Source organism: Nicotiana tabacum, chromosome 1, assembly GCF_000715075.1.
Source record: "Nicotiana tabacum cultivar K326 chromosome 1, ASM71507v2, whole genome shotgun sequence".
Classification (NCBI taxonomy): Eukaryota; Viridiplantae; Streptophyta; class Magnoliopsida; order Solanales; family Solanaceae; genus Nicotiana; species Nicotiana tabacum.
Genome location: NC_134080.1, coordinates 176,079,855 through 176,151,943, shown reverse-complemented (window position 1 = coordinate 176,151,943; position 72,089 = coordinate 176,079,855). Strand labels below are relative to the sequence as shown.

The window sequence follows — 72,089 nt, the reverse complement described above, 5'->3', positions numbered from 1 at the left end:
TCTTTTTCAAAAAATGCTTCACACGGAGTATTCGGACGGGCAAAAATCGCTCGCTTTATCTTTGCGCGAAAACCCTTCGTGTCTTCGTGCAAAGAGGGGCAGCTGTAAGCACGTGATTTTTGCTTTGCGAGCAATCGCTCCAAAAGAAAATAAAAATAGTGACAAATGGTTTCGCTGTACAATTGTTCGAGTTTTCGTGACATGTGTTGTTAGTCATTTGTGGATCTGTCCATTTTTGCATTTAATCATTAACAAACAAAATACAAAATATGTATGTTAGGATGATTAAACCATAATTCGGTCAGTAAAAGAAAATTCAAAAAAATATATATGTGTGCATCGTTCGTCCTAGGCTTTTAGCTAACTTACTTAAATATTTTTGTGATAATTGTGTTAAAATGTTGCATTGTTGTTTAGTTTTAATTTCGTTATTTTATTATTTGTTATTTTTATTTTTTGTTTTAAAAGAAAAATGAAATTAGAAAACAAAAAGTGAAGAAAATCGGTTTGGGCCAAAAGAAATGAAACAAAAAAACAGGCCCAACCAGCACTCAGACCCAGTCAAAATCCGGCTGCCCAGGCACCTCCTGAAACGACGCCGTTTCAGGCAAATCAATCTGAGTCATCCGTCCAGGCCAATCCAACGGCTCAGGACCCCTTTCAGCAACCCGTGTTCAAACCCGACCCAATAACCAATCCGACCCAACCCCTCACTTAAACCAAACGACCCCGTTTAACTACCAAACGACCCCGTCTCACTTCTCACCCTCAGATCCAAGCCGTTGAGATCATCTGATCTAACGGCTCAGATCCGATCAACCTCCCCATATATAAACTCAGCCCTTTACCCCGCACCCCCTATCCGAACCCCACCCCTCACTCGTCTCCTTCCCCAACCTGAAACCCCCAAACCCTAGCAAGCCGCCCTAGTTTCCCTTCCACCAAAACCCGGCGGCATGAATGCCGGTGGCCACCTCCCGAACACCCTAAGACCCCCTCACTCCCCTGAACACGAATCCACTAACCATGAACCTCGAATCACCTCCTGTCGCCTCGAATCTGGATTTGAAGATTCGAGACAAAACTCGATCTATACCAAACCTCACCATCTTTGTATCAGACACTCCCCTGACCTTCCTCGTGACCAAACCAAGCTTGGTTTGGTCCGAATCTACCCACAACTCCCTAAAAATCAGATCTGGAAATCCAGACCTTAGAACACATGCACCTGGGGAATCCGGCCGGTCTTGACAAGGGTTTGAGGTCTAATAGACCTTAATCAAGGTGTTCTCATGTGAGAACACCCTGATTAAAGTTTGTTCGGCCTCAAGAGGTCGAAGTTGAGTCTGATTCGGGTCCGTTTTGATTTCAAACTTTTTCGGTAAGTTTTCTTTTCTCTTTGTTTGGTTCTAATTAAGTTGTCAACATGCTTCGTTGTGTTTGTTTGTTATTTTGTTATTTTCATTCGAATTTCTTCCATCTCTGTCAAAGGCCTCTTATTTGGTCCGTTGGTTTTCTGTTTGTGTTCTAAATGTACTCTGTGACATACATATGCGTCAATTAGATTAGTCGTCAAATGAGTTAATTCATATAGGCCCCCCCAGTAATTGAACAAAAGTTATTTGATGCCCTTTAGGTCCCTGAACGTATTGTTTATATGAGCGACTGATTATTACCTGTTATAATTAGTGTAGTCGACCTGATAAATGTCGTCGATTAGTTTCCTACGACTGAATGTTCAAATATTCTGAATGGGCCTGTATTGTGATTTGAATGTTGGGCATTACCTATGAATGTTAGTTTGTAACTACATTGTAAACAATTAAAAAGCTAGGCTGGGGCAGTTCTGAAATCAAATAATCAAAGCCCAAAGTGCCCTGATGCTGCAATAGGCAGGGCAGTAATAATCAAGGTTAAACAGGGGTAATCTGGGGTTTGAAAAGGGCAGAAAAGGTTAGTTTAAATGAAGCTGACAAGTAGGGTACTAATTAAGATTAAACTAATACTAATGGGGAACAAGACACAAGGGTATGGGGCTTAAAATGAATAATAAAATGAGCCCATCACTCTTGATTAAACAAAACCAGGCGTGGGGAACCAATGGCTGGCATCAAGAGATGCTCAAGCATGGGTTTAACAGAGTATGGGCAGGCTGCAAGTTGCAGCACGAGGGCAGCTCAGCTGCACTGGGTCATTTGGCCTATAAATAGGTCTTTTGAGAACCTAAGAGGGGCTGGACATTTTTTAGTCTTCAGAGAAGAAAAACAAGAAACATAAAGTCTCAGAATATTGTAACCAAACACTGTCTGAAAATTACATAAGAGTTTATGTTGGTTTAGCTGTCTTGGCCAATTGCTGTTGGTTGCCTGTTTGAGCTGCTTGTGATTGTTGAACTGCTGGGGTGTTTACATTGAATACTCTGCTGTTTCTGCTGGTTCATTACTCTGTTTCTGGGACTGTTGTTTGTTGCTCGACTACTCGGGAGCTTCATCATTGTTGGTTGATTTTTGTTGCTGTGTTGTTGCTGTGTATCTACTGTTGCTGTGTTTACTGCATACTGCCCAGCTGATCATCCCTTTCTTCTTGGTCCTCTATACCAGGTACACAACCAATGCACTGTCAAGAAATGTAATTGAAAAATGAGCATGAATACAAATGAAAGATCTTGAAGGATGACTCTTACACATAGATTGTTACATTAAATATTCATGTAATGTGTAATAGTTTTTACATTTTTGTTCTGGGTACTAGAGACAGTCTTCATGCCTATAAATGTCAATGCATGGTAGTTGAATGCTAGAATGTGCATATAGGTTGATGATGAGAGTATGCCCAAGGTAGTAGGTAGTATCTCCTACTTAGTTCAATGGTGTAGTATGAGCCTGTGATATAGTCCAAGCATGAAATCCGTACACTGTAAATAAGTTCTTTCCTTTCTAATAAATTGCCATGTATAACTCTTAAAATCATGTTTTAAGATAAAGAGCACAAATTCAGGGCCTCAACCTCATGAAGGTCGAGCCCAAATCGAAGCAAACCAAGTAGGCCCGCATCGAACAAGCAGAGGCCCAGGTCTGGCCTATCACGCAAGGGCTGGATTTGGGCCCATGATTATTTGTTCGGCTGACTGTACATGCAGCCTCATTTCTGATTTTTTAAGCTTTTCTGAATGTCGTTACAAACAACTTGCAAGCATTTAATTAATTAGGACTATCTACTACTTTCAATTGATAAAGACAAACACGACAAGAAATGTAGCTGCTATAGGATATCCTTTTAAAAATAAGAACGAGATGAGCCTCGATGAAAAATAAACAAAACGCGCAGATGCGGGGCCCTTGTTTAAATGTATATTATCGAAGCATTTAGGTTCCAGGACGGGTTGTTTAGCAAATCTCACAACCCTCCTAAAATAACAATACGTTAGACTCTTTAGGACGCGCCTTAATAAATCTTACCTTCTTAAACTCGGGTGCACATTTATGTGACCCAAATCCAATTCTCAACGGAGTCGAAATGTGTTTCTAATCACAGGTACATTGATTGTGACGTGGTTCGAGATGCGTGTCCATGACGTTGCAAATTCATTAAAAAAAATAAGAACGAGATGAGCCTCGCCAAATAAAAATACAAATTGCGGGGCCCTCAGTAAGTATTTGCTTTAAAAATTATTTGGACTTCGGGATGGACCGTTTAGTAAAATTCCACGGTCTTACCCAAAATAAATGCGCTAGTCGCTTTAGGCGCGTCTTTAATAATTCAAGTTCCTTAAACTCGGGTGCACATTGATGTGACCCAAAATCCAAATCTCAACGGAGTCAAAGTGTGTCGACGACCACGGGTACATTGATTGTAACGCGGTTCGAGATACATTTTCACACCGTTGCAATTCTTAATAAAAACAGTAAAAATGATAAAAGCGGTTAAAAGTTAAATTTTGCACATAAGTTCACACTTGTATAAAATCAGATAATCAAGCCGAATATAACAGTTGAGCGACCGTGCTAGAACCACGGAACTCGGGAATGCCTAACACCTTCTCCTGGGTTAACAGAATTCCTTATCCGGATTTCTGGTACGCAGACTGTAACATAGAGTCATTCTTTTCCTCGATTCGGGATTAAAATTGGTGACTTGGGACACCCTAAATCTCCCAAGTGGCGACTCTGAAATGAATAAACCAATCCCGTTTCGATTGTCCTTTAAATTGGAAAACTCCCTTGTACCCTCACGGGTACGTAAAAAGGAGGTGTAACAGCTCTGGCGACTCTGCTGGGGATCTCTAGAGACAATAAAGGTAGAAAATCATAGTCTCTTTAGGATTGGCCTTTAAATAATAGATGAGACGAGCCTCGCCAAATAAATGCATAAATTGCGGGGCCCTCAATAAATGGTAAAAATGAAACATTTAGAATTCGGGATTGGCCGTTTAGTGAATTTCACGGCCCTCCCCAAAGATAATAATGTGCTAGTCATTTTAGACGTGCTTTTTAATAATTTACTTTCTTAAAACTCGGGTGCACATTTATATGACCCAAATCCAAATCTCAATGGAGTTGAAATGTGTCAATAACCACGGGTGCATTGATGCGACGTGGTTCGAGATGTATTTTCACGACGTTACAATTCTCTTTAAAAATAATAATAATAAAAGCGGTAAAAAAGTTAAAATTTGCACATAGGTTCAACATGTATTAAAACCAGATAAATAAGCCGAATATGACAGTTGAGCGACCGTGCTAGAACCACGGAACTCGGGAATGCCTAACACCTTCTCCCTGGTTAACAGAATTCCTTACTCGGATTTCCGGTTCGCGGACTGTAATACAGAGTCAATCTTTTCCTCGATTCGGGATTCAACCGGTGACTTGGGACACCATAAATATCCCAAGTGGCAACTCTGAATTAAATAATAAATCCCGTTTCGATTGTCCTTTAATTGGAAAAACTCCCCCTACGCCCCTTTAGGGGGGCGCGGTGAAAAAAGAGGTGTGACAGGGAGGACGTCGTAGCTTCTAGAATTTATTTGGAAAGGGCCTAAGAAATAATTTTGGGTTCTTCATTGAAAAGGAAAGATTCTTCTGGTCAAGACTCTGAAGAAGAGGAAGAACAAGATGGGAGTTCTTTGGTAAAAAGACCACGGGCTAGAAGACGCATTATTTTAGATGATGAAGCATCTCCCCCTCATTCTGATCCTCTAACCGAGCCTGTTGAGGCTACCTTGGTGATTTTCAATGACGATCCCCTCGCTTCGTGATTCTATTGATCAACTTTTTGCTCGTGGGTTTGATAATGAATGTTTGTGTCCAGTTTCTGATGAAGTGCCCCTTGCCTCATTTTCCATGTCTGTCCCTGTGACATCTTCTCTACCAGCCGTGACTGTTGCCGTTGCTGCTCCACCCCAGGCTATTTTGACTCCTTCCACAGTTCCTCCTACAACTTTTCAACACACTGAGGTTGGTTCCTCAAGTGGAAGTGGAGCTATGAAACAAGTTATCATCGAGGTTTCTGCCGATGGTAATCTTTTGAGAAAATCAGGTGGGGTTGATGTATGGTTGAAACCCCTAATTGGTCCAATCGAGAGAGCCAAGCTTGAGAGCCACAACTCTTTGACTTGGATGAACGACATAATACAGTCATCATTAAAGGTATTGTTTTTAATGATTTACTATTCCTTTCTTCCATTATGGTTCTTACCCTTTCTCTATATATTTATTTTAGATCAACCTCGTTGGTACAGAAATGTTGAAGAGGGTTTTCCACATGGAGCAATTAATGCATGAGTATCAAATTGAAGCGTACAACTGGAGAGAACAATATGAAAGCCTTCAAATTGACATGGAAGTATTAGAAGAAAGCAAGTGCACCTTAGAGCAGCAGTTGAGGGTTTTAACTTCAGAGTTGGTGGTCGAAAAAGCTTCCTCAAACCAAGCTGGTAAAGACAAGAATCTTCTCGAAACATCTTTTTCCAAGCAACTCTCCAAGGCTAGTGAAGAGATTAGAGAGTTTAAGGCTCTCTTAAGTGAGAAAGAAGTGTATGCCGGTGAACTTGTGCAAACTCTGACTCAGACTCAAGAAGACCTCTGGGAGTCTTCTAATAAGGTTCGTTCCTTAGAAAGTTCACGTGCTTCTCTTCAAACTTCTTATGATTCTGCCTTGGCTGAGAATGAGAAGCTTAAAAGTGAAATTGCTGAAAGGAAGAAAGATTACGAGATTCTTGAGGATAAGATCGCAATTGAAGTGAGTTGTCCATTTATAAATACTCGCCATGATACCCTTGTGGAAGTTAGCCAAGAGAACTTTAACTTGGAAGCTGAGTTAGCTAAAATAAGAGAAACTATTGAAAAGACTCAGCAAAGCCAAGACTTTCCCTCTCCCGTGGCTGAAACTTCTAAACATATTGAAGATGATATGGGTACGACGAGTATTCCAACTCCTTCAAGTCAACTTGAGTCTACTACTGCTGGTGAACCTGCTTTGGTTCCTTCTTCAACTCCTCAGTGACAAGTTTATGATATGTGACTCCTTTTTTCCTTTTTTTTATGGTGGAATGTGGTTATAACCCTTGGTCCCATTTGAGGGTTTGTTGAAAACATCAAGTCCCCAGACCTTTTTCTGGTCGTTTTGTATAAGTGACTCATAGTTTATGACTAAGTTCATACTTAGTCTAAACTTTTCAATATTAAGAAGTTTTCTATTTTAACTTAGTTATTTTGAACTTCTGTTTTGCTCATTCTTGCCTTTATATTTAAGGACTTATTGAATAATTTGCACTTTTATTTCATAAAATGCTTTCTTAACTTCATGAATGTTTAAATTAATCATGAATTTTATAAAAGAGGGCCCTTTTATATTCGACACTTAATGAAGAGGACGTCTCAACTTCATAATGGTCTAAATGTACGATAAAAGAAATAGGAATACACATGTTTCTTGAAATAATATCTTTACATGTATTTAAATAACTTCTATAACTTTCTCGTAACTGTTTTCTTTACAACAGATTTGAAAAAAGAAAACAAAACACATTGTTTTTATTCATAACTTGTTTCTGTACATTGCCTTTAACCTAACTATGATAAGGTTTTCTTTGGCTTTATGTTATTGGCTCGTAACTTTGCTCTGCACTTGACTCATTCAATGAGTAAACTTCTCGGGCTTTGACTTGAACTTTGATTATTTCTCAATCTTCTTTTCCTTCTGTATACATATGTCTATGTATATTATATAGTCCCCCAAGTGTTTGAGCTTTGAAGTATGAAGTCTAGAGCACTTGATTACTCCTCTTATTTGGTCCTTTTCCTAAAAAGGAATAAAATATACGGGACTCAGAGGTACGATTATAGATGAAGACTGTTTAACCCGTCTTAATTTCTATCAGAATAGTTGTAACCCTAGACCGGGAATTTATTCTCTTCCACGTGCCTTACAGGTTGTGATTAATCATTTAGTACGGGTTAGCTTTTTGTCTATCGTCTAAAATCGTTAGTAAAATTCAAAAATAAAATTTTAAAATGAGGATACCTGACCGTGGGTGCTCCTTAGAAATAGTATCTCTTCAGGTGAACGGAATTCCAATGTGAAGGTAATATCTTGACATCCATTGTTTCCAGCTCGTATGCTCTTTTTCCTGCGATAGCGTGAATCTTGTAAGGTCCTTCCCAAGTTGGACTTAATTTTCCCGCATTAGCCGCTCTTGTGGACTGAAAAACCTTCTTAAGTACGAAGTCCCCAGTCTTGAAATATCTTAGGCGAGCTTTCCGATTATAATATCGTTCCATGACATGTTTTTGTGCTTCCATCCTTATTAATGTAGCTTCCCTTTTTCCTTCAAGTAGATCAAGGTTTAGTCGCATTTCTTCTTCATTGAATTCCTCAGTCGCTTGTGTATATCTCGTACTAGGTTCCCCTATCTCCACTGGGATCAATGCTTCAGCTCCATACACTAGTGAAAACGGTGCTTCACCCGTGCTTGTTTTTGCGGTTGTGCGGTATGCCCATAAAACACTAGGTAGCAATTCTGGCTAATTACACTTGGATTCTTCCAATCGTTTCTTCAAATTGTTTATAATGACTTTATTCGTCGATTCAGCTTGTCCATTACCCACCGGATGGTAAGGCATTAAAGTAATCCTTTTGATCTGCCAACTTTAAAAACATTCTGTGATTTGAGCGCCTATACATTGCGGGCCATTATCACATACAATTTCCTTTGGTACACCAAATCGACATATGATATTTCGCCAAATGAAATCTCTGACCTCCTTTTCCCGTACCTGTTTAAAAGCACCTGCTTCTACCCATTTAGTAAAGTAATCAGTAAGTACTAGTAGAAATTTTACCTTGCCTTTTGCTTGTGGCTGTGGACCTACAATGTCCATCCCCTATTTCATAAAATGCCACAGTGCAACAACCGGATGTAGCAACTCTGCAGGTCTATGCATGTTGTTACTGTATCTTTGGCACTTATCACATTTAGCCACGAAATTTTCTGCTTCTTCTTTCATTTTGGGCCAATAATAGCCTGCTCTAATCATGGTTTTTACTAATGATCTTCCTCCTGCATGATTTCCACAATGCCCCTTGTGTATTTCTCTCATTACATATTTTGTTTGAGAAGGCCCGAGGCATTTTTCTAAGGGACCACCGAACATCTTACGATAAAGATTGCCTTGCTTTAAACAGTACCGAGCAGCCTTTTTACGAAGCGTGTGAGCCTTTTTCTTATCTTCAGGGACGGTTCCATACTGCAAAAAAGCGACAATCTCGTTCCTCCAATCCCAGGTTAAGTTATTGAAATTTACCTTATTTTTGTCATGATTGAATACTGAATGAAACAAACGAGTTACAGAAGCATTTTCATTATTCGTCACGTCTGCCGCAGATGCGAGATTAGCTAAAGCGCCTGCCTCGACATTTTCCTCTCTTGGTATCTGCACAACTTTCCAAGTTTGGAATTGCCTAACCAAATCTCGTACCTTCTCTAAGTACTGCTACATTCATGCTTCTCTAGCTATATAAGTCCCCAGCATTTGATTAACTACGAGCTGCAAATCGCTTTTGATTACAATTTGATCAATGCCAAGTTCACGTGCCAGTTCTAAACCTGGAATCACAGCTTCATACTCTGCCTCATTGTTAGTTAAAGGATGACATTTTATGGATTGTCGAATGGTTTCACCCGTAGGTGGAACCAAAACAATTCCTAAACCTGCCCCCTTCACATTAGATGAGCCATCAGTTAATAAGGTCCAAATTCTCGGATTAGACCCATTGAACACTCGTAGTTCCTTTTCAGCTTCTAGTTGTATCCCATGGCTAAAATCTGCTAACACCTGAGATTTTATCGCGGTTCTAGGTTGATATGTGATGTCATATTCACTCAATTCTATGGCTCACTTGGCTAACCTACCTGATAACTCATGTTTGTGCAATATATTACGCAATGGATAAGCAGTTACTACGGAAATATGGTGGCATTGAAAATAAGGCCTTAGTTTTCTAGATGCCATGATTAGTGCAAGTGCAAGCTTTTCTAACTGAGGATATTGCATCTTCGCATCTAATAATGATTTGCTAACATAATAAATTGGAGACTATTTACCTTAGTCTTCACAAACTAAAACAGCACTCACCGCTACTTCTGAAACAACTAGATAGATAAGTAACCTTTCCCCATCCTTCAGTTTTGCGAGCAACGGTGGATTTGACAGGTATGCCTTCAGGTTTTTGAGCGCTTGTTGACACTCCTCGGACCATTCGAACTAGTCTTGCTTTTTAAAAGCCGAAAAGAATTTAAAACATTTTTCTGATGACTTGGAAATAAATCTTCCAAGGGCTGCAATTCTTCTCGTTAGTCTTTGCACCTCTTTCTTATTTGTAAGCATGTCAGGAATTTCTTCAATGGTTTTAATATGCACGGGATTTACTTCAGTACCACGGTTATAAGCAAGAAAACCCAAAAACTTACCTGATGAAAAGCAGAATGCACATTGTCACACCTTCTTTTTGCCTACACCCCCAGAAAGGAGTATATAAGGGAGTTTTTTCCAACTTAAAGTGACAATCGAAACAAGATTATTTATTTATTAAATTTAGAGTCGCCACTTGCGATAATTTATGGTATCCCAAGTCACCGGTTCAAATCCCGAATCGAGGAAAAGATTGACTCTGTATTACAGTCCGCGAACCAGAAATCTGAGTAAGGAATTCTGTTAACCCGGGAGAAGGTGTTAGGCATTCCTGAGTTCTGTGGTTCAAGCACGGTCGCTCAACTGTTATATTCGGCTTAATTATCTGGTTTTAAAACACTTTTAAACTTATGGTACACTTTTAACTTTATAACCGCTTTTATTTATTTATAAAGAAAATTGCAACGTTATTAAAATGCGTCTCGAACCGCGTCACATAAATGCACCCGTGGTTCTTGACATATCTTAACATCGTTGAGATTTGGATTTGGGTCACATAAATGTGCATCCGAGTTTAGGAAAATAAATTATTAAAATAAGCGCATAAAAAATTTGTGAGGGCCATGGAAATTCAACTAAATGACACGCCTCGAATTCTAAGAATTTAACAGAAATAATTAAGTGAAGGCCGTGCATTTATGATTTGATTTGGCGTGGCACCCCTCAGTTCTAATTTTTAATGGGAATTCAACCTAAATCTGAAGGGCCATAAACTATGTGCCACCCAATATGGCTCACCTCCAAATCATTTCAGGGAGTCTAATTAATTAAAGGGACAGATCTATCGAAGCTTTGGACCTAAACAAAACTGAACTAATCGTTAAATTAGCGGAATCAGTTGTAAAAAAGAACAGATGCATAACGATTAAAAATAGAACCAAAAGAACCTCGGGCTCGAACCATTGACCATATACACAAAGAGACACTATTGATTTCCAACGTAGGCCCAATCGTGAGCCCAGATCCTAGGAGAAATTGGGCATCAGTGGAAACCAGACTCCAGATCGAGTCTTCAAGCTTGCGAACATTGCCAATTTTCTGAATTCAGTCCCTTTAAAGAAGAAGAATCACTGGCAGTCTCAAAATGGCCCTGATTCCATTAATTGGGCCATTGCCAAGCCCAAGTTCAGAGCTCGCCCTTGGTGCGCAATTAACATTGGTAATTCTACCAAAACACTTCATGAAACATGGCACATAATTAACCCTTCTACCTCTGAATCACAATTATTCGAGCAGAAGATAACCAACCAACCTTTATGAAATTGCAACAACATTCCCAGCAAAATGCTCAATGTATAGTTATCTGCTCGTAATTCAATTAAGCAACTATGGGGAACATGGAATGAAACTAACCTTTATTGCTAAATTCTAACAAGTAACTAATCATTATGAGTTTACAAACAATAATTTTAACTTGAACATGCTCATGACTAACACCAAAATGAACTAATACTTATTCTCATTATTTGGACATTCTAGACCATTTCTTTCCCCCTTAAACATAATTCAGCATCCATACAATTCAAGAACACATTCATCTCAAACAATCACATGAATGTATAATCATCCCAGACAACTAATCATGTTATCAAAGCTCAAATGAACTACCTAGTTAACAAAGCCCAATACCATTCACAACACAAGTTCACTCATATTCAAACACATAATCTAGAACCTAATTCAATTAACAAACTTCCCTCAAGTGTTGTAACAGTCCCAAAGCTGATATAAAATGAAAACTCCCTTATTCAGTCTAAAATCAGATGATGAACCTATTGAACTCAAAGAAATAAATTGAAACAGCGTCGCTGATTTAATAAACTACACGAGAGACATGCTTTAAATCTTGCTTTTCCAACTTTACTTCACTAAAACAATAGAGTTTAGAATCATCTACCTGAATGGACAAAACAGAATTGTTGACTTAGTTTCAAGGTTATAAGCGAACAGCAACAGCAGACCAACAATGAGATGATACCAGCAGAAATTAATTCCACCCAGCAATAGAATCGTAAGCCAAAACCAAACAAAAATCAAAACTCTTTCAACAAAACCAAATTCAGTCCATTCTTGAAGTCCAAAACTAGAAAAATGACATATCCTTTTCAAATCCTAGAAAATCAGTCCCAACTTCTAATTCAAACCATTTTTTTAAAAAAAAAACTCAAATGAATCACAAGTTGCTTCAGAAGTAGAAAGCATCAGGAATCGTAGAAGGAATTGAATGGAACAGTATTTTTCTCTCAATGTTCTAGCCGTTTTTATTTCTTCAGATTATTTTTCTCCTGGAAATCTCTCCCTTTCAATGCAAGAAAGCATGCATTTATAGGCCAGGAAGTAGGGCAGCTTTCAAATTTTAATATTCACCCCCTCAGTCCCTTTCCAATTCTCATTTTTACTGCTTAATCCCTAAATTTCTGACTTGCTGGCCAAGTAAGGCCTTTTTCAGCTTCTAGGAAGCTTCCTAGACAGATATTAAAAGATTTCCCACTCCAAACTTCCCAAATTTACCCCCTAAATGTCCCTTAATTACTCTAAAGAACAACCCGAGTCAACTGGCCAAGCCACTGGATCATAGACCCAAATTGAATTCCTATTTGGGCCTTTGATATGTAGACCAATTACAACGCTTATAGGTTAGAGCTAAGCCAAATTTTCCCAAACAAAGAAACCTGGAACTAACAAACAAAACAAAAAGGCAAAATTAAAGAACTAACCAATCTAATTTCATAACCGTAAATTAATTATGGATCTAACTTCATTAGCTAGGCAATTAAACTGATAACGAAACATTAAAGCTTATTAACACAAAAATTAAAAACAACAGAACAGAGTGGATCAAGAAACTTAGCTAGTTCAACTAACAGAGGAACAGAAAAGGACCCAGTTCGAAACCAGAATACCCACATGAACTTTGACCAACCCAAAAGAAAGGGGATGAGGAGGAAGATGAATCGGTTGAAAGAAAAACACAAAAGATGAAAAAGAACTTACCCAGTCATGGTCGAAACCAAACGGAGACAGAAAACTCAACCAAACTTATGTCTAATCCGTTGTTCTTTGTCAAGAACAACTGAATCGACATCAATTTCGTCGAGTTAGGCTCTCAAACTTCGAAAGAAAATATTGCATGCTGTCAGGCTTGAAAGGAAATGATTTTAAACTTTTGAGTTGAACTCGGATTTAAGATTCGACGAGTTCAACATTGATTCGAAGGGTATGGGTTAGGGATTTGGAAAGAAGAGGTCATGGTGAGTATGTGGTGTGATTTTGGCATTGAAAAGAGGTGGTGCCGCCACCCCATGGTGGTGGGAAAAGGGGGCGGCGGGCTAGGGTTTACGCTCGTCTCTGAAGGGAGGGAGAGGATGAAAAAGATGAGTGGCAGGGGGGGCTGGCATTTGGACATATAAATATCAGAAGGACCCCTACTTTCAGACCATTCGATTAAATAAAATCAACGACCCAGATCGAGGGGCCTTCAAACGGGGTCGTTTTGGTTTTAAGGGGAGACGGACCGTTTGGCGTGGGTTTTGGGCTGGGTCTTGGCCGGGTTTGAGGGAATTGGGGGGAAACGTTTGGTTGGGCTTGGGGTTTGGAAATTAAATGCATCCCAATTCAGCCTTTTATTTTCTTTTATTTGTTTTCTTTTCTTTTCTTTTCAATTTTCTTTTAGTTTCTTTTAAATTAAAATTAAAAATAAACCTAAATTAATCACTAATCAAATTATCCTATTACATTAATTAACTCTAAATAACATTTACCATAAATAATTAAAAACCAAATTCAAGTAAAAACTACCAAAATTCGAAATTAAAATTAAAAAGTGCAAAATAAACTATTTTTGTGATTTTTCCATTTTTATGAAACAACTAATTTGTCAATTAATCCTAAAATATAAAATTAAATCCTAAATGCAAATGCAACATATTTTTGTATTTTTTATTAATTAAATAAAATAAACATGCACAGACAAATGCAAACAATAACAAACAAAAATCTACGAAATTGCAAACAAATGAAAAAATTATTTTGTTTTGAATTTATGGGAGTAATTCATATAGGGTAAAAATCACGTGCTCACAGCTGCCCCTCTTTGCTCGGAAACACAAAGAGTTTTCGTGAAAAGATAAAGTGAGCGGATACGAGCGATTTTTGCCCGTTTGAATACTCTGTGGGAAGCATTTTTGAAAGATTTGATCGCACCCTGCTTCCGAGGTTGCCTACATATCCTCGGGTATAAAGGAATCAGGTTAGTGTAGTTCGGGAAGTTTCGGTAGCTGGGACTACCATGAAACTGTGGTTTCACTGTTGTTGTTGCTGCTTCTGCTTATTGAACCCCTTATTTCACCATGATAAAATAAAAAGAAGCTTGACTAGACTATGATCTATGCATTACAAAATCCTATCTACATCTTCCAACTTGCTCTTGTGGTTCTTGTTGCCTTGTTGACTGGTATTCTCCTGGTGGAGTCCCCTTGTTGCCGCCTTGAATTGTAATCTAAGATGTTTCCCTTTCTCCAGGCAGGCACCTGATTGCTGAACTTGAAATGTATTCCCTTGTTCTCCAGGTGGGCGCCTGATTGCTGAACATGAAAAATGTATTCTCTTGTTCTCCAAGTGGGCGCCTGATTTCCACAAAATAAACACAACAAAGAAAACGTTTGCCCCGGTTTGGCATGTTACCAAACATCAGTAAGAAACTTGAACTATACTCCCTTGTTCTCCAGGTGGGTGCCTGATTGCTGAACTTGAAAATGTGTTCCCTTGTTTTCCAGGTGGGCGCCTGATTGCCGAAACTTGAAATGTATATTCCTTTGTTCTCCAGGTGGGCGCATGATTGCTGAACTTGAAATGTATTCCCTTGTTCTCCAGGTGGGCGCCTGATTACCAAAACTTGAAATGTATTCCCTTGTTCTTCAGGTGGGCGCCTGATTGCTGAACTTGAAAAATGTATTTCCTTGTTCTCCAGGTGGGTGCCTGATTGCCAAAACTTGAAATGTATTCCCTTGTTCTCCAGGCGGGCGCCTGATTTCAATGAAAATAGACAAAAACAAAGAAAATTTTCTGCCCTAGTTTGGTGGCTGAGCACATCTGTGAGTGTTAATTAACATGTTACCAAATATCTCTATGAATCTGAAAGTTAAATCCCATTATCCAAGAGGGTGCTGAAACTCCTAGTTAAATGATGGCTTTAAAAATCTAAATTATATCTTCTAAAGGTATGACTCCTGCTACATCTTTTTATCTAAGAAAGTCTTAAACTACATCCCATTATCCAGGAGGGTCCTGACAACAAAAAATTAAATCCCATTATCCAGGAGGGTCCTGAACACTTACAACTAAATCTCATTATCCAGGAGGGTCCTGAAATTTCAAATTGAATCTTATCCCTAGCATGAAAACGTCAAACCCAAACTTATATTTCCTCAAGGTAGAGCCTAGCTAGATCTTGTTACTCATGAACGCTTTGAATTTTAACTAAGTCCCATTGTTCAGGTGGGTCCTGAGAATTTAAAAACTAAATCCCATTATCCAGGAGGGCCTTGAAAACTCAAAACTGAATCCCATTATCCAGGAGGGTCCAGAAAATATAAAAACTAAATCCCATTATCTAGGAGGGTCCTAAAAACTTTAAACTGAATCCCATTATCCAGGAGGGTCTTAAGAACTTAAGATTAAATCCCATTATCCAGGAGGGCCCTGACAACAAAAAATAATTCTCATTATCCAGGAGGGTCCTGAAAATCAAAAATCAAGTATTATCTTAAAAGTGACAATTTTATGACTGAATTATATTACCCTACACCAGAACTTACACTAAATGTTGTTATCTAATCGAAATCTTAAAGCTAAGTCCCATTATTCAGGAGGGTCCTGACAACTCTTAATTGAATCCTATCTTAAACATGCAAACTTTGAAACAAACTTATATTCCTTAGGGTACATTTATGCTAGATTTTGCTACTCGTGATTGTTTTGAATTTTAAACTAGGTCCCATTTTCCAGGAGGGTCCTGAGAATTTCAACTTAAATCCCATTATCCATGCGGGTCCTAAAAATCAAACATCAAACCTGTCTGGTGCTTGCCTTTCCCCTGCGGCGGATTTCCCCGGAACAACCGAAATTTCTGCCCCTGTTTTAATCAGATAAAAATCTTGTCAGTTTAAAATGTGATGGTTAGTTGACGGCATTCTTTGCTGAAGACCTCTCTGTTTCCATGCTTTGTTTTGATTGGCTTCCTCTACACTGGCTAAGAACCGCTTGACTTTTTGACTAACTTTCAAACCCCCATGACTTTGGATGACCCGAGTGTTCTATACCCGAACCGTTGTTTCACACCTCTGACCCCTTTAACTGAACCTCTGCATCTCCCATGAACTTACTAAATCATTCTGCCGATGGAACTTTTGCTGGCACTTTATCCCACTTTACATCATGCTATCTTCGGTATACTCTGGCCGCACTGTGCTTTGCAATTTTTGAAGTTGGTAGTGAACTTTGAAATTCCTTCTTATTTGTTTAAACAGAACTGACATTGGGAACATCTTAGAGAAATAAACCCAAAAGAAATGAAATGCAATGACTTTCAGAGTTAAGGATAAGAAAATCCAAAATTGGAAGACTATCTGAAGAGAAAAAAGAAAAGAGACTTATCTGAGTGGAGCAGCTGGCACCAATGATCATGACATACATTTCGGATTAATCGGCCCAATCTGTCCGACCAATCAACTTTCAATTTCCATACTTTTCTTTCCCCGAGTTTCCATAACCTGATTTCTTTACCAAAACATTGACCTTGTTCAGCGTGCGGTGCCCTGCGGCCTAGCATCTATGCATCTCAGTAGCCCAAGATCTGGAGTCCTTTTGTACAGAACCCCTCCGCTGAAGAAAAAACCGTTTGCCAACCGCCTAATTGTTCTCTTTTGATCACATGTGGCTTGTACTGGATACACCCTCATCCTGATGTATTCTTTGATATCGTGAAACCAAGGCTCCCCATCGAGCTCTTCTTCCACCACATTACAATAAGCATGCTGATCGTGGATCTGAATATGCAAAGGATCCATATAAGCCTTATCTAGATGATGTAACATTGACGCCAGAGTAGCCAAAGCATCAGCGACCTCATTGTGAATTCTCGGAATATGCCTGAACTCTATTGATTGGAACCACTGACAAAGATCATGTAAACATTGTCGATACGATATAAGTTTTAGATCCCTAGTTTCCCATTCTCCTTGAATCTGGTGCACCAAAAGGTCCGAGTCACCCAAGACCAAGACTTCCTGGACATCCATATCCACAGCCATCCTCAAACCCAAAGCGTATGCCTCGTACTCGGCCATGTTGTTAGTAAAGTAGAACCGAAACTGAGCCGTAACAAGGTAGTGATGCCCTATTTTAGAAACAAGTACCGCTCATATCCCAACACCTTTCATGTTAGCAGCCCCATCAAAGAAAAGTTTCCATCCTGGCTTTGCAATCTGTTCCCATTCATCAATGTGCATTGCCTCTTCATCAGGGAAATAGGTCTTCAAAGGTTTGTATTCTTCATCCACAGGATTCTCAGCCAAATGGTAGGCCAATGCTTGTGCTTTCATCGCAGTCCGGGTCACGTAGACAATGTCAAATTCTGTGAGCAAAATCTGCCACTTTGCGAGCCTCCCTGTAGGCATAGACTTCTGAAAGATATACTTTAACGGATCCAAATGAGAGATGAGGTAAGTAGTGTAAGATGACAAATAGTGCTTCAACTTCTGTGCCACCCAAGTGAGGGCACAACACGTCCTCTCAAGATAAGTGTACTTAACCTCGTAAGATGAGAACTTCTTGATGAGATAATAGATGGCCTACTCCTTCCTACCGGTAATGTCATGCTGACCCAACACACAACCAAATGAATTGTCCAAGAACATCAAATATAGAATCAAAGGTCTCCCTGGTTCTGGAGGGACCAACACAGGTGGGTTTGACAAGTACCCCTTTATCTTATCAAATGCTTCCTGACATATATCTGTCCACTTGACCGCTTCATCTTTCTTTAACAATATGAAGATAGGCTCACAAGTTGTCGTGAGCTGAGCAATAAACCTGCTGATGTAATTCAATCTCCCTAACAGACTCATCACCTCAGTCTTGTTCTTTGGGGGTGGCAATTCCTGGATAGCTTTGATCTTTGACGGGTATAATTCAATACCTCGAAGGTTGACTATGAATCCCAACAACTTTCCAGACGGAACACCGAACACGCATTTTGCAGGATTGAGCTTGAGATTGTACCTGCGAAGCCTTTGGAAGAACTTTCTCAGATCTCTGATATGGTCAGACTGCTTTCTAGACTTTACAATCACATCATCCACATAAACCTCAATCTCCCTGTGTATCATGTCGTGGAATGGTCGTCATTGCCCTCATGTAGGTTGCCCCAGCGTTTTTCAAACCAAATGGCATGACTTAATAGTAGTACGCTCCCCATGGCGTGATGAATGCCGTCTTTTCTGCGTCCTCCTCATCTATTAAGATTTGGTGGTAGCCCGCATAACAATCCACAAAAGAACCAATCTCATGTTTGGCACAATTATCGATCAATATATGGATGTTCGGCAATGAGAAGTTATCCTTGGGACTCGCCTTGTTGAGATCTCGATAATCAACACACACCCTGGTCTTACCATCCTTCTTCGGCATAGGCACGACATTGGCTAACCAGGTGGGATACCGGGTGACCTGAATGACCTTGGCCTCAAACTTTTTGGTGACCGCTTCCTTAATCTTCACCCTCATATCAGTTTTAAATTTCCTCAGCTTCTGCTTGACAGGGGGGAATGCCGGGTCGGTGGGCAATTTGTGAACCACCAAGTCAGTGCTTAGACCCGGCATATCGTCATAGGACCATGCAAAAACATCTTTATACTCGAACAGTGCTTTAATTATCTCCTCTCTGAGTTGTGGTTCAATATGGACACTTATTTTAGTTTCCCGGACATTATCTTGGTCCCCTAAATTGATTGCTTCTGTATCACTCAGGTTAGGCTTGGGTTTTTCTTCAAAATGGCTTAATTCTTTACTAATCCCTTCAAAGGCTTCATCCTCGTCATATTCTAATTCACCATCACACTCTATTTCTTAAATTACTATTACAGAATTAGATTGGCTTTTAAGACTGGGCCGGAGATTCCTCATGCATGTCATATCATTGAAGCCAGCATAAAAAGAACTGTACAAGGAAGAAAAGAAAAACAAAAATAAAACTATCAGGAAGGAAGAAAAAGGGAAATTGCATTTCATTGAAATTAAAGATAACAAGGTTTATACATCCAAACGGATAGAACATAGAATTTGAATTACAACCCTGGAGTAATCCAGATAAACTGAAAGAAAAATCAAAGCAAACTACCAAACTCCTTCCTGGTGGGGAGAGGAGTAGCTTCCCAATTGTTAATCTTTGCATTGGGCCCAACAAATTGCACATCCACCTTACTCGAACCTTCTCCAGCCTCTAACACGTTCACATCGGTGAATAACCTCTCGAACTTTTCAATCAAATCTCCATCCATATCAACCACTGAACTGGGAACCATTGTTACTGGGCGCTTTCTGGTACCAGGCCTGACAAATGATCTGGAAAGACGCAGGACCGGCTTTGGAAGGGCCCATGCCTTCTGTTTCATTTTTCTGGCTCTTCTTACGTCTGCGAGTGTGGGCTTGAATCCCAGACCAAATGTATCCAAGTGTTTAGAAAAAGAAACCGGATGTACGATACCTTGCAGAGATGCACCCAAACCCTTGCCCGGTACAAAACCATTTTTCAACATTTCGGTAGCTACCATGACTGATGCGACAGCTACCCTCGAGGTTGGAACGCACTTCCCTTCTGGAATTTTCTCTACCGATATTGTGTCAAAAACCTGATAAATCCATGGTCCCTTGTCGTCCTCAAACTCTATGAATGAAACAATGGCATCGCTATGAACACACCAATTATCTTCGATGTGTACAACGATTTCCTCTCTATCCCATTCAAACTTGACCATTTGATGCAGAGTAGACGGGACTGCTTTGGCAGCATGAATCCAGGGTCGACCTAATAGCAGATTGTAAGAAATAGCCACATCGAGCACTTGGAACTCCATGGTAAATTCAACTGGCCCTATTGTAAGCTCAAGCACTATGTCCCCGACTGAATCTTTCCCTCCACCGTTGAATCCCCGAACGCAGATATTGTTCTTGTGAATTCTTTCATCATCCACTTTCAACTTGTTCAGAGTGGAAAGAGGGCAAATATTTGCGCTGGAACCATCGTCAACCAGCACCCAAGTAACCACGGAGTCTTCGCATTTCACTGTCAGATAGAGGGATCTATTGTGCTCGGTACCCTCCATGGGTAACTCATCATCAGAAAAAGTGACTCGGGTCACCTCAAATATCTTGTTAGCTATCTTTTCCAAGTGGTTTACTAAGATTTTGTCAGGAATGTGGGCCTCATTCAGGATCTTCATCAAAGCCCAACGGTGCTCGTCTGAATGGATCAATAATGACAATAGTAAAATCTGAGCCGGTGTCTTCCTCAACTGCTCCACAATGGAATAATCCTGCACTTTCATTTTTCTCAAGAACTCCTCTGCTTCTTCCTCAATCAAAGCTTTCTTCGCCAATACCGGGTTGTCTTTGGAACTTTAGCTTTTCTCAACTCTTCGGGAGCAAAGCATCTTCCCGATCGAGTCAAACCATGGGTCTCACATACTTCTTCTTTAACTTCTTTCCCCTTGTAAGTCATTGTCACTCGTTCATAATTCCACGGGACTGCCCTGCTGTTGACTATTGGTAATTGAGTTATCGGGTTAATGATGACAGGGTCTATGCGGGCACCTTCCACAATTACAACAGGCTTGTTCGCCGCTCCCGGCACAACCATTTTCGCTCTTTCACGTTTCCCTGTGACGTCACTTGAGGACCCCTTCTTGACCACCACAGATGGTTCACTATTTGCCTCATTCAACTTGATCGTAGACTTCTCACTTGTTGACTTTTTGAATGGCCTGGCATCACTGGACAGAATCATCATGACAGTTTGTGAAGGCTTCTTAGGCTCCCCTTCCTTATGCACTATCTCAATCATATTCGTCTCTTGATGAGCTGGCAATGGGTTCTGGTTGATATTAGGTGCCTCCGGAGCTTGGACTTCAATCCGATTAGTATCAATGAGCTCTTGAATAGCGATTTTCAATTGCCAGCACTTCTCTGTGTCATGCCCCGGGGCACCAGAACAATATTCGTAACTCACAGAGTGATCAAGATTCCTCCGAGGAGGATTTGGCAATTATGGTTCAATCGGACTCAGCATACCCAATTGTCTCAACCTACGGAACAAACTGGTATAGGATTCTCCCAATGGAGTGCAAGTCTTCTTTTTCTGCAACCTCTCATTCTTGGTGGCCTAATTGGGCCGGAAACCTGTTCCAGGGGGGTTTCGGTAGGCTCTTGGGGGTGGATAGGCATTTTGTGGAGCTGGGTAGATACTTTGTGGAGCTGGCACATGCCATTGCGCGTGAGCGGGGGGTTGAGTATATATTTGTGCATGATGGACAAAAAAATGGGGATCTGGCGGTGGGTAGTAGTATTATGGTGGGCTATATGGAGTGTGGTGGTAAGTTTGGTGATAGGGTCGAAGCTGGTTGTAGTAATGTGAAGGGCCCCTGGATCCAACCCAAGCTCCAGACTCAATTGTCGCAATATCCTCTTTCTTCTTCTTCTTCCCGAGTACACCCCCAGTACCGTTTTGAATGGCCTGGGTGGTTGCTTTAATTGCTGAGTAGCTCATGATTTTATTAGACTTGAGTCCCTCTTCTACCATGCCTCCCATTTTTACAACCTCATTAAAGGACTTGCCCACTGCTGACACCAAATGACCAAAATAAGTGGGCTCCAAGGCCTGCAAGAAATAATCAACCACCTCGCTTTCTTTCATCGGAGGGTCAACCCTCGCTGCTTGTTCCCTCCAACAGAATCCATATTCCCTGAAACTCTCACCAGGTTTTTTCTCAATCTTCGTCAATGACAGACGGTCTGGGATAATTTCAAGATTGTACTGAAAATGACAAGCGAAGGCTTGGGCCAAATCGTCCCATGTGTACCACCTATTGTGATCTTGTCTAGTATACCATTCTAATGCCGATCCGCTTAGACTTTGGCTGAAATATGCCATCAATAATTCATCTATTCCACCTGCTCCTCTCATCTTGCTACAAAATCCTATTAAGTGTGCTACTGGGTCACCATGCCCGTCGTACAGATCAAACTTAGGCATCTTGAATTCTGCTGGCAACTGAACATCTAGGAACAAACATAAATCCTTATAGGCCACACTTACTTGACCTCCTAACCCCCTCATATCTCTAAACGATTGTTCCAAGCTTTTGACCTTTCTGATCATCTCCTCATGTTCGGGATTTTTGGGTGGTTTTTCGGTCTCTACCGGGAGATCAAGATGAGGGGTGTAAGAATATAGTTTCGGAACTTTGAAGGTGGGTTTAGGGGGATAATACTGGTTGTCGTGAGTCTGGAATAGAGGTTCACTGGAAGATTGGTGTAATGCAGCAGATGGAGGTTCCACAAAAACGGGAGTGACTGGTGGAGGAGGATATGGGACTTGTTTGGATGGTGGATGAGAAGTATGGGAAGTGGTGCTGTGGCATTGTTGGTAGAGGGGAAAGGCTGGAGATGAGTTCACAATGGGAGGCTCCTGAGGTTGGACTAATGGTGGGATATAAGCAGGGTTGGCGGGATAAACCGGTGGTGGATGACCCTTTTCCCAGGCCTGGTACATTTCAGCCATTTGCTGCTTTAACTTATACATCACTTCCTTCATCGTATTAACATCCAATTCTTCCACTTCTTTTGACAGATCAACAATACTTGTCTCCGGTTCTTGGTTGGCCATGTTCATCTTATCTTTTGATCGGGTGTTGTAGGTGTGAGCTGCCAGAATGCCAATCAACTAACCACCTGCCTGGACTCAGTATATCAACAACAATCTTGTTAGTGATTAGGGCTTTAACAAATCAGTAACCGCACATTTTGGGGAATGAATGCACCTAAGCAGTTAACCGTTTCTATTATGCATTTGATCGGCTGCTTGCGTCATCCCGACCTTTCTTTATTTACATTTGCAACTTCTCCCTCCTCTCTTTTTTCTTCATCCTGGCCTTTGCTTTTTCTTTGTTTTTATCCTCTCATTTCCCTCTTGTTTTGCCATTGTTTCTTTCTTTTCTTAGTTTTCTCTCTTTTCTTTTGTTTTTCCTCTCTTTTTTTTCTTTTTCGTCTCTCTTTTTTTCTTTTGGTTATGGTCGAATCCTATGGAGATTGCCTACGTATCATGACCCCGCATGAATCAAACTGAGCGTAGTTCTGGGAGATAAGTGTGAAAGTAAATAATAAAATATTTTGGGATTTTCAATTTTCATAAAAAGCAAATGCTTTGATTACAAAGACTCAAAACTAGCAGACTTCAAAAGAAACTAACAGACTCTGATGAAAAGACAAAATACAGACTCCAAAATAAACTATCATATTCCAACAAAAGAAAATACAGACTCGAAAACAACGAACAGACTCTAGTAGAAAGAAAATACAGACTCGAAACAACTGACAGACTCTAACGAAAAGGGAAATATAGACTCAAATGAAAAATCACGAATACATTAATGCTCCTGGTGCCCGCGGGACATCATTCGGTCTCGCCGCGGACCTATATGCAAGATCCCTTTGAAGTCGATCCAAGTCACTCATTATCTGTTTAACAAATGTCATCACTGCCGCGAAGAAAGTGGTGCGAGTCATATCCTCACAGGCTTGGCACTTCACAACAATGTAATCGGCGATGTTTCTAATTCTCTCTCTTATGACACCTTTTTCTTGTAACAAACGCCCGATCTGCTGGGCCCTGGCTTCCAAAGTTTGCTCGGCCACATGATTCTGCTCTAAAGTTGTTGCAAATCTATTTCTAATTGTGCCAATGTTGTATAACAATGTTCCCTTTCAACCTTGAAGTCTTTCACCTGTTTGATCAGTTTGTTCTCTGCGGTAATGACTTTCTTTTTTAACCCCGCAACCTCATTGTAGTACTTTTCTTTCAATTGCTTAATCAGGCGTGCTCATTCGCTCGCGTTCTTAGCCAATTGCTTTCGATCCCTGGCTAGTTCATTTTCTACTTTGTTCAGATTAAAACTATATTCGCCCACTTTCTACCTCAGGTTATTTATAAGTTTTTCATCTTTGGCACTTCGGGCGGGGTTTTCTGCCGCTATTTTCATCTTCTGAATCTGAGCTCGAAGGGCCTCATTTTCTTTGGCTAGCTTCTTCTTTTCTCCTTCGTCTGCCATGGCTTGCAAGCTATTCTCGAATTGAAGTTCTTTGACTTGTTTTTCCAACTTTCCTATTGTGGCCCTGTACTCATTCTCCTTGTCCAACCAAGCCCATTGTTCTTGCGACGCCTCAACGAATTCCTGGAGGTGGGGTCTTTTGGCCGACCTCCCAAACTCAATTTCTCTTCTATACCAAGCAAGGTACCCTGGTGAAACCTCACCTTTGGATCGATCACGTACACAAGTATTTCCTGTTAAGTATTGACATTCGCTCCAAATTTGGCGGACTGCTGCTTCATGAAACTGATAGTTAGGTCCGATCTCGACTACTTGGGCACTAAGATGTTCATCTCTCGGAACTATTTGGCATCTCCCCAGCTGCTTCAAAACCCGATATGGGGCATAAGGCTGGATACTCCTGAGTCCTATCAAGAGGAAATGAGGCCCGCTGGCTGGCATGTATATGATCTCATCCACAGGCAGCCATCCAAATGTCCACTCTATTTGGTTTGCAGTGATGGAACGGAGGCGCGCCACCCACTCTATGACCTCTTCTGGCAAGCTAATCCCATCAACCCTCGTATAAAATTCTTCTATGCATGTTTTCTTTGTCAACCCATAACTCATAAATTGAGGACGATGGCATAGGTGTTCGATCATCCACATCTGCAGCAATACATTGCACCCCTCGAAAAAGTCTCCTCCGGCTTTGCAGGCTGTGAGAGCGCGGAAGATTTCAGCTACTATCATGGGTGCGAGGGTATTGTTGGCCTGAGTAAGCAAAGTGCTGACAACCCCGGCTACTCATATGTCAATATTCCCATCGTTTCTAGGAAACACCAAGAGTCCCAAAAAGACCACCATAAAAGCAAAACACATGTGTTTTTCCCACTTAAGGCGATTTCCTTTGCTGCAAATCTTGTTTTCTGGCTTGTTGAACCCTCCTATATGACCATATCTGTTGTATATAAACTACAAAGTACAAAAACCAGCTGCCAAGTCTGGGTTGTGGACCCCTCTGCTTATTTTCAAAGAGTCTAGGAACCTGTGTATGGCTACGGCCCTTGGAGCAATCAGGTACTGGTGTCTTAGAGGAACTTTGGGACCCCCAATATATCCGGTTATTTTTTCCAATGTTGGGGTAAGCTCAAAATCTGAGAAATGAAATACGTTGTGGGCCGGGTCCCAAAATGTAACCAACGCCTTTATGATGTCTCCCCTAGGATTAATCTTCAGCAACCCAGTGAGGCCTCCCAAGTATAGATTGACCGTGTCTTGTCCCGATTTACCCAGATCATCCCAACACATATTCAATTCCAATGGGATCTTATTCAATACTGTTATTGGCAAATTCTGACTCGTGCTCATTCTGCACATTTATTAGGGTGGTTAAGCACAAACCACGATTCAATTGACTCAAAAACAAAGCTGACACTTTTCAGATTTTTATTTCAAAGGTAAAAACCCAGCTTTGCGAATACGGCCTTTCAGCACTTCCGGGGAAAGATTTTAAGGTTGTGCTCGCTAACCGGCTAAAAATTGAAAAAGAGACCAAAGGCGGTTGTTCTTGCAAAACAGCCTTCCAGCATCCTTTTGGGGACATTCGGCTATTTTGACAAGAATGGCATGACCTTACTTATTTAAAATAAAATAAGATTTTTGTTCTTTTTGGGCTATTTTGCAAAAGGAAAGTTAGACCCGATGGGGGTTGCCTACGTATCCCACATCCGGTGAGAATCAAACTAACGTAGTTCGGGCAATTTTTTTTAAAAAAAAAACAAACCAACTTCTTTTTTTTTCTTTTCCAAAAACACAAAGATTTTCCTTTTTTTTCTTTTCTTTAAAAACCACAAAATTTCCTTTTTTTCTTTTTTTCTTCAAAATTTCGGCAGAGTTTTGGTATGTTTTGGGACATTGGTTTTTCAAAACAGGCACTTATCCCTCTCAACCATCTCATTAACCTTTATAAATTTTCCTTATAAGCCGGTCAACATACAAATCCGAAGCAAATGAATGCACAAGTAGCAAGTAAGATGCATCATAATGGTCTTTACGTTTCGGGTACACCTGTCTTAGACAGACCCAACCCCTGTGTTGAGTCTCCAAAGTCAGATGCATATGATGCAAACAAACATGCCTACTAGGGATCCGTTATGAGGCTGAGTTATTCTAGGTTCAAAAACCTGAGTATGTGTGCTAGATTGTGTACCCGAGCGAACAACTCGAGCCGAGGAGGGGGCTATGTATCGGGAACCAAAAGGCCATCCGGCTTAGTAACTTGTCCGAGCCTCTTTCTTATTTCAAGGTGTGACACTAACAGAATAGGGAGTCTCGACCAGCGAGCACATCCCCGAAGATGAGAAGAGAAGGGTTTCGTAACAGTTTATATATAGTTCAGATAATATCAAAGCGGTAAAAGCAACCTTTAGCACATTAGACCAAAACATGTAATAAAATCAGATAACGGACAAAACCAAATATAACAATTCATCTAAGCTCGAATTCTGAACCCTGAACCAGAGATTCTGGGTTCGATCCCCAGCAGAGTCGCCCGAGCTGTCACACCTCCTTTTTGCCTACACCCTGGAAAGGAGTATATAAGGGAGTTTTTTCAAACTTAAAGTGACAATCAAAACGGGATTATTTATTTATTAAATTCAGAGTCGCCACTTGGGATAATTTATGGTGTCCCAAGTCTCAGGTTCAAATCCCGAATCGAGGAAAAGATTGACTCTGTATTACAGTCCGCGAACCAGAAATCTGAGTAAGGAATTCTGTTAACCCGGGAGAAGGTGTTAGGCATTCCCGAGTTCCGTGGTTCTAGCATGGTCGCTCAACTGTTATATTCGGCTTAATTATCTGGTTTTAAAACACTTTTAAACTTATGGTACACTTTTTACTTTATAACCGCTTTTATTTATTTTTAAAGAAAATTGCAACGTTATTAAAATGCGTCTCGAATTGCGTCACATAAATGGACCCGTGGTTCTTGACATATCTTAACATTGTTGAGATTTGGATTTGGGTCACATAAATGTGCACCCGAGTTTAGGAAAATAAATTATTAAAATACGCGCCTAAATTAACTACGCGTTTTCAAGTTTGCGAGGGCCATGGAAATTCAACTAAATGGCACTCCTCGAATTCTAAGAATTTAACATAAATAATTAAGTGAAGGCTGCGCATTTATGATTTGATTTGGCGCGGCGCCCCTCAGTTCTAATTTTTAAAGGGAATTCAACCTAAATCTGAAGGGCCATAAACTATGTGCCACCCAATATGGCTCACCTCCAATTCATTTCAGGGAGTCTAATTAATTAAAGGGACAAATTTATCGAAGCTTTGGACCTAAACAAAATTGAACTAATCGTTAAATTAGCGGAATCAGTCGTTAAAAAGAACGGATGCATAACGATTAAAAATAGAACCAAAAGAACCTCGGGCTCGAACCATTGGCCCTATACACAAAGAGACGCCACTGATTTCCAACTCAGGCCCAATCGTGAGCCCAGACCCTAGGAGATATTGGGCATCAGCGGAAACCAGACTCCAGATCGAGTCTTCAAGCTTGCGAACATCGGGAGGGTGAATTCAGTCCCTTTAAAGAAGAGGAATCACTGACAGTCTCAAAATGGCCCTGATTCCATTAATTGGGCCATTGCCATGCCCAAGTTCAGAGCTCGCCCTTGGTGCGCAATTAACATTGGTAATTCTATCAAAACACCTCATGAAACATGGCACAAAATTAACCCTTCTACCTCTGAATCACAATTATTCGAGCAAAAGATAACCAACCAACCATTATGAAATTGCAACAACATTCCCAGCAAAATACTCAATGTATAGTTATCTGCTCATAATTCAGTTAAGCAAATATGGGGAACATGGAACGAAACTAACCTTTATTGCTAAATTCTAACTAGTAACTAATCATTATGAGTTTACAAACAACAATTTAACTTGAACATGCCCATGACTAACACCAAAATGAACTGATACTTATTCTCATTATTTGGACATTCTAGACCATTTCTTTCCCCCTTAAACATAATTCAGCATCTACACAACTCAAGAACACATTCAGCTCAAACCATCACATGAATTTGTAATCAAACCAGACAACTAATCATGCTATCAAAGCTCAAATGAACTACCTAGTTAACAAAGCCCAATATCATTCACAGTACAAGTTCACTCATATTCAAACATATAATCCGGAACCTAATTCAATTAACAAATTTCCCTCAAGCGTTGTAACAGTCGCAAAGCTGATACAAAATGAAAACTCCCTTATTCAGTCTAAAATCAGATGATGTACCTAATGAACTCAAAGAAATAAATTGAAATAGCGCCACTGATTTAATAAACTAAACGAGAGTCATGCTTTAAACCTTGCTTTTCCAACTTTACTTCACCAAAACAATAGAGTTCAGAATCATGTACCTGAATGGACAAAATAGAATTGTTGACTTAGTTTCAAGGTTATAAGCGAACAGCAACAGCAGACCAACAATGAGATGATACCAACAGAAATTAATTCCACCTAGTAATAGAATCGCAAGCCAAAACCAAACAAAAATTAAAACTCTTTCAACAAAACCAAATTCAGTCCATTCTTGAAGTCCAAAACCAGCAAAATGACAGATCCTTTTCAAATCCCAGAAAATTAGTCCCAACTTCTAATTCAAACCATTTTAAAAAAAAAACTCAAATGAATCACAAGTTGCTTCAGAAGTTGAAAGCTTCAGGAATCGTAGAAGGGAATTCAATGGAACAGTATTTTTCTCTCAATGTTCTAGCCGTTTTTATTTCTTCAGATTATTTTTCTCCTGGAAATCTCTCCCTTTCAATGCAAGAAATCATGCCTTTATAGGACAGGAAGTAGGGCAACTTTCAAATTTTAATATTCACCCCCTCAGTCCCTTTCCAATTCTCATTTTTGCTGCTTAATCCCTAAATTTCTGACTTGCTGGCCAAGTAAGGCCTTTTTTCAGCTTCTAATAAGCTTCCTAGACAGATATTAAAAGATTTCTCACCCCAAACTTCCCAAATTACCCCCCCCCCCCCCAAAAAAAATGTCCCTTAATTACTCTAAAGAACAACCCGGGTCAACTGGCCAAGCCACTGGATTATAGACCCAAATTGAATTCCTATTTGGGCCTTTGATATGTAGACCAATTACAACGCTTATGGTCCCAAATTAGAGCTAAGCCAAATTTTCCCAAATAAAGAAACTTGGAACTAATAACCGAAACAAAAAGGCAAAATTAAAGAACTAACCAATCTAATTTCATAACCGCAAATTAATTGTGGACCTAAATTCATTAGCTAGGCAATTAAACTGATAATGAAATATTAAAGCTTATTAACACAAAAATTAAAAACAACAGAATAGAGTGGATCAGGAAACTTAGCTAGTTCAACTAAAAGAGGAACAGAAAAGGACCCAGTTCGAAACCAGAATACCCACATGAACTTTGACCAACCCAAAAGAAAGGGGATGAGGAGGAAGATGAACCGGTTGAAAGAAAATCACAAGAGATGAAAAAGAACTTACCCAATCATGGTCGAAACCAAACGGAGCAGAAAACTCAACCAAACTTATGTCGAATCTGTTGTTCTTTGTCAAGAACAACTGAATCAATATCAATTTCGTCGAGTCAGGCTCTCAAACTTTGAAAGAAAACATTGCATACTGCCAGGCTTGAAAGGAAATGATTTTGAACTTTTGAGTTGAACTCGGATTTAAGATTCGACGAGTTCAACGCTGATTCGAAGGGTATGGGTTAGGGAGTTGGAGAGAGGATGTCATGGTGAGTATGTGGTGTGATTTGGCGTTCAAAGAAGGTGGAGCCTCCACCCCATGGTGGTGGAAAAAGGGGGCGGCGGGCTAGGGTCACCGCTCGTCTATGAAGGGAGGGAGACGATGAGAAAGATGAGTGGCAGGGGGGGCTGGCGTTTGGACATATAAATATCATAAGGACCCCTACTTTCGGACCATTCAATTAAATAAAATCAACGACCCAGATCGAGGGGCCTTCAAACGAGGTCGTTTTGGTTTTAAAGGGAGACGGACCGTTTGGCGTGGGTTTTGGGCTGGGTCTTGGCCGGGTTTGAGGGAATTGGGGAGAAATGTTTGAGCTTGGGGTTTGGAAATTAAATGCAGCCCAATTCAACCTTTCATTTCCTTTTATTTGTTTTCTTTTCTTTCTTTTTTTCAATTTTCTTTTATTTTCTTTTAAATTAAAATTAAAAATAAACCTAAATTAATCACTAATCAAATTATCCTATTACATTAATTAACTCTAAATAACATTTACCACAAATAATTAAAAACCAAATTCAAGAAAAAACTACCAAAATTCGAAATTAAAATTAAAAAGTGCAAAATAAACTATTTTTGTGTTTTTTCCATTTTTATGAAACAACTAATTTGTCAGTTAATCCTAAAATGTAAAATTAAATCCTAAATGCAAATGCAACATATTTTTGTATTTTTCATTAATTAAATAAAATAAACATGCACAGACAAATGCAAACAATAACAAACAAAAATCTACGAAATTGCAAACAAATGAAAAATTATTTTATTTTGAATTTATGGGAGTAATTCATATAGGGCAAAAATCACGTGCTCACACACATTTCTCGGGATTTAGCTTCATATTAAATTTTAGTAAGATCTGAAATGTATCAGACAAGTGCCATATATGATCCCATAATTGTTTAGATTTAACAAGCATATCATCTATGTAGACTTCCATAGTTTTTCCTAAATGTTCTTGGAACATTTTGGTCACCAATATTTGATACGTGGCACCAACGTTTTTGAGACCAAAGGGCATTACTTTATAACAATAAGTCCCCCTGTCTGTTATAAATGAAGTTTTTTCTTCATCTAGGGGATCCATTTTGATCTGATTATATCCTGAATACATATCTAAAAATCTTAACAATTCATGTCCCACAGTAGCATCAATCAGTTGATCTATATGTGGTAATGGAAAAGAATCTTTAGGACAAGCTTTGTTAAGGTCGGTGTAATCTACACAAACTTGCCATTTGCCATTATTTTTCGGTACTACTACAGTATTGGCTAACCAATTAGGATACTTTACCTCGCGGATAGACCCAATTTTTAATAGTTTTTTAACCTCATCTTGAATCATCTGATTTTTGAAAGTCCCCTGCTTTCTCTTTTTTGGTTTGATAGGTGGATACGATGGGTCTTCATTTAACTTGTGAGTCATTACTTTCGGGGGTATTCCTGTCATATCAAAATGGGACCAGGCAAACACAATCCACGTTAGTTTTTAAAAATTCAATTAACTTACCTTTCATGTCGTGGCTTAAGTTGGCCCCAATGTAGACTTTCCTTTCGGGCCATTGTGCAAATAACTCTATAGCCTCTAGTTCTTCAATCGTTGTTTTGATATTTTTATTTTCTTCTGGTTCTTGAATGGAATCGGGCCTTTAGTCCATATCTGTTCGCCCTTGTTCAGTTGAGGCTTTGTGTCGTGGTATCCTCAACTGGATTCTGTAATTGCTACTTTTCTTCATTTTTCGTACTTGAATCTGCTACAGAGTTGATGCTCCTAGATGTCTGTTGATCCCCATGGATTTGACATATTCCCCATGGTGATGAAAATTTAATAACTTGATGTAAGGTAGACGGAACAACATCTATCTTGTGGATCCACGGCCTCCCGAGAATCATATTGTAAGCCATTTCCATCTCTACCACCTAAAATTTCGTATCTTTGACAACCCCTTCTGCGAATGTTGTAAGTGTTACCTCCCCTTTTGTCACAACGCTTGAATTGTCGAATCCAGACAAAGTGTGTGCCTTAGGTACTAGCTTATTTTCAGCTTGCATCTCGTTTAGTACTCTTAGTAAAATAATATTCACGGAACTACCTAGATCAATCAAAACTTGTTTCACATTAGTATCATGTACAAGTAGAGGTATTACCAGCGCATTGTTGTGTGGAGTTAGCACGCCATCCGCATCTGCATCATCAAATGTAATACTTTCTTCCTCCAAATCATGTCGGACCCGCTTCCCGTGGGTAATTGTAACTTTGGAAACTTTATTGGCCGCTGTATATGTCACGCCATTGATTTCTTTGCCCCCGCTTATAATATTAACAGTTCTTTTGGGAGAAGGAGGTTTAGGGGGCTCCTGCCTGTTTTTCATGTAAGCTTGCTTACCTTTTTCACTAAATAATTTGGTGAGATACCCTTGCTTTAATAGGTGGTCAACTTCTCCTTGTAGCAATCTACAATCTGTTATTTTATGACCATGATCGTTGTGGAATTCGCACCAGTGATCAGGATTACGTCTGTTTGGATTTGATCTCATTTCTTTTGGCCACCGTACCTTATCACCCATGCTTCTTAATATGGCTACTAACTCTGAAGTGCTGACATTAAAATTGTAACCGCCAAATCTTGCCTTCAAGTTCCTATCATCATCTCGCGTCTCTCGTGTGTTTCAATCGTTTTCAAACCTCGATGATGAACCCGACTCTCTATTCCTTGATCTATGATCATACCTTGAATTGTCCTTCTTTGATCGTGAGTCTTTTTCTACTGGGCTAATGTATGGTTCGTATCTATTTTTACCGGACCTTTTTTCGGTTTCTGCATGTCTCGAACTCACCTTCTCCTCTTTCTGAGATCGGGAGATAGTGTCTTCTTCTATCATTAGCTTCGTGTTGTATCTATTGTAAACATCATTCCAAGTTGTTGCTGGAAATTCACACAGACTTTCCTTGAGTCATCTCGTGGCTTCTGAGCTTTTTTCATTCAAATTACTAGCAAAAGCCATAGCTACCCAGTTATCAGGTACGCGTGGTAACATCATTCTTTCACGCTGGAACCTATCCACAAACTCTCTAAGCAGCTCTGAATCTCCTTGCTTGATTTTGAAAATATCTTCCATTCTTTTTTCAACTTTTTGAGCTCCCGAATGCGCTTTGATAAACGAATCTGCAAGCTCAACAAAAGAATTTATAGAATTTTCGGGTAAGAGAGAATACCATGTTAATGCTCATTTGGTGAGTGTTTCACTAAATTTCTTAACCAATATTGATTCAATTTCTTGTTTGGTTAAATCGTTGCCTTTCACACCGGTTCTGAATGCAGTCACGCGGTCTCGTGGATCAGTACTTATGCCATCATACTTTGAGATATTAGGCATCTTGAACTTCTTCGGGATTGGCACAGGAACAACACTAGGCTTCTATGGTTGTTGTGAGTATTTATCCATGTCTATTCCTTTGATCACAGGTGGTACTCCAGGTATTTGCTCTATGTGATCGCTTTGCTCTTTGAGCTGCTTCTGCAAGGTTAGAACTAAATTTTGTAAATCAGAATTAACTATGTTACCTGGTTCGCCATCACGAGACTCACTAGGAGTTCCACCAGTGCCTGAATTAACGAGCCCAGAACGTGGGTTTTCCAAAGTATTATGATTCGGAGTTGGTGTTGATGGCGCAACTGGTAACTGGCTGGTAAAATCCCGGATAGCATTACTGACTTGCTGAGCAATTAGATTCTTCAGAGCATCATCGAGTGCTTGTTTGTTCGCAACTCCAGCATTTTGATTCGCCTCAAATCCGTTTTGGTTTGCAACCCCGTTATTTGTTTCAGAGCCATCTGGAGTTCCCTCTCGTGATTGTCGTTGTGAATCACGCGGTGAGGGGAGTATGGTCCTGTCATTTGCATCATTCTCCTGATGTTGAGGATCTTGGGGTAGTAAATTGTGTTGGTTATTGTCATTGACATTCGACATGATCAGTTTTTTGATGAAGGATTTGACTAAGAAAGTAAATGGTTATCAAATTTCCGGTAACGGAACCAATTTGTTTAATCAAAAATTAGGATTTCAGTCAAAGCTTATTTTAGAAGAAATCGGGTTACTAATAATCGAATAGAAATAAGAATAATTAACAAATAATAACTGAATATAATGCAAAGTAAATCAATGTATTTCACTAGTATTTTGTATCCTTACAAATGAGCAGTCTTCTCCTTTTATAGCTACTTCTAGGTAATACGTTTTGTTTCTGTCATAATTGAGCCATTATTGACAATTAATGGCATTTAATGTAACGTTACAATTGGTAATCATATTTGATTCAATATTGAATCTCTAACGTTTTCCGTATTTAATGCCTAACAATACGTATCTATACCTTTTTTTGCTATCAGATTCATTCTCTTCGATCGTAAAGAAGTTCGAGCATTTATCTTTCTTGTTTTCTCTGAATATTTGCCCGTGCCTGTTGAAGCTCGTGCCTCTTTGATTATTCTTTGCCAGCTATCATCATTTGACCGGTCCACGTGTCATGACGTGTCATCTTACAATTAAGTCCATATATGAACTTAATTTTTTCCAATACAAAAAAATATAAAGAATTTTAAAATATCTACTTATTTAAATCATCTAAAACATAGACCATAGAAGGTGGATAGATGTTTAAATTAAAAAAAAAAAAAAAAAGATAAAAGTTATTTTAAAGGATATATGCTATTTGAGGGATTCACGACTCATAGCAAGGAGCTGATCTTACGAGAGCAAACCACCTGGACTGTCGAAAGTTCAAATTCATCATACATTGAAAAAGCAAATCAATCAGGAGGGGACACGTTGGCAATTTTCTTATATTTATCCTCAAAGAATTTGTCCAAGTGGGTATTTCATTAGTATAATTATTTCAGCCAAGTGGCAACTCTTGAAAGAAATCTAAGCCCACTTGGCTAGTTGTTTCCAAATCCTCACTTCCTTTGTTAAGACCGTGTGCACCACTCCCTATTCATCAACGTATCTCCAACGTCAATTAAAAAAAAATGAAATTTACCCATTTACGTATTTTAACTCGTCCAATTTGTTCAGGCTTAAATGGTTAGATTATGGTCCATTTATCGATCTAATTCAACAAGATAAACTTGAAATGAGTTGTAAAATAGGTCAATATAATGTATCCTTATAGGTCAAAGTCAAACTCAAATCCAATACAAAATTGAATTTCGAGATTACAAATTATTTCAATTTAGAAAAATTTGAAAATCAAGTCAATTTGGAGATAGAGAATTATTCAGAAAACAAAACCAAAAAGAGGAGAGATTAGATTATGTTTGACGGGAATGGTGATAAGTTATGACTCGCTAATTTTAATTTTTTTAACCTAACTCATATTAACTCAAGCAAACATGCATAATTCTTTTCCTCAACGTGAAAAGGGGTAGTTCGGTGACGGTGCATAAAATATTTCGTACCATACAAAGTTTAGAGGATCGTGTTTTTAGGGGTGTGATGTAGACAATTTATTTCAATACAAGCATTAGTGGTAGCTAGCTTCTCCGGTTCGAATCCATGATTAGTTTATATGACTCCTTCACCGCTCATATTGCATCATGCTAAGTACGTGAGATTGACGCACTTAGAGAGCGTATACGAAGCTCAGGAATAATCCATGACATTTTGGATAAGAACCCTTTTTATTTCTCTTCCACATTAGATCCGAGTCATAATACTATACTGTACAAAATACAAATCCCCACACACAGCAACTCCTTCTGACTTTCTCTCTTCCCTCTTACAAAGAAATATCAAATCCACAGTTTCTTTTTTGCTTTCCGTGTACCACCAGAAACAGACACCTTAACCTCCTCAAAATTCTTAAAATTATAGTAAACCCCATAACCCTTCATCCTCCAGAATCCCCCTACAAAAATTCCTCTATTTTCGTTTCTCCATTTGTCATACCTTTATACTCAAATTAGTAGTACTAGCACACGACTATACTCACCAATTACTTGTTAATTAATTGCCTCTTTCATTACGTTAAAGTTTTATCAATCCAATAAACAGATAGAGTAGAAAAGAAGGTTCGGAACAAGGTTGACTGAGACCACCAACCGACTCCTAGACTCGATTTTTCTATGGATGCTAATGTTTCGTCTAATCCAATAAGCACATAGAGCTGAAGAGAAGGTCCGAAACAAGGTTGACTCGACTGCTCGACACAATTTTTCTTTGTTTTTAGTCATGGGTGCTAATGCTTCTTGTATTGACTCGCGAAAAGATGGATTAAATAACGAGTCATTAAAGCGTAAGCTCGAGGATATACCCGAGGCATGTGTTGCTTTAGTATTGTCATATTTGGACCCGCCGGAGATCTGTAAGTTGGCTCGTATTAATCGGGTCTTTCGTGCCGCTTCTTCTGCTGATTTTATCTGGGAATCCAAGTTGCCGTCAAATTACAGATATTTACTTGAGGAGGTACTGGGCATGAACGTTGCCGGCATGCATAAAAAGGATATCTTTGCTAGGCTTTCCAAGACCAATTCCTTTGATGGTGGCACAAGGGTTTGTTTGTTTGTTTGACTGTTTGTTTAAATAAATGAGTTCTTTATTCATTTTTATGAGTTTGAGTTTTAATTATTTCAAATGAAAAAATTTGGATAACTACAGGAAATGTGGATTGACAAGAATAATGGAGGAGTTTGCTTGGCAATTTCTTCAAAAGGAATGACCATTACTGGTATCGATGATCGGAGATATTGGAATCACATTCCGACTGAAGAATCAAGGTGGGTTTATCTACTTTTATATTTATTATATTTCTACCTGTTGTTTGTGTGTTTAGGGTCGGTTGATTCGCAAACAAGTTAAACTGATATCATAATGTGGGGATTATAATCAGGGCGGATATAGAGTAGCAACGCCGGGTTCATCTGACCCATAATTTTCAATGGGAGCATAAATTTATGTCTATAAATTCATTAGAATTACAATAAAATAGTAGGTCTGAACCCATAGGTTTAAAAATATAATAAATTCAATGCTAAGAGACTTAAAAGTTGAATTCATTAAATTTAGATTTTGAATCCGCTTCTGATTATAACACATGATTAATTAATAACATGGTTATTTTGGTGAACACACTTTTTTATGTAAATTATGGCTCATTGTATTAAAAATAAATTCAAAAAGGAAAGGATTGAAAATGAATTAATAACATGGTTATTTTGGTGAACACACTTTTTTATGTAAATTATGGCTCATTGTATTAAAAATAAATTCAAAAAGGAAAGGATTGAAAATGAAATATACGAAGTATAATATAAAATATTGTTACTTGGACAAACTTTTATTTTCAATTTTAACTTTAATATTCTTAATGAACTTTGAAGTGTTGTGTAGAGGGGCATCTATGTCATATGATTATTTTATTCCCGGGAAAGCTAATTTCAGGATTTTTAGACATTAAATATGATTTAAAAGAAATATCGCAAATTACGATATAACTAATTCCCGAATTGCTTACCAAACATAGGCTATAAAAATAAGTAAAGGCTCAAATTTTGAATGAAATTGATACAGATGAACACAATAGCGTGTGTGTGACTGAGTGCGTCCAACCTCTGATTTTCGCGTCTCAACGAAATATACCTTTTTTTCTATAATAACGTGTATGGAAGAAACTGAGCTATTGACTTGTAGAATGCTATACCTTGCTATTTACGGTAGTCTAATGAAAAAGACCTTAGGGGTCTTTATCTTTTGGATTGAAAAGTATCTTGTTTCATTGGGAAGGAATGTGATTCCAATTAAGTATCTCTTGTGCTTTATTATTTCAAAACAGATTGAATAGATTTATTGATCTCTCTATTTCATTATTTTTCACTTAGGTTCCAAACTGTCGCATATCTTCAACAAATGTGGTGGCTCGAAGTCGATGGGGATCTTGAATTCCAATTCCCAGCAGGAACATATAGTCTATTCTTTAGACTTCAGCTTGGCAGGGTGGCGAAGAGACTAGGGCGTCGAATATGTAACACCGATCACGTTCATGGCTGGGATTTGAAACCGGTACAGTTCCAATTAACGATGCCAAATGGCCAACGTGCCATATCGCGATGTTATTTGGACAATGTAGGTACATGGACACATCACCATGTGGGAGATTTTGTAGTCGAGGATCCCACGGTCGTGACGAAAATAAAATTTTCACTGATACAGATAGATTGTACACATACTAAAGGTGGTCTTTGTGTAGATTCCGTTTTCGTTTGCCCTATTAGTTTAGGTAAAGAGTTGAGATCTTTTAATAGTTTGATAGTCACCAAATGATCAATTTGTAGACCAGAATGTTTTTGCCTAGAGTAGAGAAATCGGTATGTATAGTTTTCTCCCACAATGTCCTTAATTTTTATTGTACACATGCGTGGAGATTGATGGTTGATTGGTAGTCTATTTTTAGTCAGAATTACAGTAGGGCTCTCTTTGGTGTCTATAGCTTTTTGCATATATTTCTCTTATGTTTTTCATTCTTATCCCCTTTTTTTTTAGGGGAAACTAGGCTCAATGGTAAAAGTAGTTGTCATGACTAGGAGGTTACGGGTTCGATTTGCAAAAGTAACTTATTTCTAATAGAAAATACAAAATAACACTGTACATTAAACACAGTGTAATCCGGCCTTTTGCAGACCTTATGCATAGCGAAAACTCGATGTACCTGTTGATTGTCAAAAGTCCCACATCGGTGGGTGACAATTTGGGTTTGGAAATTTTTCCCTATAAAAGGAGGCCTAATGTTTAGGATTTAAATACATCTCTCATTTGCCTTCTTATCTTCTTAAGGCATTTGTATCTTCTCTCTTTAGTATTATTTCACTTGTATTTTTTGGAGTGGAATAAAATATTGGTTATGTCCGAGGAAGTAGGCAAAATTGGCCGAACCTCGTAAATTTTGGTGTTCCTTTTATTGTTGCTTTATTGTCTTATTTATTATTTGGTGGCTGCCATAATTTTTGGTATAGTAGTTGTGACTCATTCACACTATATACATTTGGCTTCCGCAACAATTGGTATCAGAGCCAGGGTACTGTCTAAGTATGCTCTGTGGTTGCAGCATAGTCTGATCTTCCACATCAAAAAAGATTTATCTTGGTAACTGAGTCAAGGTTCTGTCTGAGTATGCTCTGTGGTTGCAGCTTAGTCTGATCTTCCACACCAGAAAAGAGATAATCTTGATTTTTGTCGTCAGCTATTAAATAATATTTGTGTCAAAGATGGGAGACAATAAACAAGAAGAATCTACATCAAGTGTCAACAATACGTCATCATTGGCATCTTCGCTTATGACAAGAATTGTGTCAAATGCGAAATTTGCGGTAGAAATTTTTGACGGATCAGGACATTTTGGGATGTGGCAAGGAGAGGTTCTAGATGTCCTTTTTCAACAAGGGCTAGATCTTGCCATTGAAGAAAAAAGACCAGATGTTATTGGAGAAGAAGATTGGAGAATTATCAACCGTGTTGCTTGCGGTACCATTCGATCCTACCTTGCTAGAGAGCAGAAATATCCATATACAAAGGAAACTTCTGCAAGTAAATTATGGAAAGCACTGAAGGATAAATTTTTGAAGAAAAACAGTCAAAATAAATTGTACATGAAGAAGAGACTATTTCGCTTCACCTATGTTCCTGGTACCACAATGAACGAACATATCACCAGTTTCAATAAGTTGGTCACAGATTTGCAAAATATGGATGCAACTTTTGATGATGGTGACTTGGCCTTGTTGTTATTGGGGTCACTTCCTGATGAGTACGAGCACCTTGAAACTATTCTACTCCATGGGAATGACGAAATTTCTCTCAGAGAAGTTTGTTCGGCTTTGTACAGCTATGAACAAAGAAATGGAGAAAAACAAAAGGGCGGAGAAAGAGAAGCACTGGTTGTGAGGGGTCGTCCTCAAAATCAAATGAGGACAAAGAAGGGAAGATCCAAGTCAAGATCTAGACCCAGCAAAGATGAATGTGCCTTTTGTCGAGAAAAGGGGCACTGGAAGAAAGACTGTCTGAAGTTGAAGAATAAGGCCAAACATAACAATGGAAAGGCCATTATGGATTCAAATGTAGTTGATGTTGATGATTCAGACTTCTCATTAGTTACAACAGAGCCATCAACATCATCAGACATATGGTTGATGGACTCGGCTTGTAGCTATCATATGTGTCCCAACAGGGACTGGTTCGTGAATTTTCAAGAAGGAGAATATGGAGTCGTCCACACAGCGGATAACAGTCCTCTTACCTCATATGGCATTGGTTCAATACGATTAAGGAACCATGATGGAATGATCAGAACATTAACAGATGTTCGATATGTACCGGGTTTGAAGAAGAATCTCATCTCTGTGGGAGCCCTAGAATCAAAAGGGTTCAAAATCATTGGAGAAAATGGAGTGATGAGAGTATGCTCTGGTGCACTAGTGGTAATGAAGGCTAATCGGAAGAACAATAATATGTACCACTATAGTGGCAGTACAGTTATTGGGACAACGACAGTGGCATCCAGTGACGACAAAGAGGCAGAAGCAACCAAGCTATGGCACGTGCGCTTGGGACATGCTGGAGGAAAATCCTTGAAAACTCTATCATATCAAGGATTGTTAAAAGGAGTAAAGACTTGCAACTTGGAGTTTTGTGAGCATTGTGTCAAAGGAAAACAGACAACGGTTAACTTTGGTACAACGATCCATAATACTAAAGGCATATTGGATTATGTACACTCTGATGTTTGGGGTCCTTCCAAAATACCTTCATTGGGTGGGAAGCACTATTTTGTAACATTTGTTGATGATTTTTTCCGAAGAGTGTGGGCGTATACAATGAAGAGCAAAGATGAAGTGTTGGGAATTTTTCTCAAATGGAAGACGATGGTGGAGAATCAAACAGGCAAGAGGATCAAGTCTATTCACACAGACAATGGAGGTGAATACAAAAATGATCATTTCAATAAGGTATGTGAAAATGATGGCATCGTCCGATACTTCACTGTCAGACATACACCACAATAGAATGGAGTGGCAGAACGTATGAACCGGACCTTGTTGTAGAAGGTACGGTGTATGTTGTCCAATGCTGGCTTGGGAAAAGAATTTTGGGCTGAGGCAGTTACATATGCATGCCACCTCATTAATCGCTTACCATCTGCTGCTATTGATGACAAGACACCATTTGAAAAATGGTATGGAAAGTCTACTATAGATTATGACTCTTTGCACTGTTTGGCTCAACTGCATATTATCATGTGACAGAGTCAAAATTGGATTCAAGGGCAAAGAATGCTATTTTCATGGGGATTACTTCTGGAGTCAAAGGATATCGCTTATGGTGTCTTATGACAAAGAAAGTAATATTCATCAGGGATGTTACCTTTGATGAATCTGCTATGGTAAATAAGGTAACAGAAGATACCAAACAAAATGAGGGTGCTTCTAGGCAGGTGGAGTTTGAGGGAAAATTTATTTTTCCTACACAAGAAGCAGAGGAGGAAATAAGTGAAGACTATCCTCTGGAAGAAGAGCCAGTAGAGAGAGAGATTCCAACTCAGGAACCTCAACAACAACTTGAATCAATTGCAAATAGCAGGCCAAAAAGGACAACAACAAAACCCGTTAGTCTTATAGAGACGGTTGCTTGTGCCGCCTCAATTGTAGTTGATGATGTTCCTACCACTTATAAAGACGCAGTCCAAAGTTCAGAAGAAGATAAGTGGAGGATTTCCATGAATGATGAAATACAGTCCCTTCATCAGAATCATACATGGAGATTGGCCAATCTCCCGAAGGGAAAGAAAGCAATTGGGTGCAAATGGATATTTGCAAAGAAAGAAGGATTTCCTAACCAAGAAGATGTTCGCTACAAAGCAAGATTGATGGCCAAAGGATATGCTCAAAAGGAGGGAATTGATTACAATGAAGAATTTTCTCCAGTTGTAAAACATTCCTCCATTAGAATTATGTTGGCTTTGGTAGCACAGTTGGATTTGGAACTAGTTCAGATGGATGTAAAAACTGCATTTTTACATGGAAACTTGGAGGAGGAAATCTATATGACTCAGCCAGAAGGATTCAAAGTTGCTGGAAAAGAAAATATGGTATGCAAACTTAAAAAATCATTGTACGGATTGAAACAATCTTTTAGACAATGGTACAAGCGATTTGACGAGTTTATGTTGCAGCAAGGGTACAAGAGAAGCAAATACGATCATTGTGTGTATTTGCGCAAGCTTGAAGATGGTTCCTTTGTATATCTTCTCCTATATGTTTATAGCTTCCAAAACTTTGGAAGAAATTGATAAGTTAAAGATTCAACTGAAGAAGGAGTTCGAAATGAAGGATTTGGGTGAGGCAAAGAAAATTCTTGGCATGAAGATAATAAGAGATAGACGTTCAAAGAAACTCTGTTTGTCTTAGAAAGAATATTTGAAGGGAGTACTACAACGCTTTGGCATAGAGGAGAAGACTAAGTCAGTTAGTACTCCACTTGCTCCCCATTTTAAGCTAAGTACTACTATGTCGCCAAAAGATGAAGCTGAACAAGAGTATATGTCAAAGGTACCATACGCAAATGTTGTTGGTAACTTGATATATGCAATGGTCTGTACGAGACCTGGCATTTCACAAGCTGTTGGAGTTATTAGCAGATATATGCATAATCCAGGAAAGGAGCATTGACAAGCTATGAAGTGGATTCTACAGTATATTCATAATACTGTAGATGTTGGGTTAGTTTTTGAGCAGGAAGGCAATCAGTCCGTATTTGGATATTGTGATTCAGATTTTGCGGGTGATCTGGACAAACGAAGATCAACTACTGGTTATGTGTTTACTTTTGCAAAGGCACCAGTTAGTTGGAAGTTTACTTTGCAGTCAACAGTTGCTTTGTCTACAACAGAGGCAGAGTACATGACTATTACAGAGGCTGTGAAGGAGGCAATTTGGCTTCAGGGGTTGCTAAAAGAGCTTGGCATTGGACAAAAAAGTATCACAATTTTTTGTGATAGTCAAAGTGCTATGCAATTAGCGAAGAACCAAGTTTATCATGCAAGGACGAAGCACATTGATGTTCTGTATCATTTCGTACGAGAAATCATAGAAGAAGGTGGAGTCACGGTGAAGAAAATTCATACTACGGAGAATCCTGCTGATATGCTGACAAAGGTGGTGACTGCGGTCAAGTTTCAACATTGTTTGGATTTGGTCAACATTGTTGAACACTGAAGATTGAAGATGAAGACACAACCAAAATTTGTTATTGAGAGAAAGTTGAAGATGTAGAATTTTGCCAAGGTGGAGATTTGTTGATTGTCAAAAGTCCCACATCGGTGGGTGACAATTTGGGTTTGGGAATTTTTCCCTATAAAAGGAGGCCTAATGTTTAGGATTTAAATACACCTCTCATTTGTCTTCTTATCTTGTTGAGGCATTTGTATCTTCTCTCTTTAGTATTATTTCACTTATATTTTTGGAGTGGAATAAAATATTGGTTGTGTCCGAGGAAGTAGGCAAAATTGGCCGAACCTTGTAAATTCTGGTGTTCCTTTTATTGTTGCTTTATTGTCTTATTTATTATTTGGTGGCTGCCATAATTTTTGGTATAGTAATTATGACTCATTCACACTATATACATTTGGCTTCCGCAGCCGTACCAACCTGCCTTTTTTTTGTGTGTTGCCATTCTTGGGTCGTAGAGTAATTGCATCTGCAGGTTTGCTGGAGAATTCCAGAAAGTGCATTAGAATTTCATATTCTTCCTTTGGTTATTCATGAATCAAGATGAGTGAAGCAATGAAATGGCTAATGATTGGATAAGATCGTTGACTTAATGAACTGATCGGATAGGCTAATGCAATTCTTATATCATGCTGAAGACAACATAGAAATAATGTTAGGTAGTCACTTGTAGTACTCCTAATAAAAATATGATATCTAGTTTTTAAAAATTATTTAAAATTTAGCCAGTTTTGACATATTTGATACTGAACCTCCTGATGCTGCTGCTTCTTCAAACTTCAAATCTGAAGTTGATCTCTGCCAAAGCTTAATTTCTGACTACGAAGTTTTAAATTGAAAAAATTAAGACCAACAATTTTAACTTCAGATCCGCATATTTGAAGTTAATTCTGAGGCGACCAAATCTTAAAAACTTTGTAAATTCGGCTATTATTTAAATAGGGGTCCAAAAAACAGCTATTTGTGCACTTGGTCCGAAGAGAGCCCGCATAAGTATTCACGACAACCAGCTGCACCCTCCTTTTGACACGCCCGGCCCGTGGACTGACATGATATACACGTCACATCTTCGTCTTAAAATTGTCAAAACTTTCATTTTAGATAAAAACTATTCACTGCTAAATTTGAGGCATCAAATTTCTCTCTGCTGAAGCCATTGATGATCGAACCCAATTGAAAAGGTAATTTTTACCCCTATTTTAGTCTTAGCCTCACCATTTGATATTTACTGTATCCCGCTGTTACTGTAATTGCATGGTTAATTTTTTCCCCTTTGTTTAAGCGCCTGATATTATCAATTCAGATATCAGGTGATTAGATACTTTTCAGATATGTAAGCTCAATTTACTTTTTTGAGGACAATGGTGCTTGGAACTTGTGCGCACCTGGATTATTCCATCAGGTACTTGCTAGAGAACAAGTACTGGGTAATTCTATCCGCCAAGACTTAGCAAATTAGGCAGAGAGGAAGTAACCACAGTTTTTTGTGTTTTATTTATTTTTGCCTCCGCTGAGATTTAAATATGAGACCTCGTGTTTTCCACCCACTTCATTGGCATGATAGATGGAGATTTAATGAATACAGTTAAAGTAGGATGACTTATATGGACTCTTAGGGGAAAAATGTGATTGGGAAACACCTAAAGAAAGTGAAAGGCAAGTCCTTAGAATCAGTGACGGACCCAGGATTTTGTGCAAGCGGGTTCAATCTAAGAAGTATATAACTTTAGTCGTAAAATAGTAGTTGTCAAGTGGGTTCAAATAAATATTTATACAAAATTTACACAACTTTAATCCTAATTTATACATATACACAATATTATTTTTTGTGAAGCGGGTTCAGTTGAACCCGCTAGCCACCACTTGGGTCCGCCACTGCTTAGAATGGTTGTGATATGAATTATGTTATGTGAGATTGAATATGGGACCTAAAAGATCTTACTTATCCACAAAATGAATGCAATAGATATGAAAATGTTAAATTTGATATGGTGATCACTAAAACACCTAACAGATAAAATGATTAAAGAAAAAAAAAAGTTTTATGAGATGGTTTGGCCATGTCATACATAGACATTCCATGTACTTTTTTATCAAATGATGGTGCTGTCCGCCTGTCCGGGCTAGCTTACATCCACCTCGACTATTTATCGGTGCCTACAACCTCCCACCATAACAGATAAGAAGAAATCACTAGCTTTTTTTTGTATCTGATAAGATTTGAACCCTGGTCTCCAAGGTTTCAAAACTCACTTATTAACCATTAGATCATGCCCTTGGATGCCCATCCCATGCACTTGTTAAGTGCAATACTATGACGATGGAACGTGATAAAAGGGATGCTCTATTCACCTAGGGTTTTAGAAGATGAGAGAAGTAGGCATGTGATACTTTACCTTTATTAAAAAAGAAAAGGCAGTGTAGAGGATTTTTCTCTGTTAGCTCTAGCATGAGTGGTAGTATAGAGAGAAATATGAGAGCATTTTGAAGGAAATAAGCAGGATTTTATACATATGAAGAATAGCCTCTTATCCTTAATATCATTTTGGTGCAGCCATGAGGTTCCTATCTGTAATGAAGGATGGGTGTCTCTTGTGGAGAACCGTTTATTTTTCTTACGTTTCTTTGTTATTTTGGTATACCTGTTGTATACAGGAAGTTTTCCCACTATTGATGAATATATTCTCTACTTGATTTAAAAAAAGGAGGTAGACCTAAAATTTCACGGTGGAAAGTCTTCTAGACAAGCATACAATCTCCCATAATCGACGTTGATTTGGTCGAAAATAGAACAAAATGGAAGCGAAAATCCATATATATTACACCAACTATTTGCTATTAAGACTTTAATTCTTATTATTACACTTTAGCTTTAATTCTTATTATTACACTTTAGCTTCGGTATTTGTTAGGAGTCTTTTTAGTTGGTTTAGGGGTTTTTATGTTTACGTAGAGATAAATGTGAGTTTTAAGAACCGTTAGACAACCCTTAGTTTGCCTTACAAGACATACTTGGAAGTGGAATGAACTTCACCTAAATAGAATGAGATGAATATATAGAGGATTCATAACTGATGCCAACTTACTTTTGGATTGAGGAATAGTTGATTGATTGATTGATTGGAGACCTGGTTTTCTATTTTATTTTGAATTGTCAAAGAGTGGTTGGATAATTGTCATTCTTTTCCTTCTCTCTTTTTTCCATTTTTTTTTACATGTTTATGCTTGTCATGTGAATTTTATGTATGGTGATGATTCAGGTTTTGGAACTTTGAGGGCATTGATGGATTAACATTTATAGCGGCCTGTCAATCATAATGGAGACTGGGATTGATTTTGTACAGTCGCTTCAAAGTGACGTGTCAGTTAATATTCTGGCGTGTTTAAATGATCCAGCTGATGTGGTCCATGCAGGTTCTGTGTCTCGTCTTTGGCACCATTTTGGTGAGTTATCCAAGCATATCTCTGTTACAGCAGTCCAATGATAGTTATTCTAGGCAGTGACACTGAAAATGTATTCTTTTATTCATAGTAATATCTACTCATCATATTCAGTTTCACCTGTTTCCTATGCTATATATATTTGGTCACATTACATCACATAATTAATGAGGCTGGAAATCTCGTCATTCAGTGTTTGCTGGTTATGGATAATTGCTTAAGGGCCATAGCTTGCTAAAATGAGACCAATGTGCATCATCTCGATTTAGGCTTACTGTTGTTTTAGTTGATCTAGATTAATGCTGGAGAGGTAACCATTTTAGGATTGTGAATTCACAACACTTTCTTTGTTTGCATCTGGACCTGCTTTAAGCAATGAGGCTAGAACTTAATCTCAATATGTATTTTAATTGTTCAGAATGAGTATGGACAAAGCCTTTTTGAATGAGGAAGGACAAAATGGATCCTTACAAGGTACAACAAATTAGGTATTTGTTTCCATATGGCACAATGATCTTCTGTCAAGAAGTTTGATCTAGTAATGATGGCCCCTTCCTCTTTTGGCTAATCATCAAATATTACTGATGTGATCTAATCGAGTGTTGCTTACTTTGTTGCATGTGATTTTTAAGATTGAATTTTGTTTTGCTCATTTTCATTGTATGTTTTCACTTGTTAATTTATTGGTAGTAGCTCGTTATTACTCTATAAGACACTTCATAGTGTTTCTTTTATAAGCTGCTGTCCAATTAATTAATTTTTGGAAGTTTGAAAATATCCTGAATATCATTGGAATACCGGTTTTCAAACTTTCTGCCTTTTCGGGTTTATTAATGGCACATATAATTTCTTGAATTTCACAATTTCTGTTCAAGAAAATTAGGGCTAGTTGGCCCTTTTTCCAGAAATAGGCATTCATGTTTTAATACTAGGAAGCCATTTGAGGTTCATTATCATTTGGGAGAAGAATGGCTTGATATTTAGTAGAATACTAACTCTGTGACTTATTTATTTGCAGTGATCACAAATGGACTTTCCAAGCAACTATGCCTGAGAAGGTTTCCTCAGCTTTCTAGAATTGCACGTATAATTGAACCAAATTGGATAACAACAGAAGAAGTCAATGGCGTTGGATCTAACAATACCAGTTGGGATATTTTAAAGAGAGACCACAATGTTTATGCTTCTCTACTTCAAGCTATTACTACATTAAACTCATCTCAGAGTGAATGCATAGGTTATGCAGTTAGTGCTTCGAGTACAGATAGATTTCCTAGCGAAAGCATTGTCAATACTCTAACAACTAGGGACAGATATCTGAATAGACCTTCATACTGGTCAAGTAAAGGGTATGCTGATCCGGATGCCTCTGAGACATTAATTTACAAATTGAAAGCTGATCTCTGTGTTATTACTGAAATCAATGTACAACCTTTTGAAGGTGATTGCTTCAGCTTCATTCTGTCTTTTCGGCATAAGTTTCACAGATTTCCCAAGTCTTACTTGGTCCGCTTGAGTCTTGACCAATATGTAATACTTCATATGCAGCTTATTTCCAGACCGGCAAGCCTATATACTCTGCAAAATCTGTTCGATTTCGATTAGGACACCCCAAAATATCAGACGAAGATGATATCCTGCAAGTACCTCAGGAACAGCCTGCTGATGACAAGTTCATATGGACGTATACCTCAGAAGTATACACTATGGTACAGGTATTCTTTTATAACTTTCTTTCCTAACATAAATAATCTCATTTCTAATTTGTTTTTGTTACAAGTATTTCTCACTGGTACGACAGGTGTCACCTTTTATCTTGCCAAAGTAGTGTCATGAGTAAAAATCTCAACTAGTTTAAGCTTCATCTCAAAGCTTTCAAAAGGAGTGTCATAGAGTAATTTGCATGGGAAAAATTGACATATTATAACATTGATGAGCAGGAAAACCGCTTACAACAGTTCAAGCTACCAGAACCGGTACTTTGCATTGGTGGATATCTGCAGATTGAACTGTTGGGTAGAGTTCAGAAGCAACAAGCGGATGACTTGTTTTACATATGGTTAGTTTTCTGCCCTCGCTTTTCTTACTTGAAAGGTCTACTTTTTCTCTATTGCGCTACCCATCAACAAGATGTAGCAGCCGGAGGCAGATGCAGCCTTTGTGGAATGGTTTCAATTGAGCCACTAAAATTTCAACAGATATAAATATGAACGCATAATTTCAGAATTATAATGAGTTCATTGGTAGGAGTAGAGCGTGGCTAATTTTTCTCTCGGGTGATCTAATGCTGTTTCATTCATATATGCAGCGTTTGCCATGTGAAAGCTGTTGGGCGGCCCCTCTGCCCTGCATTTGACATAGAAATCCTTGAACCATCAGGGAAGTTTATGTTGAGGTACAACCCGGAGGTTTTCCGATGGATGTTGCAAAGCTTTTCAGAAGACTCAAATATGTCTCCGGTTTCATCAGAGGAAGAAGTGGTTGAACATGTAGGTCTTATGGGGTTTCTGGTAGGGGATTACCATCCGGGTATCGAAGCCATGGAATGGGATGACGATGATGAAATGGATGAACCTGTCCAACCTTACTAGTATGATAATCTCTTGCATGTAGTTTTTAAATTTCCTTCAAGTCAACTTACCATGGTTAAGTAACTAATGAGGAGAATATATGTCAATTAACCAAAGTTAAATGAGATAAGTCTATGAGAAAATATTCGTGCCCTTGTGGTCCTTTCGTCGTAGATCTGCATAGACACTGCTGCTATATATTGACTGGTTTGCTTTTATCATAGTTTTCCCGAATATTTCAAGCGGAATGCAAATAAACAGCAAAAAGAGGTGCACAGTTGATGTATGTGGCGTTGTGACTGTTTTTCGTTAGAAAGGAAAATTTAGGTCAAGCTGTTTGTAATCTTGATTGGTTTTTGATTCTGCGGTATTGCATTTCGTGAATTCTCTTATCCGGTTTTCCTTATATATCCACTTCTTTGAGTTCTACTAGAGTTTCGACCAAACCCCATTATCCTTGAGAAACTGCTTATTATGAGTTGATTTTAAAGAATTCTTGAGCACCTATTGTTTATTATTTTAAGGATAAAACAAGTTATGGATTTAAAGTTCTATCGTAAAGTAATGAATCCGTTTTACCCTAGTGTTTAGTCAACTGAACCGACTAAGCTTTGTTTTCAACCTTAAATCATTTTTTAACCATAACTTCAGAACTTGCCTGCTAATTCTTTCACATCAGTCAGTCAAACTTTCACTTAATTTTACTCGAGCTTTATCTTGATCATGGATAAAAAGGGATCCTAAGAATCGAAATCATAGCGAAGAGGTAGCTGGTATTTTTAAATATTCTTGCAGATTTTATTGTTAAGTTCAACATTTACTCAACACCTTGAAATATATGATTGATGATCCATAATGATATTTAATTCAGTGGTGGGAATAGGATACCTGAACAAGGGCAAATAGTAGAGGTTCACAAAAGGAGATACAGACGTCAATAAAAGTTACAGAGTGCAATATTACAGTGTGTCGATTATGATTCATAGTGTGTATTATAATGAGTTTATGTTCTATGCAATAACAGTGTAAAGAATTTTTACATTATCAAGTTAAATAAAGTAACAACATGTAGCTCTCATATCAAGCCTGATGTGGTAACATGACGAATAGAATAATAGTCTACTATCACAAGATAAATTACACGCACACTACAAAAATTTACAGTTTTAATTTCTATAGTTCAAGTTCTTTCATTATTTAAGATTGATAACAAGATCTAAGAGACTTAAACACATCATATTAATTATTTAACATTCTGTACCAAAATGAAAGATGCAGTAAACAAGGTGCAATGCCACCATAACATGTTTACAAACTGCTAAAAAACTTTATAACCAGTGTGCATATAATAACTAATTATTCTGGTGATCTGGGAAATTCTTGAGCAGCATTAGAGCCTAATCAGGATGCCTTGACCTTCGGCAGTGATGGAAGCAACTGCACAAGTCAAATAAGAGATCTCAGTACCAGAAGATGTGCTTTGTCGAAGCAGGGTTAGTACTTGTGACATACATGTCACGCGCTGCGCCCTTAACACTTCACCAAAGCTCTGGGGTAGACCTCTATATAACTTTTAAACTTCCAATTTTAGTCATCTCTACTTAAACTTTTTCTTAAGAAACATACGTGATAAAAAGAAGATGCATGTAAAACTTGTCGCACGTTAATGCATACCTGATAGCATGAGATCAGTGAGCTAACGAATCCAAAGGCTCCCGTTACACGAGGAGTGACTTTCTTGGGTGCCAATTGAAGCAACCCAACAGCTACCACTATATCCATCCCTGCCTTAATCAGGGCTAGAGATCTCTCGTTTGACTTCTGAATCTTGCTCTGATATTGCTCATTCTGCATGAAAGGTTCACCAACCATCAAAATATGAAGAACAATCTCCACGCGCAAAATTTTCAACCTAAGCGCACAATGCTTGAAATGGCCAAACCTTATGCTTATCAGTATACTTTAGTTCCTTTTCCAACTTTTTCAGTGATCCTGAAAGCCTTCCAAGTTCCCCAATCTGGAATAACAAAGAGTGAAAGAAAACAATATGTTGGCATAACAACGAATTTTAGGAGCAGTAGCAATAAATCCAATTTGCCAAGGAGGGAAGATAACATGCTATACAACTGACCTCGACCAAGGTGGTACAAATTGAGGATCCCATCCAACAAAAGAGAGAGATCCTGCCAATTAACTCTGTGTGTTCTTTGTTCTGTATTAAACAAACAAAAGAATGTAAGGATTTTCCCCCCCTTAAGTATCTTTCATAATAACTTCAGGACTAATGATACAAAGTAATTCGATACCTTGTAAATGCCTGTCCTTCCAAGCCAGACAATTTGATCCAGAAACAAGAAGGTTGATAATAATGCATTTTTTGACTGAAATCGACATGTATTGTTAGAAAGGAAATACAAGAATTAACAAGAAACCAAAAGGACAAAATACGGATATTTACCTTTCCCAACAAAATGAGTGGAAGTGGGGTTCCTGGGGCATTTGGGCTAATAAGAGCGTGCAGATCGTTGATAAACTATAGTAGAATAAGATGTCATATGAACATCCAAATGAGAATACAAAATAGAAATTTTGATACCTGTAAAAAAGACCATATTATCATGAATATTCATAAAATCCTCAATCCTGACCTTGAAAAGACGGAATACTTTCCTTGCTAAACTAGTTGATTTGTCAACATTTTGGGCAGTGCCAGGCTGTCCATCACTCAGGAATTTTGAACCATATTGTATAGCCCTACATATCTTGTCCCTTGCCTCTGCTTTGTTCAAATACAAGACTGCAAGCGCAAGCTCTGCTCGGGCAACATCTAAGGTGCTCATTTTACTCTAAGGATACTGCAAAATGATAAAAACACATGGTTGAAGCATAAGACTGTTAATATCTCTCATCAACCCAGAGTATTTGCTTTACAACAACAACAACAACAACCCAGTATAATCCCACTAGTGGGGTCTGGGGAAGGTAGTGTGTACGCAGACCTTACCTCTACCCTGGGGTAGAGAGGCTGTTTCCAAATAGACCCTCGGCATCTTTTCCTCCAAGAACTTCCCACCTTGCTCTTGGGATGACTCGAACTCACAACCTCTTGGTTGGAAGTGGGGGTTGCTTACCATCAGAGCAACCCCTCTTGTCCCAGAGTATTTGCTTTATTACTTAAAAAAAAGAAAGACTATTAGATGAGCTCCCCACGATATGTTTATGGTTCCTGGGTTTCCAGGCAACTCCATGCATGTGTTCATTCCATCAGTTGCATGTTTTCTTTCAAGAACGAGAACATGAAGTTCACAAGGTTTGCAGGAGAGTGTTACAGGGGAAACCAACTTGACTACTCAAATATAGGAACGTAAACCTGCTTGAACATGTCTAGATGATGATAAAATAACACACTAAAATCGTGACAATAACAGAAAAATATATACTCAAATGACACTATTAACCGAGATCATCTGAGAAGCATGTGACCAGAATTAAGGAAAGAAAGCTGACTGCAGGAGAAAGAGGAAGAAGTGGTATTACAAAGCCATATGTTTACAGAGGAGTATATTCATCTTAAATTAGACCAAAACAAGGGAAGAAAAGCACATTCTATAAACCAGCAGAGGTCACTATATAGTATTATTAAGTGTGAGGGGGTAGCCTATGCAAGAAATCTAAGAGCCTAAGTCAAGATTTCTGATATAGTAATAACGATGAGCCAACTGGGAATAAGCTAGTTTTAGGTGCCCTGGACCTTCAACATTTCCCTTTTGCATCAAGCAGAAAATACCATTTTGCCCACACCAAAAATCTTGGGAGTGCATACAGTATGGATGAAGAGCCGTCCATCTTAAAATGTTTGGGAAGTTTACGCAGAAATGTGGCTGCTGTCTTTATTGTGAGCTAACTCTCTTTTTCCATTTGTTCACAAGAGTCAGTTTTCACAATATAATAACTCGGGCAAATTGAAGGGGAGCCTTGGAGCAATGGTAAAGTTGCCTCCGTGTGACCTATAGGTCACGGGTTCGAACCGTGAAAGTATCCGCTAATGTTTGCATTAGGGTAGACTGTCTACATCACACCCTCGGGGTCCGGCCCTTCCCCCTAACCTTGTGTGAATGCGGATACTTTGTACACCAGATTGCCCTTTTTAACAACTCTTGCAAATTGTGTATCAAGTTTTTCTTTCACATTGGTCAACCCATTAATTTGTTTATTACCAAAACTATGGGTCCTACTATTCTCTCTATCTTTCTTTCCCCCTCTCTCCGCACCTTTTACAGCTGCGTCTGTGCAGGTTCAGAGGCACTCATGTTGCAACGTGAAAATAATAATTATTACAAATAATATCTCACAAATCAATCTGCTTCACTTATCATCTAGTATCACATTACACCCCCACCCCCAAACCCCACACCCCCAAATCCAAGAAATCTAATTTAATCCATAATGTTGTGTTTGTCCCAGGGGGCCAGAGTTCTGTGCATCGGGTTGCCATTGTTACATCTTAAACAAGCAGCCCCGGAACATAAATTAAATTTGGATGAATCTACCACAAGCTTGACTTCCCATAAAACATACTCATTCCTCTTCAATTCACCCAGCTAACACACTTACCTAATACACTTGAGCTCATCCCAACTATAGCATATCATTTCCAGTACAAGTCATCAAAACCAAAACCATGAGATGATAGTGAACGGTCAAATTTCAGAGAAATGACCATCTTTACCTCAGAAATCCATAAACACAGGAAAATAATCTTAATTCCAATTAAATCAAGTGAACCCTAGAAAGTAAATACAACAAAATTCAACTAAAACTATATAAAGATTCATGCTTTTGACAGGCAAAAGATCAAATTCTATACATTTGACCATATTTACCTCAGATACTAAATAAACGCCAACACAAACATTAATTAAATTAAATCAAATGAACCCCACAAAGTAGATACAAGAAAATTCACTAAAAATTACATAAAGATTCAAGCTTTTGATAGGCAAAAGGTCAAATTCCATATGTTCGACCATCTTTACCTCATAAATTACATAATATTAATTCAATTAACCAAAATGAACTAAAGACAAGAAGATTTCAATAAAAACTACATAAGATTCAATAGTTTTTGATAGGCAAAACGTCAAATTCCATATATTTGACCATTAAATAAACACCAACATAAACATTAATTTCAATTAACCAACGTGAATCCCAGAAAGAAAATTCAGCTAAAAACTACATAAAGATTCAAGCTTTTGATAAGTGAAATAAAACCCAAGAATCAAAGATTCAACAGCTCCCCTAAAAAAAACCTGACAATAGAATTTACCCCAGAAAACAAGAATCCTTATAACTGAGATCAAAGATGAAGAAAAGGTCAAGTTTAAAGGGAAAAAAAAGTATTTAGAGCATAAAGTAGCATACCAAATGAGGAGAAATAGTCCAAAGCAGAAAGCTGGGGTTCGTCAATTTTGTACAAGAAAATACACATGTAAGCAGGTAAGTACAAATATTTAGAGAGAGAGGAGGGCTTACTGGGGTTTGTGCCACAGCTCTTTTGCCTCGAAGTTCTCAATTACTTTATCTCTCCTGCGAAATAAACAGTAGTCGTACAAATGTAGAATTGCTGGTCTGAACTGTTCCTCTTATAATCTTGTTCCCATGATGTGATTGATAGAAAGGGTAAGATTGGTAGACAATTTTTGATAAGGGCTTGGTTGGTCCTCTCTTTTTCCTTTTTATATGTATTTTTTTTTTAAAATTGAATCGGATTGTGCATAAGTATAATAATTTTGCCCATTGAGATTTAGACACATAAAGGAAAAATTACCTAATATTCTTTACTCCCTCCGGTATATTTTAATTAATTTTTTAGTTGTTTTTATTCATATTAAGAAATTAATTTTTTAATATTAATCAACAATAAAATTAACCATAATAACCTTAATTTGGTCATGGGTAATATAACAACTACTATTATGCTTTTTACTCTAAAGACAACTTCGAAAAAAAGAAATTAATTCCTTCTTGATATTTTAAAAAAAACAAATATAATGGACCACAAAAAGAGGCCAAAAAATCAACTACTCACTCTGTTCCAATTATGTGAACCTGTTTGACTGGACACAGAGTTTAAGAAAAAATGAAGACTTTTGAAATTTGTGGTCCTAAACAAGTCAAAAAGGGGCCCAGAGTATTTGTGTGGTTATAAAAACTTCTCATTAAGGGTAGAATTGTAAGTTTAAGCTTAATTGTTACCAAATTTAGAAATGGGTCATTCTTTATAAAACGGACCAAAAAGAAAATAAGTTCACATAAACTGAGACAGAAAGAGTAAAATAGACCGGAAAAAATATCTGGGTTAATGAACTTAAAATCTCATAATTCTTTCTTCTCTTTTTGGTTTAGCATTGAAAGAGTATTTTTCCTTGGATAAGATATTGTAAAGCATTTTTTGTAAAGAAATATTTTCCTTGGTAAGATGTTTTAATAATTAAAGGTAGCTAAACAGGAAAGTCATTTCCTAAAAATATTAGTCTACCCGTCTTCATTTTATGTTGCTTTTTTACAAAAAAATAATATACCTTTCTATATTTAAACATAAATTCATTTTAAATTTTTTATTTTGCTTTAAACTTCATATCAAGTCAAACACTCTCAATAAATCGAGATGGGGTTTTTTCACACTAAATATAGTGAAAAGGCTTAACAATACGAAATAAAAATTCATCACAAAAATTCAAAATAAAAGTTGGGGTTTTTATTTATATAATTTGACTTTCACGGTGGTAACAAACAACAATACTATCTCTAATTAATAAGTATTATTTGACTTTTAATGATATTTTTGCGCACCTCTTAAACTCGATATTTAACACCATTAGTCGTTGAATATGTAACACCTCGTATCTTCGTACGTGAGACTAAGTCGTAGGTCAATTGATATATGCTCAAAAATGAGATCATCTTTGAAATTACATTAAGTAAGTTAATCATATTATCTTGGGGTTACAAATATTTAAGATCACGAATAACAAGAACCAAGAGGATTGAAAGTCATAGAAGCTAAACGAATCAAAGAAAATAAGTTTAGTCAAAAGTCGACAAATTTGAAATGTTATAACATGTATTTTTGGGGTGAGAGTAGGGTTCTTAACATGATAAGAAGGTTATGATATGAGTTATTTTAGTCGTATGATAATCGTGTGTTATGTTTTGAAGTCAAGCGAGTTGTGCAACAAAAGTGACATAGGTCATCACAAGTTACATTCATAAATATGCTGAAAATTAGCTCAAATGTAGTTGAGCTTTTCTCCCAATATAATTGGAATTATAGGATGATCCACATATCAAATTGAATTTATACGAGTTAGTTTCCAACGCATCAAACCGTTTATCGATACGACATTGGAGTAGAGAGATATTCATGTTTTCGCGAGACTGCGCAAGCAGCACCCTTGGGACCCACAAAGTCGGTGGAAAACTCCAACTCTTATTTATTTCAATCTCGTTTTAACTCATTTTTCTCGACCAAAATAGTTCCTAAACCCTCCTAGTTTCTCTCCTAGCAGTCTCCATGATTCTAGAGTGAAAACCAAAGATAAAAACATGAATTCAACGCTAGAAATCCTGTGGTGCTTGCTAGATCGTAGTACTTCATCTTGTGTCTGTTTTGGAGGGTTCTTCAAAAAGGTAAGTAACCTCTGATTTCGTATTGTTCTTGTTGTAAAAGTTAAGAATCAGTCGCTCATTTGTCTATATTAGAGTTTCAAGGTGAATTACAAGTGTTTACACCAACTTGAACATAAAAGTTGATTCAAGAAGAGAATATAACTCCTATAATGAGGGCTGTTGTGAGCTACACCAGCTGGGGATTTCGAGTTGTATCTACTGCCTAAGATACGTAAATCATGTTATTTGTTGTGCTTAAGGTTAATCATGTGTTGGTTTAGTTGTTTGAGTGAAACTTTACAAGATAGTAATTGACATAGCATAAGCAATTGTAATCTTTTTTTTTGTGGGCTGTGTTGAGGCTATATATATAGTTGGCTGGAAATTGTTATAAATAGCTTGATTATGTTATGACTGCTATTGTTAACCTTATCTATGTGCTAACTAAGTTGATTTAAGAAGATAACATGAAAAACAAGAGGTTGACGATAAATGTTAAGGTGCTAGGCGTGTGGACTATATTTGAAGATTATTCTTATAATGTTTCAGGCTGATAATGATATGGTAAGCATATGTATGATACTATAGATGTTGTAGGCAGATTCATGAAAAATGAATTGGATTCAAACTATATTTTGTTAATCGTAAATCAAGCTTGCCGCTCAAAATAGTTGTTGAAGTAATCAAAGAGTTTATTGTGAATTATATTGTTGGTGTTTGAGCTATTTGGTGATTTTTAGTAGTTTATGTGATGTAGTACAAACAGAGGTGGTGCTGTCCGTTTTCTTGTAGAATATTATTTTCCAAATATGAGAGTTACAACGTTAATATGATGACGACAAAGTCGGTTTACTCATTGTAGATGTAAGAAGATCATATTGAGCTTGGTTGATGATTGGATAGAAGATTTCAAACGTATGTGAAGGCACTTACTTCTTTCTTTTAGTATGATCTAAAGTGAAACGAACATAAACAATACACTATTTCATAACGGATTTACTCATAGCAACTAAGGTTGTCAATATTTTTCTTTCCTTATAAAGTTATTCTAAGCAAGTATGTATGACCATTATTATTGAGGTTCATATTGATGTCAATAATGTTAATCGAGGGTGTGACGACCTTACGTCACTCCGCAAGGTTTAGTATGTGATTCCATGAGTCCCGCATGCATAATATATATATATATATATATATATATATATATATATATATATATATATATATATATATATATATATATATATATATATATATATATATATTATTCTACCGAGCCGCTCTATAGTCGGCCGGGTACGACACCTATTGTGCAACCACTGATCAGTTGGGTTTTACCGAGCTCCACGTGACCGGGTACGATTCTACCGAGCCTTATGATGGTCGGGTACAGTTTTACCGAGTCCTCTTTGAGGCCATGTACGATATGATGATGATGATGCCTATAGAGGTGTATGTTCTTAAAAGTATATGTATATATTTATGTAGCATGCATTTCATGTCAACCGACCTTAGAGGAACTCAGATGTTATAGGTTGTATCTTCTCTATCTATCTTTATAATACTATTCTTATTCATAATTTCCTGCCTTACATACTCAGTACTTTATTCGTACTGACGTTCCTTTCGCCTGGGAACACTGCATTTTATGCATGCAGGTCCCGATAGACAGTTGAAAGTCCTCCTAGTAGGTTATCATCTCAATAGAAGGTGTTGGTGCACTCCACTTGCTTTGCAGTTGTCTATTTGATCAGTATGCTTTAGACATGCATTGATTGGTATGCAGGGCCCTATCCCGACCTTTATGATGTTTATGTACTCTTAGAGGCTTGTAAATAGATGTCATGTATATGGAAACTTGTATGGCCTTGTCGGGCTTGTCGGTCTATGTTTTGAGTGTACAAATGATCATGACGGCCTTATAGGCCCGTATGTCACATGTATAAGTTTGTGTATCATGTTGGGTCTTCCTATGCCGAGTATTCCGTTATTTTTTTTCTTTTTAAATCGAGTATTCCCTTATGATTTTTTCTTTTTATCTCATGATGTCCTTTTTTGGCCATTTACACATGATAGTATGATTAAAAAGATACATTATATTGGTACTCGATTGAGTAAGGCACCCGGTGCCCGTCGCGCCCCTCCGATTTGGGTCGTGCCAAACTTGGTATCAGAGCAATTCTATCCTAGGGAGTCTACAAGCCTTATCTAGTAGAGTCTTGTTTATGGATGTGTTGTGCACCACATTTATAAGCAGAAGGCTACATGGCATTTAAGACTGTCACTCTTTCTTCTTACTCTAGATCATGTGGTATAACTTATTTGTAAGAATCCAAACTCCTAAATTCTATTTTATTTGTTTATATAATGATACCTACATCCATAAAGACAGTTGGTAAGAGATTGAATATGGTTGTGGAAGAGTTGAGTCAGAGGAACTCAGTTTTGCATCATGCTTATGATGAGTAAATGTGAGGTCTTCAACAGATCATGTACTAAGATGTGTAAGTGTAATGACCCGACCGGTCATTTTGAGTATTTCAGCCCCGTTCCCCCATTTACTGATTTTCCAATGCTCAATTATTGTTATGTAACTTGTCGGATAGTTTGGTTTCGGAAATATCTCGGAATGAGTTGAGACACTTAGTCTCAAGGTTGGAAGCTTAAGTTAAAAATTTATTGACTGGATGTTGACTTATATGTAAACGATCCTGGAATAGAGTTTTGATGATTCCAATAGCTCTGTATGGTAATTTTGGACTTAGGAGTGTGTCCAGATATTTATTTGGAAGTCCGTAGTTGAATTTGGCTTGAAATGACGAAAGTTAGAAAAGTAGAAGTTTTAGAAATTTAGAAGTTTGATCAAGAGTTAACTTTATGGTTATCGGGCTCGGATTTTGGTTTCAAAATTTTTAACAGGCCCGTTATGTCATTTATGACTTGTGTCCAAAATTTGAGGTCAATCAGACTTGATTTGATAGGTTTCGGCATCGAATGTAGAAGTTGGAATTCGTTAGTTTTTATTAGGCTTGAATTAGGGTACGATTCGTCGTTTCGATGTTATTAGAGGCAATTTGAGGTTTCGAGCAAGTTCGTATAATGTTTTTGGGACTTGTTAGAATATTTGGTTTGGGTCCCATGGCGCTCGGGTGAGTTCTGAATTGGTTTGGATTGTGCCATGCACTTATTGATGTTTCGACGTCGTTTCTTTTAGCATAAAGGGTACCTAATTGTACAAACGACCTTTGTTTTGTGATTCGACTAAATTATCATATCTGTATTGTAATTACGGAACCATAGCAACAAGAATTATCGCATTCCGAGGTCGTATGAGAGAGTTATGCCCATTTCCGTGTCAAGAAAGACTGTTGTTTTTCTGAAGCATAGGCGAATCGCAGATGTCAAATGCAATTTCTAAGTCTCGAGTGTCAAATGCGATTTATAAGTCTCAAGTGTCAAATGTAATTTATAAGTCTCAGGTGTCAAATGCGACTTGCCTAGAAAGGTTTTAAAACTGGGAGTTTCGCCATTTTTGTTCATTTATAGAGTTTTAGACCTCGGTTTTGGGCGATTTAAGAGGGATTCTTCACGAGTTTGAGTTGGGTAAGTATTATTTATTCGAAATTAGTTATATTTCGTGATTTAATACTTATTTACATCATAAATTCGTGAATTAAATGGAAGAAAATGGGATTTTTTAAAAATCTTTCAAAAATAAAAAATGAGGGTTCGAAGGCCGAATCGAAGTCGGAATAATTTTGATATGGTTGGAATCGTGATAGAATGTGTGTTCGGAATTTGTAAATTTTGCCGAGTTCCGAGATGTGGACCCCATATTTACTTTTGAGATGACTTTTTGGTTTTTAATGTGGAAACTGTAAGGCCCCGAAAAATTTCGCTAAGTAATTTAGGATTTCGTGGTGCCATGTAGGCTAATTATAATATTTTATATTTTATTAACATGATGGGCATCAATTGGATTTGGCAAATAAGTGTATAAGTCATATAATAAGTAATTTGTTATCCAAGGAAAGGCCTAAGTCTAAGTCAAATTAGAAAATTTCATAATAGGCAAAAATTCAAAATGAGTTCACACAAGTCCACACTTTAGACGAGCATATCTAAATATATACAAGGTTTTATATGATGAGAAACCTATCAAAAAGAAAGGTCTTTGAGTTTAGTTTCTAATGCTTCAAACCGTTCGTCATTTAGTCATTCCTACCCAAAGTTATGATCAAATTACCAAAGGCTGGCAAAATGCAATCCCATGGCAGATTCTGTGATCGCAAAATCATTATGCGGTCCGCATAATTGATCTGCGACCGCAAAAATGGTCGCAAAATGGACCAGTGTAGCCCAGTTCTGGGCACCAGTTTTGCGGTGCATTATGCGACCCGCATTCCAATTGTGCGGTCCATTATGCGACCGCAGACCCGAGTTCGGAGGGTTAATTTTTCTATTTTCATGACCTGATCCCATTTTGATATATAGGCTTTAGGGATTCATTTGGGGAAATATTCTGATGATTTTAGAGATAGTTAAGAGAACTTTAGAGAGATAAGGAGGGAGCCTAACATTCTAACCATTCAATCTTTCATCAATCTTCAAGAATCAAGGAAACCAATCACAAGATCTTCATCTAAGAGGTAAGGTTCTATACACTAGACTTTAATTCCGAGTTTTGGGTATAAGATGGATTATTAAGGTATGATTCTTAGGTGTAATAGTATTATGTATACACGCATTTACAGATTAAGGTTGTGGGAAGATTTTTAAACACAAATAAGTAAAGATTGGGTTGGAGAATGAAGGAAATCTTGTTGAAGAGCTTTGAAATCAAGATGCACAACTAGTGTTAGATAAAATGCTCAAACGAGCTGAAACCATAAATATGACTATTCCGAAATGAGACTTATGAATAGTTATTATCCATAAACATGACTATTCCGAAATGAGCCTTATGAATACACACACACACACACACTAAGTATGAGTTGCATATTAAAATGTTGCGGCTTTGAGTCGTGTTTCAAATAAAGGCTAGTATGCCAAAACGTGTGAGAAAACTCGATGTGTTTGATACGACTAATTGCTCTTATGTGTATCAAATGTATTTGATTGATTGTGCCTAGTTGTTGCTAATCTATAAAGATGTCTTGAAATGAATTAAATGAATTTGTGTTGCAAGTGCAAGATGTGTCTCAATGCTTTCAATATGCTATTTTATCAAATGAGAATGTGTGAAGAATGTGAAACATGTGCTAAAATGCCTAGACTTCAAATCGAGTTTGATTTGAGATTGTTATGCCAAAATGTGTGAAATCCTCTTTATTCTTACGACCTATAATTGCTCTCGTATGTGCCTATTATCTTGAATTGAAAAGTTTAATGTTGAAAGTGAAAATGATGTGAAATGTGGGGGAAAAGAGCTTGAGTTATGAAATGTGGTCTAGTACCAAGTATGAAATCAACTGTAAGCACGTGATTTTCGCCCTATATGAGAATTACTCCCAAAAAATTCAAAAATAAAATAATTTTTCTTGGTGTGCAATTTTGTGATATTTTGTGATATTTTGAATAATTATTTGTATGTTTGTCTATGCATGTTTATTTGTTAAAATTATTAAAAATACAAAAATATGTCGCATTTCGCATGTAGGATTTAATTATACAATTGTTAGTAACTAAGTTTGTTTCACAAAAAAAAAATTACAAAAATAGGCATCGTTTGCATTTTTAGCATTTAAGATCCAAATATACAATTTTAGGCTTAATTATTACTTAATTGCGCGTTAATTGTTATTGGGAGTTAATATGCGCTTTTATAACTTAATTTAGTTCTTAAATAATAGTTTAAATATTTTTATAATTTAGTTTTAGAAAAATAAAAGAAGAAAAGAGAGCAAAAAATAAAGAAAGTCGGAATTGGGTCTCTTCTTCGATTTCAAGCCACAGGCCCAAAAAATGACCCAATCTTCCCAAAGACCCAGTCCATTTCAAACTGGGTCGACTCAGTCCAGTACCAACAACCCAACTCCCCCTCTTCATTTTCATTTTTTCATTTTTACAAAACAAAAAACAAAACAAAAACAAAAAACAAAGAAGAAGAAAACCCTAGACTTAAACCATCCGCCACCCCCTCCCTATCATCTTCTTCTTCCCCAAAGCTCCAAACCTTCCAACCATGGCTGCCCCTCTCTCATTCCCTTCATCCCAACGCCACACACACACAACCACGTCGACAACACACACACACACACAACCACGGCGACGTAGCACACACACAATCCGCGGCTTCACCAACATGAACGATCATCCATGTTCGATTCCTCCATTGTCGCTTCAGCTGCATCGTCTGCTTCTTCTACTACTGCTGCACGTCGAGCAGTTGGTTCGAAGCCACTCCATAGCCACTGCTTCGTCGTCAACCAAGCAAACCACGCTGCTGCTTCTCCGTCGCAGCTGCTGCCCGCGTCCGCCATTGACGCAGCCATTTCTGCTCCTTCACCTGCTGCTCGACGTGCGCTGCTGCCTTTTCGCCATGACCAGCACTGCTGCTGCTGCTCGTCGCAGCAGTTGCTAATGCTCACGATCTAGATTTGCTGCTTCATATTGCCTTTGCGTCGAACAAATGACGAAGTTGCTACGGCCTCACTAACGTTGTGGCTGCTACTTCATCTTGCCTTCGTCTTCGTCGTCATTCGTTCGAGCTTTGGTCGAGGCTCGGACAGATTTGTTTACTATCGAAGTTCGTCGTTGATTCATCTCCGGTTAGTTGTTTTTGAGTCTTATTTTGTCCATATTTCGTTTTTATATTTCTCGAAGTAAAAGTCGATAAATGTTCGATCCTTGCTTTGTTCATGTCTATCGTTTGAATTAATTTTTAGTTTGTTCATGTGTTTTGATTGAATTAATTTTCAGATTTCAAATGGAAAGTTAATTAGTGGGTTTTCATGTTTATTTCATGTTTGTTTTATTGTTTAGGTAAGATTTTGTTAGTTTGATGTTTGTTAGATTAAAATTGAAATTTAATTGATTATTTCTTCAATTTGTTTCATGTTGTTTTATATTTTTTTCAGAAATTATTAATGTTGTTTGAGTCATTTAATCCGTCATGTTTGTTGTTTTAAAAAAAATAGATTCATTCATGTTCATACTTTGTTTGATTGTTCTTGAATCCGAAATTTATATAGCTTGATTTTTTTTGTTTACCATTTATGATTATTTCTTGAATTTGTCTCATAAAGTTTAATATAGGAATTGTTGGTTGTAATGTTGTTAGAGTTAATTTTAAGTTCAATATTATTGAATTTAGAAATCTAAATATACTTGTTTGATTGTTGTTGTTGTTGAATCCGAAAATAGGCTTGTTGTTGCTAAAAATATTGTTCAATCAAATTTTAGTTGTTCTTTGTTGTTCAAAAAATCTTCTGCTTTCTTTCATTGTTTGAAATTAGCATTAATTGTTGTTGTGTCATCAAAGCTGGAAGCTTTTGTTTTTTGGGATTACTGCTCTACTGGTTTGCAAACTCTTTTCCTGGGTTGTTACTGTTGCTGGGCTGTACTGTTATTACTGCTGCTGATTCTCATCTTCATTTTCTTTTGCTTCCAATATCAGGTACACAACTGACACGCTGGTTATTGTAATCCGAATATGAAGCATGAATACGAAAAATGAAGAGTTGAAATTCTAAATTTACTTTAATTATATTCTGAATTTTATTTGTATGTATAATTTATTTAGTTTGCAAAAAATCAGAATCGTGTAGCTATTTAATACATATAGTGGAACATCCGACGATAGCTTAACGATTGAATTATCTATATATTGCCTAAAAATAAATAAATGGTGTAGTAACTCCGTCAAGTAAAATGAATAGGCCATTTAGTAGGAACTTGGTAAAAATATTGTTTAGTTAAATAATATTGGTTAATTTCAGCATGTAAATGGGCTAGGATTAAAATTAGATTGCTAAGTTTTTTTTTTAATTTGACAAACTGAGAGCATGCCTAGTATAATGTAACTAGGTAATAACATGTGAATAAGACGACCCAGGTCTAATTTTATGTCATACACGTTGGGCCTGAGCCTGCAGTGGCAACGGACTGTCATGTTTGCATTATTTTCAGATTTTATGAATCATATTCAAAATTCATCTATAATAACTCAATCATGTAAATAAATTAAGATATATTCTCTTTTATTTTGTAGAGACAAATTTCAATAGAAAAATGTAGGCATTTTAGGATTGTCCTTTTAAAAATAAAAATGAGACGAGCCTCGCTTAATAAAATGTATAGATTGCGGGGCCCTCATAAAATGTTTAATTAAAATTAATGAGAATTTGGGATGAGCCGTTTAGCAAAATTCCACGGCCTTACCCAGAAATAATAATACGCTAATTGCTTTAGACGCGCATTTTAATAAGCTTACATTCTTAAACACGGGTGCGCATTTATGCGACCCAAATCCAAATCCCAAAACATTGAATAAAAATACGTTCCGGATCGCGGGTGCATTTTATGTGACGCAATCCAAAGACATGTTTTTAAACGATGTTCACATTTTTAAAAAAAAAATATATAATGATAAAAGCGGTAAAAAGATAAAATTTGCACATAAGTTCATATTTGTATAAAATTAGATAATCAAGCCGAATATAACAGTTGAGCGACCGTGCTAGAACCACGGAACTCGGGAATGCCTAACACCTTTTCCCGGGTTAACAGAATTCCTTATCCGGATTTCTGGTTCGCAGACTGTAATACAGAGTCATTCTTTTCCTCGATTCGGGATTAAAATTGGTGACTTGGGACACCCTAAATCTCCCAAGTGGCGACTCTGAAATAAATAAATAAATCCCGTTTCGATTGTCCTTTAATTGGAAAAACTCCCTGCACCCTCTCGGGGGCGGAAAAAGGAGGTGTGACAGCTCTGGCGACTCTGCTGGGGACTAGAGACCCAGAACCACTGGTTCAGGGTTCAAGAATTCGAGCTTAAAATAACTGTTATAGTTGGCTTTATTTATTATCTGATTTTTACATGATATATGCTTAATGTGCTAAATGATGCTTTTACCGCTTTAATATTATCTAAATTGTGTATATAAAACTGCTACGAAACCCTTCTTCTTTCTGAGTCTTCAGAATTTATGGTGTACACGTGCGCGTGACCCACCTTTCTGTTAGAAGTCATACCAAATAAAACGAAGTTGGGACAAGTAACTAGGCCGGGTAGACTTTCGCTCCCAGTACGTTGCCCCCACTTCAGCTCAAGTTGTCCACTTGGGTAAGCCAGGGCTAGAACAATATGCCTCAGGTTTTTCACTTAGAATAACTCAGCTTCATGCCGGATCCCTAGTAGGAACGTTTGTTTGCATCACGTGCATTTGACTTTGGAGGCTCAACACAGGGGTTGGGTCTGTCTAGGACAGGTGTACCAAAAATGAAAATGACCATCCTGATGCATCTTACTTGCTCCTACTTGCGCATTTATTTGATTCGGACTTGTGTGTTGACTGACTTTTGAATATCAAGAACAATATTTTGAAATGGAAAAAAAAATAAGCGGTTAGGGAATTGATTGTTTATTTTGAAAAAAAAAAAACCCAATGCCCAAATATTGTCAAAACTCTACCAAAATTTCGAAAAAAAAATGTTTTATTAGTTTGTTTTACTAAAAAGCAAAGGAAAAATAGAAGAAAAAAAATCGTTGTTCTGTCTTATTTTTTTAATAAAAAAATATATAAAAAGGAAAATAGTTTGTCTATCCTTTGTCTTCCCCTGAAAAATGACAATGAAAAAGAGTCTTACTTTTAAAATAGTTTTTTATTTGTTTCTGAAAATGCCAAAATGAAAATGAAAAGAGTCGTGCTTTGAAAGTGGTTTTGTTATTTGCTGCCGAAAAAAAAATCCTGTTTTAAAATAGTTCGGTTAATTGGCCCGAACTACGCGGGTTTGATTCTCACCGGATGTGAGATACGTAGGCAACCCTCATCGGGTCCAACCCACCTTTTTTGCTAAAATAGCCAAAAACCAATAAATAAATAAAAAACGTGTCAAAATTTTAATTTTGTCATAAATAAGTCGGGCGGTGTCCAACCTCCCCTTTTGCTAAAAAATAGCCAAAAAAATATGTCAGATGTGAGATACGTAGGCAACCATCATCAGGTCCAACCCCCCCTTTTTTTGCTAAAATAGCCAAAAACCAAAAAAAATAAATAAAAACGTGTCAAAATTTTAATTTTGTCATAAATAAGTCAGGTGATGCTGTTTTGTCAGACATAGCCGAATGTTCCCGAAAGGGACGCCGGAAGACTGACTTTGCATAAACAACCACCTTTTGGGTCATGTTTAGGATTTTTGGTCAAGTTGACCCACACAGCCTTAAAAAATCTTCGTCCCCGAGGTGCTGAAGGGCCGTGTTTGCAACACTAGGTTTTTATTGTAATTTGAAAAGAAAAAAAAACAAAGAGTCAACGGTCAGGTGAATACCGTTTGGATTTTTGGTCAAAATAAGCCGAGCCAGCTTCGACCGCGTCTTAAACCATTCTTGCCGAAATAGCCTTAGAGTATCTTTCAGTTGTCGAAAGGCTATTTTCGTAAAAGAATGAACAAGTTTGTAAAGTGTCATAAAATAATCCTCCCCGGCCTCAAAATTCATGTGAGATTTGGAAGGGGCCACATTTGCAAAAATAGTCGTTTGGTTGCATTTGTCAAATGGGGAAAGGAAGCTGGCCTTTTTGTTTCAAGGTTATAAATCTTTAATTAGAATATGTGGTTTGTTTGATTTCCCAATTTATTTTAATATAAAAATTGAAAAAAAAATGATTAGTATTGTTTATCTTTTATTGGTCCGAACTACGTAAGGTCTGATTCATGCGGGGTCATGATACGTAGGCAATCTCCATAAGATTCGACCACCACTGAAAAAGAAAAAAAAAGGGAAGAAAGAAAAATAAAGGAAAGCGCAAGTGCATAGCATCTCTGATAGAACGGTTTAACTGCTTAGGTGCATTGCATCTCTAATATATGATTATCTGTCAAATGCCCTGACACTAACGTGATGGCTTCCCTTTGCTGTGTTCATATATAGAAAAATGGTTGGTTGTGGTAACTCCTCCCTGCAAAGCAAATGACACAGAACCTCAGAACAGGGTGGGTCGGTACTGATGACCGACAACAATTGGTCGAACAGAACAACGGGTTGGTAGAAGAAGTGAAAATGCTGAGACAACATGTGGCAGACATGTATCATGCATGGATAACTGGGAAAGCACCACCCCCACCACCGTCAAGCTTTTCAAACTCTGGCATTACCCATCCCCCATACTCTCCATCCCAACCCACTTATGACAGCTTTCCTAGCTACCCGAGTAGCTCCATCACTCGTCCACGCTACTCCCTCCCCAATGCTACTTCTCTCCACGAGATTCCCAAAGACGGGCTTCACTTTCCAAATACCCAGCTCCACAGAAGGCTTATCCACCCTCACAAGCCTACCGGAAGCCCCCTGGATCAGGTTTCCGGCCCAATCAAGCATTTAGGAACGAAAGGTTGCTGAAACGAGGAAAGGCTCTCACCCCTATCAGAGTATCTTATGCAAGTCTGTTTGAAAGGCTAAAGCATGCTGGCTTGATTGAGCCACTCCCTGCATATACTCCAGATCCACATGCAAGAAACTTTGATCCGGCAGCGCGATGCGCGTACCACTCCAATGTCATAGGGCACAACATTGAGAGTTGTCGTAATTTGAAAAAGGAAGTCGAGAAAATGATCCAAGAAGGGCGGATTGTGATCGATAACAGTGACATGGAGCACTCGAACCCTATCGAGAACTTGTTGATGGAGGTTGATGATGTGGAAGCTGATAATGGTCTTGGCAATACTAATACAAAGCTTAGTGGCTAAGATGCCAATTTTGATAAAATGGGAGGACGCTCCGTTCCTTGGTTAGCAAGAGAGAAGCTGTTGGTGGTTTATTTTGTTGTCATTTCTATTGTCCGGATTATTATTAGGGTTGTAATCCGAATATTGTCTTATGTCAAACCTTCTTATCTTTCCGATTTGTCATATCAGTTTGTTTAAGTTTTGTCAAGGTTGTGTTAGGATTTTATTCTGGTTGTTTTGTTTGTTTTATTATTCAAACCATCTCGCCGGTAGTCTAAAGCAAATCCGGTCCTTTATTGTTTCCAGTCATCTTTTTGTTTAGTCCTTTTATCATTTTGTTCAGCGCCGATTCTCGTGACATGACTTGCTCACATATTGGGCCTAATCTTAAAAGTTAATCATAAAACCCTGGGAAGGTGATCAAAGCATTTAAGGGAAATAAGAACAGTTTGAGATTATTTGAAGCCCGAGTCATGTGGAACTGGGGCAAGTTAAACATAAAGAAAACCGTTAAATGCAGGGTTCGCCAAATTGGCATGAGGGTCGTTCATGAGAATGAGAGTGAGAGTGTCGCCCAGCAGTGCTTTAGAAATGACAAATGAAAAAGCAAGTGTTTAACATAATTGTCAAGTCCAGCACCATCGGAAGAGACTATAAATCTATGTTCAATCGTGTTGTTTGCACTTGGCATGTTTTGAAGACTGGAATGACGAAGGCATTTTGTTCTGCTACCTAAACACTTTATCCTTCGTTATCCCTTTTGAGCCTTATTTATTTTCTTTCATACCCCTCGTTCGGAATCAATAGCAACGACTAGGAAATACGAGCCTGGAAGGTAAAGGAAAAAATAAAAATAAAAAAACTAAAAATGAGAGAAAAATGATAACAAAAAAACAAAAGAAAGTCAGAAGAAAACAGAGGAATTGGGAACTACGTTCGACCTGATTCCTCAAAGAAGATACGTAGGCACCTCACGGCTCGGTCATAATGGCCATAATGGTCATAATGTGCATAATGTGCATGGTGTAAAAAGAAATTAAAAATAATAAATAAATAATCCCCAAGCAAGAAACTGGGGCAAGGGTTGCGCTTGTGGTAAGCAAAATTGGTTCCGAAAGTTGTAATTTTAAACCCCAAATTTATTTTGTTTTTGAGCTTTTAATACCCTTTCTTTCTAGCCTGTCCAAAAACCCACATTACGGTCCAAAGAAAGACCTTCTGACCAGTCTGCAAAAGATGCCAAGTCAGACAAATGAGAGTCTTACCGGCGAACATAACATTCTGTTCCACAGCAGAAAGGACTCTAATCTCCAGCAGAGAGAGTCATACCGGCAACACTCCAAATCCCCAGCTGGAAAGTGATACAAATGAGAGAGGCTTATCGGTGAAAATCTTTACGGACACCATAAGGCGATGAAAGCTGAGAGAAAAACCAAAATGAGAGAGGCTTGATAGTGAAAACCCTTCGGGCACTACAAGTCGAATAAGATTGGGAATCAGATGGGAGATAGTCAAGGGAAGATCTTGAAAGATGATTGACGACGGAGGATAGGCCACATATGCATGTCATGACCATTAGAGTCGGTGTCTGCGTTTGATAGGTTTTTTATTTATAGTTTCTTTTGTTAAAGAGTCATCTTTTTCCTTTGTCTTTTATTCTATTCCTTTTTATCTTTCTCCTTTCATAGAAAATTCCCCAGTAGAGTCTGTTTGGTCAGAACCAGTGGGAAATGACTTCAAAATAGGCCATCAGCTTTCCAATCATGCAAGATGAGATCTGATTAGTACATCCAAGTGGTATAGTCAGGAAGGAACAAGCATGAGGCCAGTGTCAAGAAAGATATCCCCAGCAAGAGGGAATTGACAAAAGGATTGACGAGTGTCAAGAGGGATTTCCTTGCCGAAATCAGAGGTTATTAAACCTCAAGGCCAAGGCCCGTGGACAAATCAAGGAGAGCAATGAGCATGATTTGGGAAATTTATATGAGACTAAAAGGTCGGGAAAATGCAAGTTTCCGAGCCATGCCACGAAAGAAGAGGGATATCCCCAGCAGAAAAGGATTATCCCCAGCAAATAATATCATCCCCAACAAGTTGTGGGACGTAGAGCAAGGAAGGAGAAAGGGAAAAGCCATCCCAGTAGGAGTATCACAACCAACCACCGCGTTTTAAACTAACAAATTTTGTTTGATTTGAAACAGGTAAAAGAAATAGCATTTATAACAGAAATGCATGAGAAAGATTGTCAAACTGGGGCAGAAAATTTTCTTTTCAGTTAGAAAATTTTCTGGAAATCAGGTACCCATTTGGGGAAGAATAAAGATAGCACCAAGGAAGTGGTCTTTGAACCAGGGTTGCCCCAACATAATAAGTTTCCAATGGAGGAAGTTGATCCCCAGCAGACAGAACCAAAGAGATGAAATTGGTGTTTAGAAAAAGCAAAAGCCATTATCATCCCCAACAGCTTCCAGGAGAATGAAGCATCGATTTGAAGGGATAAAATTCCCCAGCAGCATTATCCTCAACAACGTTATCCCAAGAAGATAACACTTTTATCCCCAACAATGTTGAGAGAAAAAAAAACAAAAAAAAAAAATTTGAATTTGAAGGAGGGGAAGAAAGGAGACTCCCCCAGTGGTATTATCCCCAGCAAGCAAGAACAAAGCAGCGTAAAGGAAAAAGAAAAGAAAAGAAGAAATTGCAAAGGTAAGTTTCTCAAATCATTGATCTTTACATTTTCCTCTTAGGATAAAAAGTCCTAATCTGATGAATTTCCCTCCCGATACAATCTTGGTCCGATGAAATTTTTCTCCCAAGATAAGATATCAAATCTTAGTCCGATGAAATTTTCTCCTAAGATACCAAATCTTAGTCCGATGAATTTTTCTCCTAAGAAAGAAATCTTAGTCCGATGAATTTTTCTCCTAAGATATCAAATCTTAGTCCGATGAATCTTTCTCCTAATATCACAACAAAATGGGCCTAGTTTGATGATTTATCTCCTAGAGTCCCAAGATAAGATATCAAATCTTAGTCCGATGAATTTTTCTCCTAAGATATCAAATCTTAGTCCGATGAATCTT

The 72,089-nt window shown here is 37.9% G+C and overlaps 3 protein-coding genes across 6 annotated transcripts; 2 read left to right on the top strand and 1 right to left on the bottom strand.

Moving 5' to 3' along the window:
• The first annotated feature begins 35,877 nt into the window (after window positions 1-35,877).
• On the top strand, window positions 35,878-38,638 carry LOC107828063 (F-box protein PP2-A13-like). The gene is made up of 3 exons (XM_016655313.1): window positions 35,878-36,710; window positions 36,816-36,934; window positions 38,036-38,638. The coding sequence occupies exons 1-3, from the start codon at window positions 36,390-36,392 to the stop codon at window positions 38,475-38,477; spliced, it is 882 nt and encodes a 293-aa protein (XP_016510799.1). The 5' UTR covers window positions 35,878-36,389; the 3' UTR covers window positions 38,478-38,638.
• Window positions 38,639-44,460: 5,822 nt separating this feature from the next.
• Window positions 44,461-49,614, top strand: LOC107828061 (F-box protein At4g00755). Of its 2 annotated transcripts, XM_075254792.1 has the most exons (7): window positions 44,461-44,613; window positions 46,693-46,876; window positions 47,292-47,347; window positions 47,892-48,314; window positions 48,422-48,588; window positions 48,814-48,932; window positions 49,182-49,614. In XM_075254792.1, the coding sequence occupies exons 3-7, from the start codon at window positions 47,293-47,295 to the stop codon at window positions 49,462-49,464; spliced, it is 1,047 nt and encodes a 348-aa protein (XP_075110893.1). In that variant the 5' UTR covers window positions 44,461-44,613; window positions 46,693-46,876; window position 47,292; the 3' UTR covers window positions 49,465-49,614. The 2 variants fall into 2 exon arrangements, with proteins under 2 accessions (XP_075110893.1, XP_016510795.1); XM_016655309.2 differs by lacking the exon at window positions 47,292-47,347 and having other exon boundaries at window positions 44,465-44,613.
• A 978-nt stretch (window positions 49,615-50,592) lies between these two features.
• LOC107828062 (peroxisomal membrane protein 11C) lies at window positions 50,593-55,116 on the bottom strand. Of its 3 annotated transcripts, none has more exons than XM_075254779.1 (8): window positions 54,979-55,116; window positions 52,092-52,298; window positions 51,902-51,976; window positions 51,750-51,824; window positions 51,575-51,655; window positions 51,386-51,460; window positions 51,070-51,291; window positions 50,593-50,902 (listed from the first exon to the last, which is right to left on the bottom strand). In XM_075254779.1, exons 2-8 carry the CDS (start codon window positions 52,281-52,283, stop codon window positions 50,834-50,836), a joined length of 789 nt encoding a protein of 262 aa, XP_075110880.1. In that variant the 5' UTR covers window positions 52,284-52,298; window positions 54,979-55,116; the 3' UTR covers window positions 50,593-50,833. The 3 variants fall into 3 exon arrangements, with proteins under 3 accessions (XP_075110880.1, XP_016510797.1, XP_016510798.1); XM_016655311.2 differs by having other exon boundaries at window positions 50,593-50,880; window positions 51,118-51,291; XM_016655312.2 differs by having other exon boundaries at window positions 50,593-50,880; window positions 51,118-51,291; window positions 54,868-55,007.
• Between the last annotated feature and the right edge of the window lie 16,973 nt (window positions 55,117-72,089).

Coding starts and splice junctions, on each gene's coding strand:
- LOC107828062 (XM_075254779.1), bottom strand. CDS start 52,283: ATGAGCACCTTAGATGTTGCCCGAGCAGAGCTTGCGCTTGCAGTCTTG. Junction 51,825..51,901: donor CACTCATTTTGTTGGGAAAG/GTAAATATCCGT, acceptor TGTCGATTTCAG/TCAAAAAATGCATTATTATC. Junction 50,903..51,069: donor ATGCATCTTCTTTTTATCAC/GTATGTTTCTTA, acceptor TCTGGTACTGAG/ATCTCTTATTTGACTTGTGC.
- LOC107828063 (XM_016655313.1), top strand. CDS start 36,390: ATGGGTGCTAATGCTTCTTGTATTGACTCGCGAAAAGATGGATTAAAT. Junction 36,711..36,815: donor CCTTTGATGGTGGCACAAGG/GTTTGTTTGTTT, acceptor GGATAACTACAG/GAAATGTGGATTGACAAGAA. Junction 36,935..38,035: donor ATTCCGACTGAAGAATCAAG/GTGGGTTTATCT, acceptor TTTTTCACTTAG/GTTCCAAACTGTCGCATATC.
- LOC107828061 (XM_016655309.2), top strand. CDS start 46,750: ATGGAGACTGGGATTGATTTTGTACAGTCGCTTCAAAGTGACGTGTCA. Junction 48,315..48,421: donor CAATGTACAACCTTTTGAAG/GTGATTGCTTCA, acceptor CTTCATATGCAG/CTTATTTCCAGACCGGCAAG. Junction 48,589..48,813: donor AAGTATACACTATGGTACAG/GTATTCTTTTAT, acceptor ATTGATGAGCAG/GAAAACCGCTTACAACAGTT.